Source organism: Eptatretus burgeri, chromosome 9 (assembly GCF_056783735.1).
Source record: "Eptatretus burgeri isolate ZD-2024b chromosome 9, Ebu_testis_v1, whole genome shotgun sequence".
Classification (NCBI taxonomy): Eukaryota; Metazoa; Chordata; class Myxini; order Myxiniformes; family Myxinidae; genus Eptatretus; species Eptatretus burgeri.
In genome coordinates, this window is record NC_140969.1 from 38,564,204 (window position 1) to 38,632,299 (window position 68,096).

The following is a 68,096-nucleotide window of genomic DNA, read 5'->3' on the forward strand; positions in this document are numbered from 1 at the left end:
ATAACGAACTTCGTTTTTTTATTGTTTTCGACCAGGGTTCATTCAGTCTATCTTCTCCGACAGTTTTCATAGGATCCGGCTGGAAATTTTTGACAATATGGCTGAATGTACTGCCTACCCACAGTCTCTCGTGGCCCGATTTTTGATTTTCGAAAAAATTAAGTTTTTTTTACGATTTTTCAAAAATTTCAAAGTCCCGTTGCTAGGCAACGGTGGTGTCCATAGCAACGGTTCTCATTTGCACACAACTAGGTCATGGTATGAACCTTCCAACCAAGTTTAATCGAAATTGCCATTGTATTAACTGAAATCGCGATTTTAAATACTGATAATAAGGGTAGAACAAATCTCAAAAAAAAAAAAAATTGAAATTTTTTTTTTTTTCGACGAGATAGACTACCCAACAGACAGACACACACCAATAACGAATATAGTGGTTACTTACTTTTTCGTGAACCAATATTATCATTATTAACATTCGGTATGTTTTTTTCATTTTCTCATCATTTCCTGATTTTAACTTCTGAGAGGATGTTGGTCATTGTGGCGAAATGTCTTTTTACATTTATTTATTTCCTGTTTAATTTCTTGTGTAAAAGTGATCCAGAGGTTGTTTCTTCCTTTAGTGTTTCAATGATGGTACAACAATAAACAGCATGACCATGAATTTTATTGCATTTCTCCTTTAAGGCAGAGCAAGCATTTTACCATCGAGCACCATTGCTTAGCCACCAACCTGTTCTTAATGACAGGAAAGGAAAACCATGTTTTCTAAAACCCCTGAAAAAATACCCTCAAATAACAAGTCAAAACAGCGAAGCTTTGGTTAAACTTGAATGTGATTTAACAGCAGAAGTAACTAGAAAAAAGGTGCTTCAGAAACTTCAACCTCTTCGCTAATCCTTTTACCGTCTTGCCATCTTTCTGTTATAATTTGTAATTTCTTCCTCTCCTCAACTGCAACACAATAAATTTTGTTTGTTATTGAAAAAAAATCAATTATAATCACAAAAGTAACAACACAACTTGACTTTCGTGCAATGTGACAATTAAAAGCACAACATGATGAAAGTCTTCTCAGCATGTAACCAATACACTGCACCCCATTGTCATGCATTGAATTTTCTGCCTTTGTTCAGAGGAGATAGTTTCTGCAGCTACTAATTGTGCACCCATCACAAGTATTTGCTTATCTTATATGCATTGCGAACTGTGGTGTCTGTTCATGCGTTCGTCTGTCTCCAGTTTATGACAGCCGCTTCCCGCACTGCATTTGAAAAGCTACTGATTGCTTTTTTGCATTTACATTTTACTGCAAGATACCGTAGATCTAATATAGTCAGTCATTACCTCTGCCACCGAAGCTGGGCAGAAATTATGTTTCATCTGTCTGTCTGTTTGCTTGTTACTTGCGAAAATCAAAGATTTTTCAAGCATATTGGTTGGTTGTTTGTGTTATTCTGTATGTTTGTCTGTTTGTATGTTTGTTGCCTTGAGGCCACAATTTCAAACCGATCTTCAAGAAACTTCACCGCCTGGTATTGTTCGTCATAAGCAAGAAGCCTATTGTTTTTCAAGTCAAAATGTTAACATAGCCAAAGGTCAACAAATTCATCAAATTTCTAAAATCCTCAATTTTCATCCAATTGATTAGAAATTTGAACAGGCTTTGCATATCAGGTCACTGCTTTCAACCACCAATAATTTTGAGGTCAACATAGGTCAAATTATGAAAATTGTCAGTTTTCATCTGATTGATTTGAAATTTGAGGAGTTGCATATTTGGTCGTTGAATTCAGCCACCCATTATTTATGAGGTCAACATCAACCAATAGGTCAACATCTGCCAAAGGTCAACCACTTAAGTGAGATTTCTAAAGTCCTCAATTTTCATCTGATTGACTTGAAATTTGAAGATTTATATTTTAGGTCATCAAATTCAACCAGCCAATTATTTTTGAAGGCAACTTATACCAAAAGGTCAACATAGGTTACAGGTCAACAACTAAGGTGGTGTTTCTAAAATCCTCAATTTTCATCTGATTGACTTGAAATTTGAAGAGGATTTGTGTATTTTGTCATTAAATTCAACCACCAAGTTTTTTTTTTTAAGGTCAAATTTGTTTAATGGATTTCACATGTATCGTGCTATGCATAGCATATTTCTTTTTGTTTTGTTTGTGAACAAAATATCTCAAAAAGTTGTGCATGGATTTGGACGAAATTTGGTGGAGAGTTTGGGTGTGTGACAAGGATGAAATGATGAGATTTTGGCGAAGATCCGAAGCCAGATTTGGATCCGAGAATTTTAAATGTGATTCTTCACCATTGAGTGATAGGACTAAAACGAAATATATATGTATGTATATGTATATATATATATATATATATATATATATATATATATATATATATATATATATATATGTATACATATATGTGTGTGTATGTATATACATAGCACGATATCTCAAAAAGTTGTGGACGGATTCAGATGGAACTTGGTGGATGAGTTGGTGAGGTAATAAGAACAGGCTGATTCAATTTTCGTTCAGGTCATAATCCAGATCTGGCCTATCAGTGGGATACAAAACGTAAACTAATCAGGCGGGCGGAGGTATGCACTCCACCAAGTGCCCTTTTCGTTTTTATTTTGTTTCTAGTAATCTTCAAAATGAACATGAACATTAACGGACATTTAATACAGATATTCATTGAGTGACAGAATTTAAAATAGCTGTACTTTTCCCTCTTTTTTTATACAAATCCAACCCCTGCCACCCGATGTTGCACCACTATTTTGTGATGTGTGGGATAAGTAGCTCAGAGCTTTGGCTCTGAGTGAAACAAAGAGTATAACACAATTACCCTTTTTAAAATCCATGAAATAATTTAAATTGAGAGAATAACTTAAACTTTTCCCATCATTAGGGATGGGTACTTTTGCTAGTTAGATATAAAATAAAGTTTCAGAAATATTTCATAGATATTGGATGACAACAACTTATTGCAAGTTAATACTGCATGTGAATTCATTATTTTTTTATTTTTTTTGCCTCATAGGCACTAGTGTTCTTCATGAAAATTTCATTGTATTCTTTGTCTAAACAAATGTTAAACTTACTGATAGGTTCACGTGCTGGAGGCGGTGCCTGAATCACTTCACTTCTGGAAATTAGAAACGCATGATGAGCAAGTTAGAATTGAGTATTTCACACCATCTCGTAATGTTAAATGAAAATTATTCTGAAATCCTTACTTTGTCTTGCTTATTTCTGTGGAAGAAGGTTGTGGATTTGGAAAGGGAGGGTGGGGGTTTGGGTGGTTGGGTGGGCAGAAAATATGCGAAGTTACTCTCAATTTAAACTTTTATATACACTTTAAAGATCTCTGTTAATCGATTCAGAAATATAAAAGCACAACAGTGTCCTTTGTATATCAAATGTAACAAGAACTTTGGTAAAATTTAATTTTGACTTGAGTATCAGAAATCATTTTTCTTCATTCAGAGGATGATACAAATTAATTATAATTTAATTTTTGTAACACCAGAGATGTAACTGTATCAAGACATGAATAATGTATTGGGATATTACATAAATAACAATAATAACAATTCCTTTAATGCTGTGAGGCACATCGGGCTGACGAGGCAGTTTCATTTGGCTCAGGAGTACAATCTGACACAGGATATTTGAATGGCTTATTACCCCAGTAAACTAGTACTCATTTTGCCAACTTCAGAATGATGAGAGGCTGAGTCAACCCACATGGTGTTATTTCAATGGCTTGACATGTTTTATTTCAACAGTACAACAGGGGCTTGAACTCAGGACTCTAAGATCTCAAGCCAACCACATTAACCGTGAGGCAAACACCAGGCTGGAATATTACATGGGTGTCCAAATCGTTCCAAGAACAAGACAACAATCATCCAAGAAAGGCAAAAGTTTTTTTTTTTTTGACATAAGTATTTTAATTAAGGACAGAGTATTATAATGAAGACCCCCTCCACCAATTCATGCTTGTACTTGTATTATCTCAATTCTGTTTATCTCAGAATCTTTATCCATTTGAAAGTACAGTTTTTACATCGACTGTAAATTCTTAACTTAAACTGTGGTACTTACGTTCATTGGAGTATTCTGTTCTTCCATACATTGAACCTGCTCCTCCAGACGCTGAAGCTGCTCCTCCAGACCCTGAACTTGTTCCTCCAAGATATGAAGATGAGGATGATGACATTCCAACTCTGGTGAAAACCAACCAACAGAGAATGATTTACACTCCATGTACTTGTGAGTTTATTATTTATTTATTTATGTACACATTAAAATACACATTTAAAAATGCCTTTTTTATTTTTCACAATTGACCCTCACATTGCATGTCGAGCAATGCTACATAATAGCTTGTTAATTTACCCGCTGCCTCCTCCATCCAGCAAACGGCGATATGTTTCAATCTCAGCTTCAAGCTTCATCTTTTCATCCAGCAGTTTGGCGTAATCATGTTTCTTGGTGTTGATTTCCATGCGTGCATTTTCAAGGTCTCTCTCAACTTTTTCCAACTTCTTGAGATACGATTCCAGTTCTTGTTGTTTTCTGAATTGTGTCTCGTCCAGCGTGTCTTCCAAAGAGGCAATCTAGAATAGGTAACGCACTGTAAGTTTATTTTCTGTAAGGACAATAAGTGCCACATCAAACAGATACTTGGGATTTACTTCTTCAGCTCACCTGGCCTTGCAAAGTTCCCAGCTCAGTCTGCAGGGACTGCATGTTTTGTCTAATCACAGTAACCTCATTCTTTGCAGATGCTGCAGCTTGGTCCTGTTGGACTGCAACCTTCTGCACCTGCTCAACCTGAAACAACATTTCAAGGTAATCAAGGGGGCAATGTCATAAATAGCACACGTATTGTCATATTTATGACATGTCAATGTCATAAAAAGCATGATGTTGTGATTACAATTACAAGTACGTTGTTTTCACAATGTCTAACTTTTGATATTGTGTCGAACTTTTGACAAAAACCGACCTGTTGTTGAAAAGCTTGTTCAGCTTCAGCCCTGTTATTGGCTATCGTGGTTTCATATCTCTTTCTCATGTCGTCCAATATCTGCTTAATATCTGGACCTTGTTTGGCATCAACCTCCACAGACATGTTGGAACCAGAAATCTGCGCCTTCAATGCTGCAACTTCCTAAAGGGGTGAAAGTAGAAGGAGTTTAATGATATACAGTATATCCAAATATATTCCGGGTAAAGTTGTATTTTTAAGTAATTAAAATGTCATATTCCTATGGCTACACATATATCATGTTATAATAAGAGTTACGAGTTAATAGTTTTTGTATTTCTCAATAACCATGTTTTCTGACCATTCAAATTGTGTTGAGCATTTATTCTGTGCTGACATTCTTTACTCCCTTTTACATGGACATTTGGACCACCAGGAAATATCACCACTTGCTTCAATGAGTTAATATTTACTTACTTCATGGCTTTTGGAATATTTCTGATGAACAAAAAATAATTAAAACCTCCGCATGTATTTGAAGCTCTTCTGGACAATCTCGAACGATTATTGTTCATGGACAAACTTGAAACACAAAACGCTTTCTGACTTTGTCCTGCTCTGTAAAACAATCTATGTTTGGTGACGAAGTGTTTCAAACCTCTGCATGGTTTTTCTTCATGAAGTTCAACTCATCCTGCAGTAACTCCAGCTCTCCCTCCATTGATGAAGATGCCATCATGTACTCCTCTTGCAGGCCGTGCAAGTTGTCGATATCAGCTTCCACAGAAGTACGCAAAGCAAGCTCGTTGTCCCACCTGCAATCAACGGAACATTTTGATTTCACTGTTCATAAGAAATTTAATTCCATGAATGTACTGGTTGATCCAGTGAAGGGGAAGATATGAAGAGAAATTCAAGACAATACTCGAGGTCTCATTGCACTCATATTCTCACAATTTTTTTGGCTTGTTTTACAACTGAATCCCAACCAACATTAACAGATGGTATCTAAGAATCAATGCAGTCTGCATACATATCCAGTGCCTCAATTCAATTTGAGCGCAATTCAACTCTGGCAAAAGGAATCTGCAGAAGATGATACTTAGCATATGTGTTCAATATATTATCGAGGATTGTTGTTCATGCCAGTGGGTCCTGCGCGACAACACTCTTACTTGGTTTTAAAGTCGTCCGCTGCCAACCTTGCATTGTCGATCTCCAGGCTGATTTGGGCATTCTCCATTATCTGGCTAAGAATCTACACACACACACACACACACACACACACACACACACACACACACACACACACACACACACACACACACACACACACACACACACACACACACACACACACACACACACACACACACACACGCAAGTACATGATTATATGTTTATAAACTTAGTTTTAAACATTCATTTTTCATCACCAGGCAAGCAGCAATGGATAAAATATACACACCTTGGCTCGTAGGTCTGCGATGATCCCATAGTACGACTCATAATCTGCATCTTGTGAACCTTTACCTTTCACCAGTTCCTTGATCTTGAGTTCTAGTTCTTGATTTGTTTTCTCCAGCATGGCAACCTTATTCATGAAGTTGGCGAGACGGTCATTCAGGGATTGCATGGCTTGCTTTTCATTACCTTGCAAACTTCCTGAAGACATGCTGCCTGAAGACATGCTGCCTGAAAAGCTTATGCCTCCGAAACCACGATTTGAGTTGAAAGAAGCTTGGCCTCGGTTTCCTCCAAAACCTGTGCTGAGGCTTTGTGTTGAATAAGTAGACCTGGACCGTTGTGAGTTCATATTGACTGCTGAGAAGGAAGATAAACGAGGTAATCCTGATATCGCTTCACTGGAAGTTCTGGTGTTCTCCTCACGAAGATGTTGCCTTTATATACAGCACCAGTAAGATAACCTTTCATTTGGATTTCATCCAACACCAAATTATTGCCTCAAGGCAATCTCTGTCATAGTTATAAATAATGAGAATTCTTTCACCTTTCTCCACACATTGAAATGCTGTTGGTGGGTTTTGTCCTTGCCATACTAAGAAACTCCCTTCTCTCGTTCTCACTTTGGGAAAATAATTATTTGGCTGATTTATTATTTTTATTGACAGTCAGGTTGTTATCTCCATATGCACGCTTCAGAGGATGGAACGGAGTCTTCCCAGGTCTCAAAGTATCCACTTTTGTGTATGTATGTGCATGTATATGTATATGTATACCACCAGTCAAAAGTTTGAGAACGCCCCCATTTTCCCAGTTTTTACTGAAATTTAAGCAGTTTAATGTTTCAATGTACTCTGAAATTAAAGCATAGAACAAATAAACAATTGCAGATAAAAAAGAAATCGATGGAATCGTTTTGTTGAACAAAATTTAATCTAAATTTTTGACTCATCAAAGTAGCCACCTTTTGCAGATATAACAGGCTTGCTTTGCAATCTCTCTAAAGGAAAGACCTACACTTTTGAGGGTTATAATGGTCTGTCTGTCTTCCTTTGTTAATTGTCTTTTTCTCACCATTATGATTGCAATATACTTCTTCCTGCAGTGCAATATTGTCCGAATAATGCTTCAGAGGGTGTATGTCGCAACACAGTCTGTTCCAACACTGCTTTTATACACACAGAGGGTTTGTAACTAATCAACAAAAGTTGGGACACCTGTAGGAATTGTTTGCATCAACTTTCAAGGCTTAACTTACTTCTATTGCTGCAAAACAGCTGCAATTGCTAACCCATTACTTGTTCCCTTAAAAGGGCCTTTTTTTAACAACTCTGAAATTTTCATTATTTTTTAGTTTTTGGGAACCTAAACCTTTCTTTTTTAACCTCTGGCATTTTACTGCATAGCTTTGTACCATTTCAGGTTATTCACTGGACTTGAACTGCTTAAATTTCAGTAAAAACTGGAAAAATGGGGGTGTTCTAAAACATTTGACCGGTAGTGTATATATAATATGTCTATGTAAGATATATATATATATATATATATATATATATATATATATATATATATATATATATATATATATATATATATATATATATATATATATATATATATATATATATATATATATATATATATATATATTACATACATGGGCACATAGGTTACCAGAGGATCAGTTATTTCATTATTCTTTGCAGAGATCGTCCTTGGTCCCTTGTCAAAGGGCTGTTCAGGGTGCATTTGTTAGCTTACCTGTCTTTTTTCCACTGTAGTGTCTCCCCCCTCCCCTTCTGTTACTTTCAATCTTTCTTCCTTCTCACCATCGTTCCGTTCAATCATTCCTCCATTACCCCTTTGGGTCCATTTCAACGGTCCACCATTAATCTCCCCTCCATCAAACATCCTTCCAATAGTATCTCCTTCACTCCATCGGTCTTACCTTCAAGCCTGTGGCCATTTTGGTTGTCCCTCGGTCAGGCGGAATTCCTTTCCATGTTCCCTCCATCCACGCATTGCTTTATAACCCATCGGGTGCTCTCACATGCATGCTCATGACCTTAGGTGCTCGTCATGACCTGTGGGGTGCGGCACTTCTCACAGGCATGGTACAGTACAGAGCAGCGCAAGTGGGCATTTTTCATGTGCGGAAAGGGGGCTGGGGGCTCTACTCACGGCTTTGGGCGCGTTTGGATTGGGGCAGGGGCTTCGTTGAAACTCCCCTCGGAATGGCGTGGCAATTTCCACAAGTGAAGTCTTGCACCCACCCCCATCGGCTGTGGACCAATGGGAGGGAGGAGAAGGTTTTTGGGAGGAGAGCTGATGTGAAGAAGAGGCAGAAGGCAGAAGCATACGGAACAAGCTCGCATGAACATGGATGAAAAGCACTCTTGAGCAGACGATTCAGAAAGCAGAAAGGGTGACAGAAGCAAAAGGCAGAAAGCAAAGAGGGTGAGAGAAGCAAAAGGCATAAAGCAGACACAGAAAGCTGAAGAAGTAAAAGAAAATTGGACAAGCTCGCGTGAGCAAAAGACTGAAAGACTGAAAAGGCTTGTGAGGGAAAGGAACAAAGCGTGTGAGGGTAAAGAAAGGAAGGTTTCACATGCAATTGGTGTGAAAAGAGAACACTCCTTCCATGAGCATCATCCTGCCCTCTCGATACTGTCAGCCAAAAAGGACGAGGAGAGTGAACAGCAGCACCTCATCGATGAGAGCTTGGGGAATAAGAATCTGAGGCAGAGGAGGGTTGGTCACACATTCGGCTCGCGTAGCTGGGACTCCAGAGAGGACTCACCTCTTGGGTCTGGGCACCTCAGGGGCGCGGCTACTGTCCCCATCGCTTCACATCGCTACTGCCCATCTTCTCCATCCATTTTCCTCCACATTCTCTTGTATATTTGTAAAGTCGCCAGTGGCATTGTTTTTGTGTTGTCCGTACTTACGTCCATGCGAATTTTCTCAGTTTTCTCTGCAACCGCTTATCTGATTGACACATTTTTTTATCATAGATGCGACTACTTCTGCAGAATTTTTTTAATGATAATTATGACATCATAGGTCACGTCTGGTGGCAGCTATCTTGGAAAAAGGGAAAAACTTTGGACCTCTGTAGCTCCGAAACTGCTCCATGAAAAATATTGAAACATGGCACATATGAAGTACTCCCCATGGGAAATAAGGGTGGTTTTTTGAAGATATCATATGTGGCTTCATTATGATGTCATAATTGCGCAGGTCAAATGCTACATCCAATCAGTATGAAACATTGAGGGTCATCTAGGGCTAAATTGTAATTGGCAAAAAATTTGATGACTTAATCGGTCACGTGGTTTGGCAGCCATATTGTTTTCTACATAAAACCTTCAAAAATCTTCTTCTCTGTAACGGCTGAACAGATAGAGGCGAAACTTTACAGGTATGATCGCCTATCCATGAGGAACAAAAAGATCTGCGCCTATGATGTCAGAGGTCACATGGTTTGGTAGGTATGATTTTTTTTTGAAGAATAAACATTTTCAAATCTTCTCCAGGACGGCTTGACAGATCGAGGGGAAACTTCATTTAAATGTTCCCCAAGCCTTGGGGATACCAGGGTGTTCATGAATAATTAATAGGTCACATGGTCTGGCAGCCATATTTGTTTGAACGAAATTCTTTAAAAAAGAGAATTTCTTGAACCTCTTCATCAATCAATGTGAAACGTCACAGTTATGATCGAGTAGATGTGTGGAATATAAGTTTTAGTTTTAAATTTCAATCTGATTGGACACATGGTCTGGCAGCCAGAATGATTTAATGTTTCAAATCTGGGTTTAAGGAATTAAATCAAACTTGGTACAAGTATTATATTGATGTAATAATGTGGGCAAAGGCACATCTGGCAACATCATGATGTCGAAAATTTTCGTTCTATTTTTTTAACATCATGAACAAACTTTAGTACATCACGGGTGATGAAGGTTGTGCTCAAGTTTCATCAAAATTGTGTGTGTAGTTACGGAGAAGAAAGCAAATACATATTGTTATGTTTGTGGGGTACATGGAGGAATTTCATAGGAAAGATAGAATTGTATCGAGTCGATTGGTCCATGGACATGTAGGAGACATCTCGTAAATTAAGCAGGAAAACTGTGAACATAAGTGTTGCATGTCACCGCACGGGGGGGTAGTGCTGTGATAAATTAGGTAGGATTTGAGGATAATTTCTCCCAGTATGTAATTTCCCCCTGTGACCTTTTCCTATGTTTTTGCATTTCAAGACCAGCGATAAAAAGGGATCATGTGCTTAAAACAACAACAACCGAGTTGCACGTCCAAGTAGACAAGAAACCCCACCTCCAAAAATGACAACTAGCAAACCACGCCCCCGGAGTGAATGATTGGGCATGACGAGAGAAGAGGAGGGAGTGAGGACCGCAGTCAGTGAGTCTCACGTTTGGCGACAAGAAGGCAGGGAGTTAGGTTCAGAGCGGGACATGAAGGAGGACAGGACAGAAGCGAGTGAGGAGATGGCGGTTGGAATAGAAGGACATGATGGCTGGCTTTCCCTCGACATGGTGAAGAAAGCTGCATGATTCTTGCGTTTGTGCTGAGGCAAATTGGCTTGCATGGTGGAGCAAGATGCTGGCCATTGACTGTTGGCTGGGTCATATGAGACCAGCCTCGAAGCCTCGTGTTGTGTCGTCAGGGAAGAGACTGCGTCATTCTGAAGAGAGCAGCTGCACGACAAGTGAGATTGATGAAAGAAGCTGCACAGTGGTTTGTGAGCCCTGGTGTTGAGTATCGCCGCCAAAATTGCCTCCTGTACGTTTTCCCACCCAGAGAGCGGCTGGGTGCCATTGTGGGTGCATTTTTCTGTGCAGTGACGAATCGTTTTGGTGGCCTTCAAGTTTCCAAAACTCACCTCTGGCACACACATAAGTGCCGGGAAAAAGGAGGGATTTTTTTTCTTTTATTATTCTGTCCCCATGTCTGTGTGGAGGCACCTCAAAATTAGATTTTGTTTACCTCATGCTCCATTTTTATTATTACCCTTTGAATTATTATCATTGTAAATATTTGATTTATTTTCATTAAACCACTATATTTATTTAAGTTGCTTGTGTTGTCTATTTGTTGTGGGTTTGAGTATAAATCCCTGTCCTCTGTCCCGTGTGCTGATGTCCTAGGGAAGCGCCGAGCTGTTTCTTTCCCGTGTGCATGCCATGATATTCGAGAATCTTGGCTGTAAGCCTCCCCAAAAAATCGTTTGGCTCTCCATCCAGGTAGGGGGCAAACCCCCTGGACACAACCCCCATGTAAACGACCTTAGACCCCAATTTTTTTTCATTTTTTTTTAATGTTGTGAACAAACTTTAGTACATCATGGGCGATGAAGGTTGTGGTGAAGTTTTATCGGAATTGTGTGGAGTTTCTGAGAAGAAAGCAAATACCTATTTTGGGGAGAAACCCCTGTACACACCTCGGGCCTGATTTTTATTCATTTATTTTTAAATGCCGTGAACAAATTTTGGGACTTACCGGGTGATTGAAGTTGGTTTCAACTTGGTCAAGTTTCATCGAAATCGTGTGTGTAGTTTCAGGGAAGAAGTTGCAAATGTTTACGTATGGACTGACAGACTGACGATGCACAATCCCATAAGCTCTCTGGAACTTTGTTCCAGGTGAGATAAAAAATATTTTCCTTAAAACCAAACGTTATTAACAACTATTATGATTCCATCTTATTGCACATATTCAATTTATAATGTACAAAGTTTTTTTTGAAGTATTGTTTGTTTATATAGCTGGAAAAGAGTGATTACTTGCCTGAAATAAACTATTTAAATTTACCCTGGGAACATGAAAAAATTTAATTAGACCACAGTAAGATCCCTAACTTCAGTTTTCCCGAGCATGGAACACAACCCGATTTCTTCTTCTCCTCCCCCTCCCCCTCCCTCCTCCCCCTCCCCCCCCTTCCCCCATCCCCTCCTTCTCCCTCCCTCCTCCCCCTCCCTCTCTCCCTCTCTCCCTTCCCACATTGCCTCCAACCAGATTTTCACTTAAAAAGCATTTTTATCAAAAAACGCAAACTTACACCATCTTAACGACTACAAAAAAATGAAATCAGATATCGAATTAGAGTCAAGACAAGTCTGAAGACGACGATGGTTCATGAGCGGTATTTGACGATGTAGATTGTTCCAGAAGTCAAGGATGAGACAATGTGATAATTTTTGACCAAGTTATAAAAATGATCAACATGATGTGGTACGGGTGACAGGTTATAAGCTGCAAAATGTCGAAAACCCAGTTTCGTTCAACAACTTTCAAAATTTGGCCTTTGCATAACCTTTAAAGGTCACAAAACAATGTTGTGGACATTAAAATAAGGAAACAGGATACGTGCTATAGCTTATTGGAGTTATTTCGTCGAAGAAGGTTGAAAACCCGGTTCGATTCCCACAACTTTGAAAATTTGACCTTTGTGGCCTTTAAAGGTCAAAGGTCAAGGATTATGACCTTTGGTGCAAAACTTCCTCTGCAACATTCCAGGAACAATATAACGTCATATAGGCTATATGGCATTTCACACTCCTCGTAATTATCCATACTTTGATGAAATCAGCGTAAAAACAAACTTGAAGGGAGCTCCACGGGTAAGGTGTTCAAGATAGAGCAAAATGGTTTCAAGACTTTAGGTGGGGAATGACCTCAACATTATGCATAAAAAAATATTGTCATCCTTGCTCTCAAAGTTTGGGTGGTCGTATGATTTTTATGTCAAAATTCCCCATTTTCTAAGTTTTTGACCTTGTGACCTTGACCTTGGGATGAAAATGCAAATTCTGACAATGACAAGCTTTAGATAATTCATTTTGCTATTCAAATTCCGAACAACCTATTCCATGCAGCCAATTCCCAAGGAGAATATAGATTTTTAATCCGACTACCCCCTAAAAATGGCTATGTTTTGGATGTGGCACCGCCCACAATGGGCGTAGCATGCCCTCATCAAGGAAAACACAACTAGACATTAATATCGAACACATAACCAAGTTTCATCAAGATCGGATCAAAGCCCACGGAGTTATGCTCTGGACAGACAGACAGACAAGCCGGTAGGCGGACATGGGTAGTCGACATGATGGGCCCATTCGATGGGGAATTGCTTGAGGATTAAGCACAAGAAAATTCATGATTCTAGTTTCAAGAGTTAATGCTGCAGATTGTTTTTTCGTTAAAATACCCCCACATTTAGAGGTTTTTCGGCCGTTGCTAGGCAACGGAGGGGTCCATAGCAACAGTTCTTTCTCACACATAACTAGGACATACCATGAACCTACCATACCAGTTTCATGTATATCTGACTCAGTCTCTGAGATATAACGAACTTCGTTTTTTTTATTGTTTTCGACCAGGGTTCATTCAAAGTCTATCTTCTCCGACAGTTTTCATAGGATCCGGCTGGAAATTTTTGACAATATGGCTGAATGTACTGCCCACAGTTGCTCATGGCCCTATTTTTGATTTTCGAAAAAATTAATTTTTTTATGATTTTCCAAAAATTTCAAAGTCCCGTTGCTAGGCAACCAAAGGGGCATTAGCAACCAGTACCTCCACGGCACAATGAGGTCATAAACTGATCCTACCACCCAAATTTCATCAAAATCAAACAACGGCAAGGGGGTCAAAAACCCCCGACAAACACACACATGGACAGACCGCCACCACGACCAACAAATAAGGGTAGATCAAATAGATTAAAAAAAAACAATTTTTGAATCGAAACATTTTGTTTTTTTCGACCCGATCAACTACTCAACAGACAGACATAACGAATACAGTGGTCACTCTGGCTGGCGCTCGTGAACCAATAAAGCTGTGAGAGTGCAAGAAAGTGTGAGCCTTACAAAAGAGCTGATACAGAGCGAACAAAATGGTGACAATTTGATTTTGAAGCCCCTCTCTGAATGTGGGAAGCCACTCCCTGACCTGAGAAGCCCCTCCCTAACGGACAGACAGACAGACCAGCAGAGGTTTTTGCATTATATAATAGATTGTAGTCACCATTTTAAGAGCGTTTTCACAACTAATAGGCTGAGATGAATCAGTGGCTGAAAAAATAACTAAGTACTTTCCTGGTTTATTATTTTGATGAGATAGGCCTTCCACCATTTTAGGAGCACCTGATTTTTCACGGTACTCATGCTGATCCCTTCCTCTCTTCTTTACCTGTTAACCGCTTATAAACGGACTTTCATCATCGTCATCTCCGAACACCAAGTCCATCACAACTGAGGTCCTCTGGAAATCTGAAGGGATGAAACTAAACTTGGGTCAAAACGAAAGAAAGCGAATGCATAGACCGAGATACAAAATCGCGGAAGTCCACCGTTGTACCCTCGAACAAGACTGCATGACTCCTTGTCTGGTTCAGGCCGAGTCAGACTTAAAATACACGCTTCAAAATAAAATAATCCAATGACCTGCTAATCTGCTACTAACACCACTGCAACCTTAAGCGATATAAAATACATAACATCTTCCACAAATTATGATAACAAATAGGACACACAAAAAAAAAAAATACACGCAAGCGGGTTTGACGGTCAGCTCGGAGACAAAACTTGATGCAACTGAGTGTTAATCAACCTTAGCGACTATGAAAAGTGAAAACAATTTAAATTGAACTTAAAATAACCGCGCGAAGTCGTATTGAAATCAGCGGTCCTCGTGTTGCTCAATAAACAGGGCCAGACGACAGAGGTAACGAGAAACTAGTTGGTCGAATTAAATATTCTTAATAATCCCTATGAAACCCATTATGCATTATAACCGTCTGATCCTTCCTTTTGGACCATTCGACCAATCGGTTATTTTGAACTTGATGACCCTGTAACCTTGACCCCGAGGTGAAATTACGAAAAAGGGCTCAGAAGATCTTTGGAGAACAACTATTATCATCGTGTCAAGTTAGAACTCAATCGGCGGAGACGTCGAGGAGGAGATAGAAAAATAAAAATTGTTGACAGACGGACGGACGGATGGACAAACAGACAGACAAGCCGGTAGGTGGACATGGGTAGTCGACTACCCAATATAACCTGATGCGATGGGCCCGTTCGATGGGGAATGACCTGAGGATTAAGCACAAGAAAATTCATGATTCTAGCTTCAAGGGTTAATGCTGCAGATTGTTTTTTTCGTTAAAATACCCCCACATTTAGAGGTTTTTCGGCCGTTGCTAGGCAACAGAGGGGTCCATAGCAACGGTTCTTTCTCACACATAACTAGGACATACCCTGAACCTACCATACCAGTTTCATGTATATCTGACTCATAGTCTCTGAGATATAACGAACTTCGTTTTTTATTGTTTTCCACCAGGGTTCATTCAAAGTCTATCTTCTCCGACAGTTTTCATAGGATCCGGCTGGAAATTTTTGACAATATGGCTGAATGTACTGCCCACAGTCGCTCGTGGCCCGATTTTTGATTTTCGAAAACATAAATTTTTTTTTATGATTTTTCAAATATTTCAAAGTCCCATTGCTAGGCAACGGTGGTGTGCATAGCAACGGTTCTCATTTGCACACAACTAGCTCATGGTTGTGCACACAACTAGCTCATGAATCTACCAACCAAGTTTCATCGAAATCGCCATTGTATTAACGGAGCACTGGACGGGACACACAGACAGACAGACAAACATATCGACGGAAAAACTGATAATAAGGATAGAACAAATTTCAAAATTTTTTATAAAAAAAAATAACATTTTTTTTTTTCGACTGGATCGACTACCCAACAGACGGATGGATCTGAGCACATCGAACGGTTATATTAGGTCAGCGAGCTGACCTAAAAATAAGTACATCTTGTTCTGCTGTGAGGATCACCGAATCTACCAACTGGAAACTCAACACTAGAAACTAAAAGTCAATTATTAGTCCCCTACCGGTTTCACTGGAGGTGACTGTAGGTTTGCTCTCCGTCTGTTTTGCCGTCCGTCTACCGGTCTATCCATCCCACCTGTGGTTTTTCAGACTTTTTTCCCCATACCTTTTAACATATTCAACTGAAATGTGGTACATGGCTTTATTATGATAAGTTTGAGAACAAGTTCGAGTTTCAGGGCATTTCGTCCATTTTTCACAGTTATGCCCTTTTTGGACATTGATAATATCACATCGGTAGGAGACATGTATTGCAAAGCAATTCTTGCTCTTGTTGTCCTTGTATTATCGTGTTCTGTACCTCACTAATTGTTTTCACTAAACAGGTCTCCTTATTTTATGAAAGAGGAAAGAAATATTTTGAATCTACAAAATTGTGTGCAGTGCAAAGCAACTTACATTACATGTCGTTTTGTAATTTTACAACACATTAAATTTGAGAAAATACTGTTCGTGTGAGGAAGTAAAGTCACAAATTTAGTCAAATATTTTTGTGGTTTGACAAAGGTGTGGGAACGTCGAACATGAGTAAGGCAGAGTGGATGGGAGGAGGGTGGAGAAAGGAATGAGAAATTTGAGGAGGGTGTGGATCGTGACAAATGGATCAAAGCAAGAGAGAGTTCTTCATCAAAGTTTGAAACTACAGGTTTGATTGTTATCACAAAAACATGTGAACACATTTTGTGTTTGGTAAGAACATTGGGTTTCAGCCATTCCCATGTGAATCACTCCAGACATTTACAAGCAAAGGCATGATATCTTGCAAACCCCAGGGCAGAAGCTCTCGCAAGATTGTACAAGTGTGAAAACCTGCGTGTTTCAACTTTAATGAAGGACAAACAATTTCCCCCACATGTTATTTGTAAATCAATGAACCTTTCTGGTAAATTAATATGATGTCTTATGCTTATCAATAACAGGAATCCCAATTCGATTCATTACCCCCAAACTAAATCTCTTATATTTTGCCTGTTTGTGCAGAAATTCTAAATACTGAATATATAGTCAGGTCTGAGGAGTATGGGGTTGCATCACAGGTGCATGTTGCCTCACCTTTCACTCTTGCAGGTTTTGTCAACTTTCATGGAATTCAATAAACAGGGTGATCCAAATGTGCCTCGTAACCTTACGATCATTGGTATATTGTTGACCATTTCCTGATGAACTTGTCCAGTGGCTTCAAATTTTTATTTTATTATTTTATTGTTGCTTCAAACTTTTCTTCAGATACATGTTGTTGTTTGTAAATGATCTCAATAACACTTATATTACGTTTCTCAATTAAGAATCGGTGAAATCATCACCTCCGTCAAGTGTGTTTATTCGGTTGAACCGAAAAAATTAATATCAGTCAGGATGTTTTGATTACAAATTTTTTTAATAGAAAAATGATTTTAAAACCACAACTGTACTCGGTAATTTATTTTCACCCTGTGTATTTTCAGTTACTACGTTTTGACTTTGTGGTGCTTTGTCGCATGTTCTTGCTTATATTACATCTGTACGTGCAGTTTATGTCGAGGGCTTGGGCACAGCCCTTTGAAGATCCCTCTTCTCACAAGGTCTGTTGAAGCTAGTTTATACCTGTAATGCTTCAAGAATTACTTCCAGCCTCTGGCATACAGGTGTATGGGGTGTGACATTTCATTTCTCTGTTTTTGTAAATGTTTCAAGAATCATTTGAAACACATCGAACATTTATATACTGCCAATCAATGAAAGACAATCAGGATTATATGGTATATCTTATAGCATGTTGAGCAGCACACTTCTCACCTTGATTTGTGACAGGACTTTGAAACTATGTTCTCTCAGTAGTGTGGGATTTGTGGAATGGAACATTGCCATGAAACCCACTCCATGAGTTATTGCTTCAATAAATAATGCAATGATGACAGAAAAATGGTGTCAAGGATATTGTCTGTTTTCCTCCTGCTAACACTGTTTGTGAACAAAATGTCCTCTTTTCCTCCTGTTAACACTGTTTGCGAATGAAATGCAGTGACAATTAAAAGCACAATATGATGACAGTGTTTTTCAGCATTTTTTCACACACTGTCCCCTATTGTCATGCATTGACTTTCCTGCCTTTGTTCAGAGGCGATAGCTGCTGCAACTATTGATTGTGTCCATTGAGCTCACTGCAGTGATACCATTGCTCTCTGTTCTTGCATATGGCAGCTTTGGCTGCCGGTTAGCTATCATTTCTTGAAGCGCAACTGTACCGCTGATTCTGTGCCCCTCTAACAGTACACTGGTACTCATTTCACCGACCTCAGAAGGATGACAGGTTGAGTCGACCCCATTTGGTGTTAATTCAGCAGCCAACGGGGCTCAAACTCAGTCAAACTCAGGACCCGAGGATCCCAAGCCAGCCAACCGAGTCACGAAGCCAACACCAGGCTTGCATACCATTGCTAACAGGTTGTAACAGCCAAGTTATACCGGAAAATGAGAAACAGCTATGAGAAGGCTATTTACAATGAACTCTGCTTGTCGATTGTGAAATAATTGTCTTTGGATTTCTATCGTTGGGGTTTTGTCAAAATTTGGAATAAGTAATGTGCTAAGACTATGAAAGAAAGCAAGGTAGATATACAGGTTCAAGTGAAAACCATTCTACAATGGATAAACTTTTATATCTGCTAAATATAAGTAGAGTACAGTAATTAATATCATAATTCATATTTTATTATATCACAGCATGTTTTTTTTTTTGTTACCTCCACCACCCAAAGTGGAAGGAGGTTATGTTTTCACTCCTGTCTTTCTGTTTGTCTGTGTGTTTGTTTGTATGCAGGATATCTTAAAAAGTTGTTTACGGATTCGGATTAAACTTGCTGTGCACGTTGGGTGTGTGACAAGGACGAACTGCTAGAATTTGGTCAAGATCTGGATCTGGATCCGGCAAGTAGAATTTTTAAAGTGATTCTTCACCATTGAGGGAAAGAGCCAAAACAATATTTCGCATGATATTTCAAAAATGTATTAGGCCCACGATGTTCTTCTGGATCAGGCATCGCGTGGTGGAGGTATGTGCTCTACCAAGTGCCCTTCCAGTTACTTTATGTGTTTCTTTACATTGCCATTTACATCACCACCTGCATTTGAAACATTTTGCACTTTTAAAGATTTATAATTATGATTTTTCTATACAGAGTCGAGATTTGTGGAGGAGCGAAAACACAGAATGGATAATAACGTAACAGAACAGAACTTGAAGGGCACTCGGTAGAGCGCATACCTCCGCCACGTAACGTCTGATCCACAAGAACATATCGGGCCCAATACATTTTTGAAATATCATATTATACAGTACGATATCGTTTTTGGCCCTATCAATGGTGAAGAATTACTTCAAAAATTAAATAATCCTCATATCCAGATCCACATTCAGATCTTCACAAAGATCGAATCAATTCGTTGTGGTCACACACCAAACCTGTCCACAAAAATTTCGTCCGATCTCGTCCACAACTTTTTGAGTTATCCTGCACCCAGACAGACAAACAAACAAACACGAAGAAGACGTCATGTACAGCACGATACTTGCAAAATCCATGAAACAAATTTGACCTCAAAAATAATTGGTGGTTGAATTCAGTGACCTGATGTGCAAATCCTCTCCAAATTTCAAGTCAATGAGATGAAAATTGAGGATTTTAGAAATACCTCCTTAGTTGTTGACCTTGGGCCTATGTTGACCTTTTGGTCTATGTTGACCTCAAAAATAATTAGTGGTTGAATTCAATGATCTGAAATGTAAATCCTTTTCAAATTTCAAGTCAATTGGATGAAAATTGAGGATTTTAGAAATCTCAACTAAGTTGTTGACTTTTGGCCTTATGTTGACCTTTTGACCTTTTGACCTCAAACAATCGGCTTCTTCCTCATGACAAACTCTACCATGGGGTGAAGTTTCGTGAAGGTTGGTTTAAAATTGTGACCTGTAGGCGACAGACAGACAAACAGACTGAATAACAAAATCGATAGTTCTTTGATTTTTGGAAGTAACAAACAGACGGGTGAAAACATAACCTCGTTCACCTTCAGTGGCGGAAGTAATGAACAGTCGAAAGAGGGGTGAGTGGGGGAAACGCACAAATAGCAGGATCAGGAAACGCACAAATAGTAGAAGAACAAAATAGAGGTAGACTTGGAGGAATACAGCACATGTGGGAGACGACACAAAGGGAGGAAAAACACAGTGACACAGGAGGTGAACAGGCTGGGTACAAGTTCAAAACACTCAATCACAGAAGTGGAAGGGAAAATTGGGGAAGAAGCAGAGCTTGAACAAAAAAAAAACTGAGGAAGATAAGGGAGGAAGGGCATTCAGGTGGACCCAGTTACCTAAAAACCTGGAAACAATTGGATTTAGGGAGTGTTAATGTAATGAGGGTACAGTAATAGATCATAGGTATGGTTGGGGGATGGATGACCTGAGATAGTGGTAAACAGCTATCTTGAAGCATGGAAGGAATTTAGTCCACAAAGAGGATGAACATAGCAGAAAGAGGTGGGTCAGACTGAGGAAGTTAGTCCTACAGGTGGGGGAAAAAAGAGGAACAAATGAGTGGTGGAGAGCAGTGAGCCTGGATTTTTCAGGTTTCTCCAGAAGAGGGTTACAAACAAAGAGCAGGTACATTGCAGAAAACTGAGGAGTGGGGTGAGGGAGAGAGTGGACAGAGCATGGAAAGGACACAGGGTGCAACAACATAAAGTAGGTAGTGGAAGACAATGGATGGAGGCCCTCAATGTGAAAGTGATAGGCTGAGACTCCCCTTCATTGTGGGAGATTCCAATGATTTTTAGGGGCTTGGTCTCCATACAATCAAAATGTGCAAAACCTGAGAGAGGGACATCAGCCGAAAGGGGAAAAGCAGAACTCCATCAATCTGTGGACGAAGGCCTTGTAAGTAGAACAAAGTTCAGATGTGCCAAGAAAAAACTTTGCATAATGGAGGATGCCCAGTCAGCAGTTTAATTTGGAGACCAATTTCAGTATGTGGTTCACCCAAGAAAGATCAAGATTGATATTGAGGCCCAAAGCTTTGAGTGACTGAACTTCTTCAAGAGGTTTGTTCAGCAAGTAAATGGGAGGGTTTGCCATATGGTGTTTTTGGACAGACAGAATGAAATTGTGAGAGTTGGTGGGATTGAAAGAAATATTCTAAGTGTTGGATCAGCTCGTGATTCTATCAAGGTCTGCAAAGAGGGAAGAGGCTGCTGCTTGCCCAGCCAAATGATGGGGGGATGCTGTGACAGAGGGTGGAGTCACCAGCAAAGCCATAAAGTGGATTTTTTAGAAATTCAGAAAGATCGTCGATAAAGATTAGGAAAAGGACTGGCAGCAAGAAATTGCCTTGGGGCATTCCAGCCTTAGCAGGGCGAGGAGAGGTGAGGATCCCATTGATAGCCACACTTTTCCTCTGAGAATGGAGGAATTTGGTAAGCCATGAGAGGAGGTAGCCTTGGAGTTTGAAAAACAAGGAGGGTGCCAATCTGTCAAATGCTTGAAATATGTCAAGAAAGATGACCCTGATATCATGTCTGACATTGAGAGCCTCCATCTATTGTTGGGAGAGCAGAAGCATCCTATCCAGGGTAGAATGATGTGGTGGGAATACAAACTGATGGTCTGACATCTGCCCATTGGAGAACAGGAAGGATTTAATGTGAATAGTGATGATCGATTCCATGACCTTTCTGATGATTGGAAGTAAGCTGATATGTCTGTAGTTAAGAGGATCTGTTTTTGTAATATGCTTATGTAATGCAGTGATGTAGGCTGACTTCCAAGCAGATAGAAGATGACCTGGCTAGACAATTGCTCGGGTGAACATAGCAGAAAGAGGCTGTACAAGAGTGGCAGAGCAAGTTTTTAAGGCATGGGTGCTGATGCCGTCCATGTGTTTATCAAAATCTGAGTAGAGGGTTGCCCGAAATAGCACCTTTGCAAGTGAGAAAAACACAGCGTCCAGGAGCAGTTGGGTTTGACTGCAGGGTATGGTTGGTACAGAAAGTGAGAGGTTGGGAGCACAATATTTGATAGCAAATACAGAACGGAAGTGTTCGACCTTCTCACGAGCAGAGTTGGCTGTGGTTCCATTTAAAGTGAGGAAAGGGATGAGAGGGAACTTTCAGCAGAGACAGATTTTAAAAGGTTTTACAATGTCATTGAGGAAGGTGATATGTTTGAATGTTCAGCCTTGAGGTTCACCCGACTTTTTTTTCTGGCTCTCCTGAGAGTGGGCACATACTGGTTGTGGGCTTTGTGGAATTATTGGAGGTTGCCTTCAGTTGTAATTGCCTTCGAGAAAGAGAAGTTAAGCTGTTTCAAGGCAACTTCCTCACCGCAGGGTTTGGTGTACCGTGGGTGATACGATAGTTATGATAACCTTAAATGCGATGGGATGAATATGAGCAGAAGAAAGAGCAGGTTTCTGTGCAAGAAGTCCCAGGCTGCACTCATGTCAGTGGTGGCTGAATAGGAGGCCAGTCCTGAAGTGAGATGGCATCTTGTAGTCCCTACCATTCAGGCTGAGTGAACTGCCATAGTCACTTGTGCTGAGGTGGCTCTCTGAAAGGTTCATTTTTCACAAGCATGTGAACAGAAGAACCAATTGAAGCAATGGAATAACAGGAGACATTCGCAGGGAAGTTGGTCATTACCATGTCAGGAAGGAAGGATTCTGTTAATAGGTATTGTCTGGTTTATCAGCAGGGGCCTGGAGTGAGAGATCTGTCAGATTGGAGCAGAGGCCTTGGATATTGGAGGTCCATATGTTTAGGAATGGGAGGAGGCGCTGTTGACAAGGGGCAGAAATGTGGGGAGATGATCGGGCGGGGGTGGGTATGGAGCGGGGCTGATAGGTGGGGAAAGACTAGGGTGGTAAGGGTGAAGCTGCGAGGGGGTGTTGCGTGGGGAGATGGGAGGGCAGGGTGAAGGGGTTGATGAGAGGGGGAAAAGTGAGGGGAATGATTGGGGGAAGGCATGATGAGGGGGAAGATGGGAGGGAATGGGTGAGGGTGAAGCTTGGGGGTAGGGTGGGTGAGGGGGAAGATGGGAAAGATGGAAGGGGTCAGGTTGAGTGAGAAGAACAGATGGCAGGCGAGCAGATGATTGGAGGGGTTGGGTGAGGAGAAAGATGGGAGAGGTGTGGAGGTAGGTCGGTAAAAGGAGAATGTTGGGGTTCTCTCATTCTATATCTCCAGATGTCTTTCAAAGTTCATTTATAAATAGATGTGTGTCATAGTGAGTGTTGTGAAGAAAGACAGGAATAAAGTTTGGGGAGTTTGTAATTAAGATTACAACGGGAATGAGCTGGACCTCTATATTTTCCAGTAAGATGACAATGATCCCTAATTTGACCTCTCCCTCAATTTTCTCCTCAAATATGACAGATACTGTTCTTTTATAAATTCCTTTTTCTCTCCCTTTGTTAATGACATTGGTTTATAGGTTTTAACCATTATTTCTCTTAGTCTTATACAGTCTTTTTACAATCGTCTTTCAAACTCCTCTGAGGCATCTTCTCCTCTATAAAGTTCGAACTTGTATTCATCACCAACCGATGATTTGATATAATAACAGAAACCACAAGGAGTATGTTTTTGATATTTATTTGCGTATGATTTATTTGGATTTGGAGAAACAGTATCTATCTTTTCAAGGATACTTTCAAAATCAGCATATATCACAAATGGATGTTTTATAGATTTGTTAAAATCTTTGAACGATAATTTTGAACTTGCTTTTGGAAAATTGATTACGGTTGATTTATGATTACTTCAATATTTTGAATGTTGATTTAATCGTTCTTTTGTATGAAAGGAGTTGAGACATCTCTTACAAGGATAAGTTTTACATTTTCTCTTATATAGTTGTGATTTGGTTAATCTTGAAAAATTTTGACAAAAGCATAATGTGATTTTTTTCCTTTTAAGTAAAGTAGAGAAGGTCAATGTGTGTTTCATCATTTTTATAGTTGTTTGAAATTTCAAATATCTGAACTTTCTTTGTATCCGTTAATCCATATACATTAACAGATAGATTATTCATTTTCTCAAATTTAGGAATATCTCTCAATGACATTGCAAACTTTAAATATTTAACATTTAATGTATTCTCGTATTTCTTATAATACGTATTTCTTAATTTAACCCTTTCAGGTTTCCATTGTGGAGGATGTAAGTGAGCAAGAACAGACTATAGAAAACATTTATTATTATCTTTGTTTTGAATATTAACAACCGCTTTCTTAAGTTTTATCTCTCTTGGTAAATCAATTTAAGAAGAAGCTTGAAGAGGATCTGATTTTAAGATGTATATATCTAAAAGGATTATTTTTATAATGGCAAATCCACTACAACTACTGCAGTGTTATCAACATATTGCTCTTGTCTCTGGAGTTCAACGGAAACATCACATCTTACAAAATCTTGAAATGATGAGATAAAGTGAGGGTTTGTCCTCATATAGGGAGTAGTTTCATCACCTTCTCTTACCATATTCAATTTTACTCCCATATGAAACTTAAAAGTTTTCATTTCACTTAATGTGTTTTTAATTATCGTTTCAATACTTTGTTTAACCATATCAATAGCTCCAATGATTGAAGATGGTCCAGGGTCTTGAAAGCGAAACAATGTTATTTTTTATATGTCCGTTAAATTCCCCATCAGTGTTTTTAATGGAGAATTTAGTGGCACCTTCCCTTTCTTCATTCTTCTTGTGTTTGCGTGATTGAAGGTCAGGTCAGGTATGGGAGCATGTGCCAGAACAGCACGTCACTGCGTCCACTTTCCGCCGGTACTCCAGAGGCCTCCGTCTGGCCATCCCCCAGGCAGATGCCAGGCCCATCCCCATCTCCTTGAGATGATGGTCAACCTGTTGCAACCATGAGGCACGTGGTCGACCCACTGGCCTCCTCCACTCATGAGACTCCCTCGCTGAGAGAATCTGGTGAGCAGGATCAGAGTCAGGAAAACGAGCCACATGTCCATACAGCCGCAACTGACGCTCACGGACTATGCAGGTAACAAATCTCATCCGAGTCTCTCTCAGCAACCGCTCGTTGGACACAAAATCCGACCAGCGATAGCCAAGGATTCTCCGAAGAGACCTGGTACCAAAGGAATTAAGTCTCCGTCTCAGATCCTTGGTCAGAGTCCAAGTCTCGCACCCATAGAGCAAGACTGAAAGTACCAAGGAGCTGAAGACTCGGACTTTCGTCCTCCCGCACAGATACCGGCAGCGCCACACCCCATGATCCAGTGAATCCATGACTCCCCAGGCCCGACCCAGACGTCTATTGACCTCTGACTCGCAGCCAGCAGAGACATGAATATCACTGCTAAGGTAAGTGAATCTCTCCACGACCTCAACATCCTCACCACAAACAGACACAGACAGGACAGCAGCATCCAAGATGTCACCGAAAGCCTGGATCTTAGTTTTGACCCAAGAAACCCGTAATCCCAACGGCTCCGACTCCTCATTCAGCACCTCGAGGGCCCCCAAGAGGATGTCTAAAGTCTCCGCAAAGATGACTGCATCATCTGCAAAGTCAAGGTCCGAGATCTTGACATTCCCAAATGACGCACCGCAACTTGATCTCTCCGACATCCTCCCTAGAATCCAGTCCATACAAGTGCTGAAAAGTGTGGGGGCAAGTACACATCCCTGACGAACTCCAGTAACAACTGGAAATAAGTCAGAGATGGTACCACCACACTTCACAGCACTCCCAGTACCAGAGTAGAGTTCAGACATCAGATCGATCAGTTTTGGTGGCACCCCACGAAGACCAAGAATCCTCCAGAGGACATCCCGATTCACTGAATCGAACGCTTTACAGAGATCAACATAGGCTGCAAGCAGCCCCTGCCGAAACTCTCGTCTGCATTCGGTGAGGACACGAAGTGCAAGGATACGGTCAATCGTTGACCTCTTTGGTGTAAAGCCTGACTGCTCTGGACGCTGGTGCTCAAGCAGATGGTGGCGAACCCTATCGAGAATTATCTGAGCAAAGACCTTGCCCGGCACTGAGAGCAGCGTCACCCCTCGGTAGTTGTTGCAGTCTTGGCGATCACCCTTCCCTTTCCAGAGAGGGACAACAAGGCCCCTCTTCCAGTCAGTTGGGATGATGCCTGTATTCCAGGCAGAGCACAAAACTGCATGCAACGACACGAGTGCAGCATTTCCACCAGCCTTGAGAAGTTCGGCATGGATGCCACAGATCCCTGGAGCTTTGCCCCGTTTCAACTGGTTCACCGCAGCCCGTGTTTCCACAAGCGTAGGTGGACCACAGTTGATTCGAGGGTCAGCAACAGGGATTGTAACACCCTTGACGTCCAACTCGACAGTTGGGGGATCAGCCTGGTACAACCGATCAAAGTAACCGGCCCAGCGGGCCTTCACTTCAGACTCCTCTGTCGAGAGCCTACCACTCTCTGCTCGAACTGCAGTGTTCCGAGGGATGGGCTTGGATGAACGTAATGCGCGAATTCCCCTGTAAGCAGGACGGGAATCACCTGTCCACAGGTGATGCTCTACCCCCTCACAGATTCCTCGCACATAGGCCTCCTTGTCCACCCTCAGTGCACGTACTGTTTTACGCCTCAGCTCCCTGAACAGCTCAGCTCTGCCATTCAGCCTGGCCCTGCGACTCTGGTCAATGGTATCCAGTGTCCCTTGAGACACAAAATTCTTCTTTGCCCTGCGGTGAGCTCCAAGGCATCCACCGGCAACATCAAGGACGGTGGTCTTGAAGGCGCTCCACAACTCTTCAGGACCCCCCAAAGCACCCAGACCCCCCAAGTGTCCACTCAGCCTGTTCGCAAACTCCTCAGCTACTCTCTCATCCCTGAGCTTGGCAACATCCAGCCTCGGCTGGGATGGTACCATTCTCCAGGATTTAAGGTGCAGCTTTAGAGTTGCTACAACAAGCCTGTGGTCAGTATTGAGGAACTGAGCACTCCGGTAGACCCTGCAGTTCTGAATCATCCTCCAACGACCGTCAATGAGGACATGGTCAATCTCCTTTGCCACACCGCCAGCGTTGGAATACCAAGTCCAGCGATGAGCTTGTGGGCGCTGAAACCATGAACCAGCCACCCTAAGTCCATGACTTCTTGCAAAGTCAAGGAACTTAGTGCCATTCTGGTTCATAGTTCCTGACCCATGGGGACCAACAAACACCTCATAACCATCCCTATCAGTTCCAGTCGATGCATTGAAATCCCCCAAGACTAGAAGTGTATCTCGTCTGGGGCACTGATCAACCACAGACTCGAGTGTGGCGTAGAATGCATCCTTCACGGTGAGATCACTCGCCTCAGTCGGAGCATAAACAGAGACCAGGGAAATGACACCTAAGGAGTGACGAATCCTTAATCTCATAATACGCTCGTTGACCGGTGTTACCTCAATTATCATTGGGGTCAGCTTATTGGACACAGCTACAGCAACTCCTTGGGTATGGTAACCATCAGAGCGACCAGACCAATAGTAGGTGTAACCACCCACCATTATCTCGCTGCAATCCGGTCTCCGAACCTCAGAGAGAGCTACAAATCCCGATGTCCAAACGCTTGAGCTCAGATGATAACAGAGACAGGTGATCATCCTCTCTTAGGGATAGGACATTCCAGGCACCCACCCGATGGGACTGCCTCAGGTTAACCCAAGGAGACCGCCGTCTGGTGGACGACACCTCAGCACCACTCCGACACACTCTCCCGCAATCTGACCCAGGGATGTTACCCCGTGGTTTCCCTCCTATCAAAGATTTGGGGTCCCGAAGGCTTTGCCCCAATCCCGTCATCCGGTGAGCTGCCCTGCGAAGGGAAGCTGCACAGGAGGTACTCCCACAGAGTGGGTTTTCAGATTTTTTTGCGTTTTTGCGTTTTGCGGAATGAAGGGTTTTACGGTGGCCGGAGTGCAAATCCTGCCACCAACCTCCTAATAAGAAGTGACCCAACTGCGGGAGGACGTCCGCAGACACAGTTGGGCACTAGATATGGATGGCCGTTGGCTCACAAGGAGCTCCTCCGCCCTTTGACAGGTTTTGTTTTTAATCCTGCTGGGTGTCCATATCCAAACACCCTCCTCACCAGAAAACCTGGTGGGGGAGACGGTTTAGTCGCCGACAACCCGACCATGGAACAGGTTAGTACAGGTTTACATGGTACCTGTAGCAGGTCACAGATCGAACCTGACCTGACATCGAAAATGTGATTGAAGGTGTTTATTATAAAAAAAAAAATTTAAGGATATCATTATCACATCTATCACAATGTTTTGTTTCTTGATCAAGTGGAGGTATTTGTCTGAAAAGATTGAATGTGTTTGTTGGTTTGAAGGTGTTTTTTATAACATTTATATTCATGATTACAAACATCGCAGTATGTTGTATTCACCATATTTATATATCAAAACTTTGCTTAAAATAAAATTTTCTTGATGAAAATTCCGTTTAATTTATAAATGAATCTTTGCTAAAAACCACTTTATCCTCCAACTTTTTTCACTTAATAAATACTATGTATCAAGACACAAAAGACAAGTTTCAATCAATCTCTTCATTTGTAAAAGATACTGAGAAATATGTCGAGGATGTAAAATTGAATTAAGATAAATATAACTATTGGATAAAAACAATTATGGTGAATAATATGAGTTTTTCAATTTCCTTCAATGGAAGGGCTTTTAGTACATCTGGAAGAACAGCAATTAAAGTAGCTTTAACTAAAGTTTCTCCTCTCCTTCTGGCAATATATTCAAAACTAGAAGAAGCAATGAAACAAGAAAAAGTATCAAAAAAGAAAAACCTCATGGATGAAGCTTTAGAAAGAAAAGATAAGACCATCTGTAATATGCAAGGAGAAATTTGTATTTTTTTTTTCAACAACCCTAAAGTTGTAAATCCTAATGAAATAAAGGATGTTGGTATATCAGGTGAAATGACATTTCGTTCAATAGTAGTTAAGGACCATTTTTAAATTACCTTTAATTAAAAAAATGTAGTAGTTGAATCTGTCAATGAAAAAAAGTATATAGAAAAAGATGGTAATGTTTTTTTTCTACAAATTAAATATGAGTCATTATTCAACTGAAGATTTTGAAGATTATGAGAGTGATTATAGTTTCTCTGTTGGAACAGAAGACAGTTATGATACCGAGAGTTTGTGGTCAAACGATAGATATGAAAGTAGTTTTATAGATGATTGTGAAAGCACCAATGAAAGTACCGAAGATGATACCAAAAATGAATTATATTTGAAGTACATTTTTACTTTTCTAAATATGAATAGTTCACTCGATTTTGAGCCTCTTGAATTTCCTGATTCTCCGCATGACAAATTTGAGAATTGTCCTGCGTGTGAATTACGGGGATTAAACACAGAGTCACAAGCCTACAAACAATGTATGTTCTGTGATTATCTTCTAATTAATGATAATAAAAAATGTAAAAAGGAATATAATTCTTTGAGATTTACACCAAAAATGAATTACTTTACAAGATTGATTCGAGAAATGAATGTAAAGTATGAGGGTGATAATACACCTTTTCTGACAAGAGAAGAGACTGAACAAATGACGGTCATATTTCGTGGATTGATGATTTATATTATTAACGATTGACATTTTCAGGGAAATATCAACACAAGATATTGTATAAAAAAGAAGGATTATCTTGAAATTAAACCTGAACTTCGGGTAAAGCATAGTTTCTAAAAAAGCCAATAAAAAATTAAATAACCTGTTTTCCAAATATATTGTTGCGGATTCGCGCCCGCCGGCGTGTGAACGGCCACGTAACTCGAATCGCGGCACGTCGCCCACCGGACGGACAATCCCGTCGTGACCCTCTCGGACTAACGCCGGGAACTAGTCACGGGTGGGCCTTTCGGCCTCACCACGATCGTGCCAATCGGCCCCCCGCGTGGGATAGGGTTGCTCGCCAAATTCGACCTACCTAAGTACCCACACGGAGGGTAGACCGGGCGATCGCACCTCGCCGCAGGTCGACTTCGGACACGGGCCACTTTAAGCGACCCGTTCCGTACTATCGGGATAACCGAGCGGTGTTATCGTCAACCCCGACGGTTCGATTAATTATCGGGCGTTTTAGCCCACGACCAACCCTTTACGTGAAGTAAGATGGAGATTCAATAAAGGAAAAGACGAAGCGAAACGGGAGAAACAGTTCAACATAGAGCACATTTATTTCGCGATGGCACACGGATAGCACACATATACAATTACACCAAAAGCAAATGTAAAAGAAGAAGAAACACACAATAATACACAAAAAGCAAATGTAAAAGCAAAACACAATGCAGATCTACCACCGACTACCGAGCACACGGCAACACTTATACAGTTTTACTTCACAGACGGCGCCGACAACACATATACTCAAAGCAAAAGAAAAGGACCACCCTCAAGGATGATGGGGGGGCAGACGGGCCTGGGGCCGAGACCGCGTCGGGCCTACCCGTCTGATGATGAGCCGCAAAATGGCGGTGGCGCCCCGACTCCGCGGGCCTCGCGGACAGTGTCTAGAATGGGGTGGGAACGGGGCCCCCTTCTCGCACTATCTCAGTGCGGGGTGAAACAGGAGGGGGTTGTTGATGCTCGGGGGAAGGAGGATATCTCCCTGGCTCGGGTCCCGCGACGAGCGTCTCCACCACGACCTCGGTCGCGTTGCCGGCCTCTCCTCTCCGCAGCTCCCCGACTCTGACACGAGCACCCCCTCGACTGCCTTCGCCGCCGCCACCTCTCCAACTCTCCACAGCTCCGTCCAACTGCCTTCTCCGACTCCTCTCTTGACTGGCTCTTCCCAACTCAACTCCGAACTCCACTTGACTGACTCCTACTACTCCTTTCTTTGGCGAGCGAACGCGGCCCTTTATAGCCCCCCGTGGCTTCGCTCTTTCACCTTCGACCCTTTACCTCAGGCTGGCTCCCCATTGGACAGAAGAAAAGTGGGCGTGAATGCTTTTTGATCCATGAATCTGCATATAGCGATATTACTCCGACGCACCTGGAGGCGGGGCCAAATCGCCCCATGCTCGCTGATAGGACGGAACAGAAGTGGGCGTGAGTCGTTTTTGATCCGATTTCTTCGGAAAGGCTGGTGTTTCTTTGCACCCGCCGCTCGGCGCGCGCCCTGCACGAGTCCAGTATCGGTACCCACAAGCGGCGCGGGAAGGCGGTGATGCGATGGTTGCGAGGGCGAGTTGTGACGGTAAAGGTCGTGGCTGTTGTTGTGAAGCGGCGTTGCGGTTGGTGGTTGTTGTGTGATGGCTGTTGAGACGTGGTTGGTGGTGGTAGTCATGGTAGTAATGGCGGCTGGTCCAAAATAAAGACGGTAAAAGAAAAACGGCTATCGAGAGGGGTCGCAGCCCGAATGAATGACATTTATTCCCTCTAAACAACGGGTTTGGGCCTAACTACACATATACTTCTAGAGATATCTCACCTAAGGGACCTGAATGGTGGTTTGCGAATTTCGTCAACCACAACACTACCCCCTCCCCTTTTTACAGACTCGTCCCGAGTCGTCAAATTTTCGTGTGCCATCATGTGTAGTTCTCCCCTAGTACATTTTACCTACGGATCCCTGAGTGCGACATTCATGGTATTCGTGTCCCCAAAATAAATAACCTGAGGGCTGAGTAACTACCTAAACAAACTCACTCACACGGACGACTTAAATAAAATTGCCGGCGCTAAGACAGACATGCCGGGGGCGCACTCATATTTACAGTACATCTTAACCTTAACTTACAAATTTTACACTAAACCATGGCTCAGGATCACTGAACTCTGCAAAAAGAAAGCAGTTAGCAGGGAGCCAGGCTGCTCGCATGCAGTCTCTGACTCAAACAATGCAGGTGACAGCGAACGTGGCCGGCTGCTCACACGCAGTCCAAGGCCTTCCCTTTTGAACTGAACGCAGTGAACCACAACGGTGCATGGGCTGCACAAACGCAGTCTCCGTGCCAGCTCAAGTGGCACACGCAATGAACACAACGAATGGATGGATGAATGGATGGACGCAAACACGGTGCACGGGCCGCCACTGCAGGCCCGTGTTGTAGCTGCCAACAGGGCAGTTCTCGCAGCTTGCAAACTGTTGCTTTCTGATCCTGGCGCACATGGCAATGAACAGGGGGGGCAAAGCAAAAATTGAACGGGCCTGGTGAACAGGGGCAGTGGGCATGGCATGGCAAAGGTGAGCAGGCAACCACAGCCTGCAGAAGAAGGCCGCTGCAGGCAAACACAGCCGGCAGACGAACTGGCCGGCACAGGCCTTGCAGAAAACAGCTGCAGACGATCCGGCCGGCACAGGCCTTGCAGCAAAACAACAGCTGCCGATGAAGTGGGCCAGCCTTTGCCTTGCAGCAACGCAGCCAGCAGATGAAGCTGGCCAGCCTTTGCCGTTCAGTGGAGGTGGTGCTGGCCACTCGGAAGGCGGGCTCGGACCTACCCTACGGTCTCCCTCCCAACCTATCGCCTTTGCCTGTCACTGTCTATACCCACTCCCTTAATTTGTCAAACCCCAATTTAGCCCCAACTTATTTTTTTATTTTTACTTCCCCACTATAAATCGTCCCCTAACCCCCTTTATCGTCTTTGTTCGGCTAACCTATCCTGTCACCTAGCCTACTCCCAACCCCTACGTTCCCTTCCCGGAGGAGAACAAGGGAGAGCTAGCGTCCTGTGTCGAGGCCCAACGAAGCCTCAGAATGGCCTCCCCAGACTTCATCGATCTATAACACAAAGTGGGTCCAGCGGCCCACAACGAGAGCGAGGGGATGGATGGTGCGGAGGGGTACACTTCCTATCTACCCTAACCATTTAACTGTGAAACTACCCCGGGGCTTTCAACAAGCGCCTCTCGCTTAAACTATTGGTTCTAACAACCCAGATTCCCGTCGCCTGTGTTGGTGTCCTCACAATTTCGGGCCTCGCCCCCCAATTTTCTCTCCGTGCCCTCACACGGTCTCATGGCTGGGACACGTGGCTCCCTTTGGCAGGCACGACCCTCTGTCGATTCTCCGACGATGGCACCCCCGGGCACTACACTGCCTCCGAGCCTACCAGCTCCCTAACACCGGGGAGTGCCCCCCATGGCACCTCCCCTGAAACGCACACGTGGCAGGCTGGCTTCCCGGGCCCCTTTTCGAGGGTCACCCGTGCCCACAACACTGCCCACGCAGCTAATGGCGCCCCGGGCCCCCGCACCAAGCAGGCGCACCCGTGCCCACTACGCTATCCCGGCCCCCCATGGGCCCTTGGCCTACCACGGCCGACTAGCCTGGTGCCCGGGGTACCCACTCAGCGATACTCACCTTTCGCAGCCACGCTCCCAGCCCGTCAACAGGGCTCCTGCACCCCTCCAAATGGGTTTCGAGCCTACACTCCCACCAACAACAAAACGACCTCAATTTTTAAATTTTACTAACCCCCCAACTCAATCTACACTGACCCCGGGGTCCCTTGGGCGGGAGTCACTCCTCCCCCCAATCACTCATCGCACCATGCATTCCCCATTCGCTCCTTTCACACAGACCCGCTGGCCTCACTCACTCATCATGTACTCACCTCACAACTCTTCAACACACACACCGCTGAACTCTGCCATCCTTCTAACTACCTCCCCTAACTAACTCGTGCTCCCACGTCGTCCCTTACACTATAGCACGTTCCTTTTAACACTACGTAGCTAAGCTACGTCCCCACTACACATTCACTGTCTGTCACTGTCTTCTAAATCAAAAAATCATTTTATTTCCCAACCTAAAGCTCATCTAAATCCCTCTAACTAATCCATTCCACGGGCCCCATGAGGACTTACCCCTGCCCCATGGAGCCGGTCTAGCTATGCTAACCCTTCCCCCTAACTAGTTTCCATCCTGTGCCCTGGAAAGGGGGTCTTCCACCCCTTGCCCGGGAATCCTGTGCACCCGAAAGTGAGGCTTGCTTTTTTTTTTTTTTCCACATGCGCAGCACCAGCGCGGCAACTCACAGCTCGCGCACTTTGCACCTGCCCGTGACGTCATGCAGCTGCACGTGTACCTCGTCCCTCCTTGGACGGTACCATCCGGCAGGGATACCCTTCCTGCCGGATTCCAACCCCACGTGCAGCCATGACGTCACCGTGCGCATAAAAAAAACACAAGCCCCACGTCTCGAGGGGTTCCCCACGCGAACACATGTGCCTTGCCCGTTGGAGCTTAACACACACGATCGCGTGGAGAACCCGTCCGGTCCAAATCCATAATCCTGCCTAAACTTTGTCCGTCCGCGGGATCGGCAAATCCACCGCGTGCGTTTCCGGACCGGGACTTCACTCTCGCAAGCGAGCACGTGGGGGCCTCGTGCGTTGCACAGCACGGACCGCGTGCTCAATGCTGGGTGAACCCGGCACGGTCCCCGAAACAACTACAGCCGCTACTCGGCTTTCTTTCCTTACATGTCGCCGTCGTAGTCTCCATTCCACCCACGCACACCTGCGTGTTACGACGCTCACACTCCATTCCATTACATTCACCCCGGGAGACGCGGCTGCATGTTCACACATGCCCAACGACATCTCCCTTACATACCGCTCTCTCACACACACGGTCTCCCTTGCACTCGGCCGTTCACTCACGCATGCCATTACCCTTGCGCACGTGGCTCCACTCACTCGCGGCCTTTCACTCACTCGTGCCATTTCCCTCACACAAACCATACCACTCACACACGCGGGGGCACTCGCCCGCGGTGCCTCACTCATACTGGCCGTTTCACTCACACACATGGCGACACTCACACACGGTGCCTCATCCACACACGGCATGCTGGGAAGCACACACTCCGGCACACTCGCCACCACACCACTCACACGTGGTGCTCCATTCATACTGGCCGTTTCACTCACACACACGGCCTCTTCCACTTGCGGTGCCCCTTTTACACACGGCGTGCTGGGAAGCACGTACTCCGGCACACTCGCCACCACACCACTCACACGTGTTGCTCCATTCATACTGGCCGTTTCACTCACACACACGGCCTCTTCCACTTGCGGTGCCCCTTTTACACACGGCGTGCTGGGAAGCACGTACTCCGGCACAATCGCCACCACACCACTCACACACGGGGTCGCTTCCACACACGGGGACGCACTCACACCTTGCACCACACACACAGGGACAACCACACTGGGGATTCGTGTCCCCACAAGGGTCTCCGGGGCCTCTATACCCCCCAAGCTCTCCGTGCACCCGTTCGCAGCATTCCTCCCCCCGACCTCGCAAAGCACGACCGAACCCACCTGGTCGTGACTCGCCTCAAGGGGGCATACTCCCTCCCCTCGTTCCTGGAGGAGGCCATCCAGCTGCTCGCACCGGGCCTCCACCCAGTCCGCGAGCTCACCCCCATTATCCTCCACTACCTCCGTGTGTGTGTGTGCGTCACTTACCCCGTCTTCATCGTGGAGTCTTCCCTCTATCGTTCCCATCTCCCGTGTCTCTGCCAACTCAGTCACCTCTTCACCCTTTACCTCCCTTGTCTCAACTATTATTTCCGTCTCTTCCCTTGTTATCTCCCTCGTGCACGTCTCCGTCACCCCAATTAGTTTGTCTCTCTCGGTTACCGTCACTTTTTCCGTCACGACCCTCGCCCAACACGTCCCCCGAATTATTTTTTCACCCGCCTCCACCGCGGGCCCGACAGCCGTTGCACTCCCTCCCAGCTCGTTCGCTCCCACACGTGGCGTCGCCATTTTGAGCTCCCCGGTTACTGCCTTCATGCCCGCCTGCAGACTTCGGCCCATGTTCTGTGTCTCACCACGCAGCTCTTTCATTTCTTCCTTCATGTTTGTTTCCATCTCGTTCATTTGCTGTGTATTCGCATCCATCTTCGTTTTCACTTCGTTCATATTTGTATCCATTTTCCTCATCAATGCCTCAAACATTTCCATCGTCCGATCCATGGGCGAATTCGCACGTGGGGGCCGTTTGTCCGCCACCCCAGCCACTGCGCCCATTTCGAACTCTGGGTTCAGTTGGACGAGTTCGTGTTCCTGCACAACCAACATTTCCTACTCGGGGTTTTCATCCTGGACCATGGATTCTACACATTCTACATCCATTTCTAATACCCCCGGCTCCCGCTCGCCTTGAGACGCCATCTTATTTCTCGTAAAGGGTTAATTTAACTCGCTCGTAATTTGGAGGGAATCGGGGGTCGCTCCTCTCACCCCTGGACCGATTCCCGTGAATTTAGCTGGAGACAGGAGAGCCCGTTTTCCCGTTCTCCGATACCAGTGCCGCGAGGAGAGCGATGAGTTTATATCGCACGACCTGACACCAGTGTTGCGGATTCGCGCCCGCCGGCGTGCGAACGGTCACGTAACTCGAATCGTGGCACGTCGCCCACCGGACGGACAATCCCGTCGTGACCCCTCTCGGACTAACGCCGGGAACTAGTCACGGGTGGGCCTTTCGGCCTCACCACGATCGTGCCAATCGGCCCCCGCGTGGGACAGGGCTGCTCGCCAAATTCGACCTAACTAAGTACCCACACGGAGGGTAGACCGGGCGATCGCACCTCGCCCCAGGCTCGACACTCGGACACGGGCCACTTTAAGCGACCCGTTCGCTATCGGGATAACCGAGTGGTGTTATCGTCAACCCCGACGGTTCGATTAATTATCGGGCGTTTTAGCCCACGACCAACCCTTTACGTGAAGTAAGATGGAGATTCAATAAAGGAAAAGACGAAGCGAAACGGGAGAAACAGTTCAACATAGAGCACATTTATTTCGCGATGGCACACGGATAGCACACATATACAATTACACCAAAAGCAAATGTAAAAGAAGAAGAAACACACAATAATACACAAAAAGCAAATGTAAAAGCAAAACACAATGCAGATCTACCACCGACTACCGAGCACACGGCAACACTTATACAGTTTTACTTCACAGACGGCGCCGACAACACATATACTCAAAGCAAAAGAAAAGGACCACCCTCAAGGATGATGGGGGGGCAGACGGGCCTGGGGCCGAGACCGTGTCGGGCCTACCCGTCTGATGATGAGCCGCAAAATGGCGGTGGCGCCCCGACTCCGCGGGCCTCGCGGACAGTGTCTGGAATGGGGTGGGAACGGGGCCCCCTTCTCGCACTATCTCAGCGCGGAGTGAAACAGGAGGGGGTTGTTGATGCTCGGGGGAAGGAGGATATCTCCCTGGCTCGGGTCCCGCGACGAGCGTCTCCACCATGACCTCGGTCGTGTTGCCGGCCTCTCCTCTCCGCAGCTCCCCGACTCTGACACGAGCACCCCCTCGACTGCCTTCGCCGCCGCCACCTCTCCAACTCTCCACAGCTCCGTCCAACTGCCTTCTCCGACTCCTCTCTTGACTGGCTCTTCCCAACTCAACTCCGAACTCCACTTGACTGACTCCTACTACTCCTTTTCGGCGAGCGAACGCGGCCCTTTATAGCCCCCGTGGCTTCGCTCCTTCACCTTCGACCCTTTACCTCTGGCTGGCTCCCCATTGGACAGAGGAAAAGTGGGCGTGAATGCTTTTTGATCCATGAATCTGCATATAGCGATATTACTCCGACGCACCTGGAGGCGGGGCCAAATCGCCCCATGCTCGCTGATAGGACGGAACAGAAGTGGGCGTGAGTCGTTTTTGATCCGATTTCTTCGGAAAGGCTGGTGTTTCTTTGCACCCGCCGCTCGGCGCGCGCCCTGCACGAGTCCAGTATCGGTACCCACAAGCGGCGCGGGAAGGCGGTGATGCGATGGTTGCGAGGGCGAGTTGTGACGGTAAAGGTCGTGGCTGTTGTTGTGAAGCGGCGTTGCGGTTGGTGGTTGTTGTGTGATGGCTGTTGAGACGTGGTTGGTGGTGGTAGTAATGGTAGTAATGGCGGCTGGTCCAAAATAAAGATAGTAAAAGAAAAACGGCTATCGAGAGGGGTCGCAGCCCGAATGAATGACATTTATTCCCTCTAAACAACGGGTTTGGGCCTAACTACACATATACTTACAGAGATATCTCACCTAAGGGACCTGAATGGTGGTTTGCGAATTTCGTCAACCACAACAATATAAATGAATGATTTGTTACCCATTTGGGAAAATAAGATAAAATTTAACAACCATAAAAATCTTCCAAATTCATTAAGATGTCTCATAGTTGGTTCCGGCGGATGTGGAAAAACCTGCTTACTTTTAAAGATGCTCCTTTCTCCCAACTTTTTAGATTATGATAATTTAATAATTTTCACAAAGTCAAGTTTTAAACCTGAGTATCAACTACTCTCACAACGTTTTAATGCTGGTCTTTAAAAATAATAAATTATTGGTTTCTTTAAACTTCAAAACAAACTAAATGATTACAACATTGAAGATATAATACAACTATTTTATGATACACAGATATATAAAAAGAAATCAAGGCCAATAACTTGTATTCTTCATGATAATACGGAAGATAAACCTTCTCCCCAAGATTTGGATAAATCAAAAAAGAACCTCGTTATCTTTGATGATTGTGTTAATGAGAGAAACCAAATGGTAATGGATAGCTACTACACAAGAGGGAGACATTCTTCTTGTAAATGTATTTATCTTAGTCAATCATACTTTCAACTCCCTTGTCACTCAAAAAGATACAATGCTCATACTTTTATTTTATTCAATTTAAATTCAATCGATATAAACAATTTTTGGAGAGACAATTGTTCGACATTATGAAGTAAAAAGGAATTTGGGGATTATATGAAGCACACGACTGAAAAATATAAATATATTGTTGTGAAACAAGATGAGATATTAAGGGATATATTTTTTATTTTATAAACAATTACATATATAAATGGAAAATATTATTATAAATTTTGTGGGTAAATCTGCTTCTGGAAAAAAAAAAACTTTCATAAATCAAGGTTCTTGAATAGTACAAATTAAAAAAAAAATTGTTAATTTTCTAAAAAACCACCATATGGTTCGTATTGTATTTACAACAACCAGAGAAATGCGACCAGGAGAAGTAGAAGGTGAAGATTATTACTATATTTCAGTAGAGGAACGTATGCGATTGAGGAATGAAGGTCAAATATTTGAGGAGGTTTCTCTTGGTACAACAAATTATTCACATTGTAAGAGTGAGTTAAAGAAACCAAAAACTGGTGGTCTTGGGATATTAGAAACTAATCCAGAAGGAATGAGACAAATTATTAAACATCTGAGTGGTAATGGAGTTAAGATTTTATCATTCGGTTTTGATGTTGATGAAGAAAGTCAACGCAAACGGATGAAAAGCAGAGATACAAGTATTGGTGAAGAAGAAATTACAACTTGAATTAATGTTAATAAAGGATTTGATGAAATATTTAAAGAAAAGGATTTATTTGAACACATCTACTTTAATGATGAAGAAAAGGAAAATTTCTCTGTTGACCTTTACAATTCAGTGAATGATATTTTCCATAAATAAATGGATGCGAAAGAAAGAGCAAGAAGATTTAAGGAACATCAAGAGTTGGTTTCAAAAGTTGTAAAACAACAGGAAGACATAAAGAAGAAACACAGACAGAAACTAACGGGTGAAGAAGCATTTGAAAGAAAACAAGAGAAATTTTTTAATCCACTTAAAAAAATTTCCCAAGAAAAAATTATAGATGCTTCCACAGTGTCTACAATAGAATATACTCCAAAAAAAACTTCAAATGTTAAAAGATTTCAGTCAAATGATGGAGGAAGAATTAGAGCATATAGGATAATTAGAATATGATGATGAAGGATTATTTCAACAACTGGAAGAGATTAATGAACCCCCTGAGTATATTGTGAAGGCTCTTCAAAACAATGAATATTCAGTGGATTCAAAAACCAAAGCAAGACTCATTCCAACAGAACAACCAGCAATATTTCATCTTGTTCAAGAAAAGGGATTGATATTTTTATGATGAATCAAGGTTCTTGAGTTCTACTCAACCCCCTGTTAAACTAACTCTGAGATTAATGTTTCTCCTAACAAAAGATGGAAAACAAGGTTCAACTGTGAGGGATGAATCGGAGTATTTTGATAAACAATTGGATATGAAAAATAAGTATGATAGAGTATATATTGATCTGCTGGACTCTTTTAATAATTATAGGGTTAGTCTATCTAGTGAAAGTAGGAAGAATGAGAAGGAGAAACACATTATTCTGGCTTTAAGTAGGCTTGGTTCAGGTGTTAGTTTTCTTCCAAATGACCCATCACAATTAGTTCATTGACTGTTATTGCTGTTAGGTAGTAAGAAGGCTGGAAATAACAATTGTTTTAATGAAGCATCAGCCATTTTAGACCAGTTGATGAACATGAAAATAATTAATAAATGTCAATACAAAGACATTATATCACATATTAAATAAGATGAGAAGCACAATCTTTAGTTTTAATTTCACAACAAGTGACCACACATCTTCATTTCCATACCCACGACAACTTGACGCAACAAAAGAATATGAGGCGTCTTTATTGTCCATGGAAACTTATAATACCTTGTTTAATATAACCGAGAAAAATGACAAGTTTAGTTATAATTCGGGAAGTGGATACAAACGATAACAGTTTCATCAGGAGCATATGAGGTTTCTCAAATATCTTCCGAAATTGCTCGCCTTATGAAAGAACAGAGTGATGAACCAAAAAATATTGTTATAGACATTCAAAAACATACTTCAAAATCTCCGATTAAACTTAAAAATAACTACAAGGTTGATTTCACAATTGATAATAATTCATTTAGAGAGTTATTGGGTTTCTCCCCAAAAAAGATTGAAACTAATGGGACGTTTTGCAGTGATAATGTCATTCAAATATCCTCAGGCATAAATTTGGTATTAATTCACTGTGATTTAATTGATGGTGCTTATAATGATGGAATAAGAACAAAATACAATATTTTCATTCAGTGCATACTCAACCCCAATTGGTTATAAATTCAATATGGAACCCAAAAATCTGGTTTATCTACCTGTGTCAGGAAAAACCACATACAGAATAAATTTTAGGATAACTGACCAAGATAATTGCATGATTTCTTTTAATGGAGCAATTATATCCATCAGAATTCACCTATGTGAAGTTTTCCAATAAATAAATACGATGGTTATTGTGAGGAAACACGAGTGGGGAAAATATAAAATAATTACAGGGGATGGGATGTTCCTTTCCCCATACTACAAGGGTGAAGGTATGTATCTTGGTAGAGGATACTATAAACTTAAGAGACAAAGGGGTGTAGGACATCAATATAGAAAAAAAGGAGATGGGATAATTGATACTATAACGGGTATAGGTTCAACTATTCTCAAACATAAAGACCTAATTGGTTCAACTGCTTCTGCTGCGGGAAATGTAGCGGGTGCTATAAAGAGTATAAAAGATGCCCAAAAGGAATCTCATAAATTGCAAGCAATAAAAGAAATTAAGAAAGACAAAACTCAGTTGTCCTGTGCACCCCCACCTTTGATCCACCACCCCCCTCATCCCATCCCCCACCCTTCCCCACACACACACACATGGGGAGGGGAGAGGGATGAGGGGGGTGGTGGGTCGTTGGGGGAGCGCACCTACCCCCCAACCCTAACCCTCCCCCAACCCCACCTCCCCTTTACATCTCCTTTATTCTTTTTTTGCAATTCAAAATCAGATAATTATAAGGAAAGCATTTATGATTAAACAAAAGTAAAAACATTGAACAAAATCTTCTTTCGCAGCAGTTTGATGGTTTGTGATTTTGAAACTCGGTCAACATATTCTGTTCAAAACAGAGGGAAGAACAATTAGGGTATATAAAGATGATTATATCATGATATTAATAAAATAGTAAGAAGCCTGGTGTGTTGGCGCAGTGGTTAGGGCAGCGGCTTGGGATCCAAAAGGTCCTGAGTTCAAGCCCCGTTGGTCCACTGAATTAATACACCAGGGGGTTGACTCAGCCTGTCATCCTTCCGAGGTCGGTGAAATGAGTACCAGTGTACTGGGCCGGTGTATACCCCGGTTAAAATAGGTGTACCATATCCCTGTGTCGTAAGAGGCGACCAGGGTTGTGTCAGGAAGGGCATCCGACGTAAAACATGTGCCAAATCACTATGCGGATCATACGGATGATCCGCTGTGGCGACCCCTAACGGGAGCAGCCGAAAGAAGAAGAAGAAGATTAATAAAATAGTAAATAAAACATTTACCTCCAGAAGATTGAGTGTCATGTCAGATTCCTCCAGAAGATTAAGTTGTGTGTTTGGTTCATCCAGACAGGTGTTTAAACTGAAAAATAAAATTAAAAAACAATAATGAGTCAACACTCAAGAGAGATAGAGACAGAGGGAGAGAGACAAAGACAGAGACACACACAGGGAGAGAGAGAGAGAGAGAGAGAGAGAGAGAGAGAGAGAGAGAGAGAGAGAGAGAGAGAGAGAGAGAGAGAGAGAGAGAGAGAGAGTGAGAGAGAGAGAGAGAGAGCGAGAGAGAGAGATATAGATATAGATATAGACATAGATATAGATATACATATAGATATAGATATAGATATAGATATAGATATAGATATAGATATAGATATAGATATAGATATAGATATAGATATAGATATAGATATAGATATAGATATAGATATAGATATAGATATAGATATAGATATAGATATAGATATAGATATAGATATAGATAGAGATAGAGATAGAGATATAGATATAGATATAGATATAGATATAGATATAGATATAGATATAGATATAGATATAGATATAGATATAGATATAGATATAGATATAGATATAGATATAGATATAGATATAGATATAGATATAGATATAGAGATATAGATAGATAGATAGAGATATATAGATAGATAGATAGAGATATATAGATATATAGATAGAGATATATAGATATATAGATAGAGATATATAGATATATAGATAGAGATATATAGATATATAGATAGAGATATATAGATATATAGATATAGATATATAGATATATAGATAGATAGATAGAGATAGATATATATATATATATATATATATATATATATATATATATATATATATATATATATATATAAACATATACATAAATATACATATATATATATATATTTTGTTGTGGTTGACCAAATTCGCAAACCACCATTCAGGTCCCTTAGGTGAGATATCTCGGTAAGTATATGTGTAGTTAGGCCCAAACCCGTTGTCTAGAGGGAATAAATGTCATTCATGAGGGCTGCGACTCTATAGGATAGCCGTTTTTCTTTTACTATCTTTATTTTGGACCAGCCGCCATTATTACCACCACCAACCACGTCTCAACAGCCATCACACAACAACCACCAACCACAACGCGGCCATCACAACAACAACCACCAACCACAACGCCGCTTCACCACAACCGCCACGACCTTTACCGTCACAACTCGCCACCATCGCATCACCGTCATCTCGCGCCACTCGTGGGCACCGATGCTGGACTCGTGTAGAGCGCGCACCGAGCAGCGTGTTCAAAAGCATCGCGGACTTTCCGCAGAAAAACGGATCAAAAACGACTCACGCCCACTTTTGTTCCATCCAATCGGTGAGCGAGGGGCGATTTGGCCCCGCCTCCAGGGCGTTGGAGGGCGGTCGCTATATGCAAATTCATGGATCAAAAAGCATTCACGCCCACTTTTCCTCGGGCCAATGGGGAGCCAGCAAGAGAGGTGAAAGGTCGGAGGCAGAGGGTCAAAGATGAAGGAGCGAGGCCACGGGGGATATAAGGGGCCGCGTTCGTCAGTCGAGGCAGTTCAGTTCGCAGGAGGAGGAGTTGGAAGTGGAGAAGAGTTGAGTTCGAAGAAAGAGTTGAGTTGGAAGCGGAGGAGGAGTTGGAAGTGGAGAAGAGAGCAGTTCGCAGTTAGCAGTTCGCAGTTGGCAGTGCAGTTGGGAGTTTGCGGAGTCGAAGTGAAGAGGACGGAGCTGTGGAGAGGCGGCGGCGGCGAAGGCGGACGAGGGGGTGCTCGCGTCGGATTCGGGGAACTGCGGAGAGAAAGGCCGGCGGCGCGACCGAGGTCGTGGTGGAGACGCTCGTCGCAGGAACCGCGATTTTGTGAAATCCTCCTTTCCCCGAGCATCAGCAACCCCCTCCTGTTTCCCCCCGTGCTGAGATAGTGCGACAAAAGGGGGCCCCCTTCCCACCCCCTACCAGACACTGTCCGCGAGGCCCGCGGAGTTGAGGCACCACCGCCACTTCGCGTCTCATCATCAGACGGGTAGGCCCGACACGGTCTCGGCCCCAGGCCCGCCTACCCCCCTCATCCTGGAGGGTGGTTCTCTTTTCTTTTGCTTTGGGAATATGTGTTGTCGGCGCCGTCTGTGAAGTAAAATTGTATAAGTGTTGCCGAGTGCCCGGTAGTCGGATAGATCTGCATTGTCGCATTTGCTTTTTGTCTTCTTCTTTTCCATGTGCTTTTGCTGGAATTGTATATGTGTGCTTCCCGTGTGCCGCGAAATAAATGTGCTTATTGTTGAACTGTTTTCCCGCTTCGCTTCGTCATTTCTTTCATTGAATCCTCATCTTGCTTCACGTAAAGGGTTGGTCGTGGGTTAAGACGCCCGATAATTAATCGAACCGTCGAGGTCGACGAATAACACCGCTCGGTTATCCCGATAGTACGGAGCGGGTCGCTTAAGTGGCCCGTGTCCGAAGTCGACCTGCGGCGAGGTGCGATCGCCCGGTCTACCCTCCGTGTGGGTACTTAGGTAGGTCGAATTTGGCGAGCAACCCTATCCCACGCGGGGGCCGATTGGCACGATCGCGGTGAGACCGAAAGGTCCACCCGTGACTGGTTCCCGGTGTTAGTCCGAGAGGGTCACGACTGGATTGTCCGTCCGGTGGGCGACGTGCCGCGATTCGAGTTACGTGGCCGTTCGCACGCCGGCGGGCGCGAATCCACAACAATATATATATATATATATATATATATATATATATATATATATATATATATATATATATATATATATATATATATATATATATATATATATATATTCATTCGCACCTTTGACTCGACTCATTCGAGGTCAGAGGACGTGAGAGGACTTCTTTCCAGTCAACAAAAATGTCATTCAATTCTCTTCTGAACGATTGAATGTATTTAAGGATGTCGTTCATTTTGTGCCACTCGTCGTGGAATTCAAAGGTCTCAGTTTCCAGATCAGTTATCAACGATGTTCTTATTGGGGACAACCTGTTAGAAAAAAACATACAATAATTATTGGTTGTTTCGTGATTTATTTCTGTATAAAACAACAAATAATTAATTGGTTTAAGGATCTTACGTCTCCTCTTGTGAAAAAAAAAATTGATCGCAAGGGCAGAGTACTCCTCTGAACAATCCATTCTCTAAACAAAACATATGAAGTTCGCATTTGGCAATAAATAGGCCAAGTTAATGGGATCATGGGGAATTACACAACAATGGGTTTTTTGGGTGTGTCTCAAAGGAAATGACTTCGGGCTTTTTGGGCTTGGTTCGGGTATGAGGGCTGAAATAGAGATTTTATCTTTTCTTTCATTTAAAACTTACTTTTAAATATCTTCTTTTATTTAAAGTTGTTTTGTTTGCTTTTAGCTAAATTTTGTTCTGTTAGTGTTCTGATGATTTAATATACTAGTGCGGGCCCGTACGTGCAAAAAAAAACAAAAAACTTTCAAACCGCGTGCCAGAAACAACAACCACACAGGACGTTCCTTCGCTATCACATGCCCGTACGTGCGTGCCCGTATGTGCATGCCCGTATTTGCAAAAACAAAGAAAACAAAAAAATAAGAATTGTGACGTCATTCGTGATCTCATAGCACCGTGTCCTGTTATTGGTTTGACAAATAAATGGCCATAACTTGGGAACCACTTGTCCGATTAATATCAAACTTTGAAAAGGCACATACTCAGGGCCCCAGCAATATACCTGGCAAGTTTCATTGAGATCGGACCAGTGGTTGGTGAGAAACAGCGGTCGCAGACAGACACACAGACACACACACACAGAGATTGCTTGAATTATAGATAGATAAGCATGAGAGATATGGGCACAGAATACTTCCTCATTTTCACATCACGACTGTGCTCTTAAAGGCACTTCCTAATTTTGCAGAACCGAAGGAGGGATAGTGAACCTCCCTTTCTTTCGTGCTTGAAGAGATAAAGTGAATACACTCGATGGAAATGAATGTTAAAAGAAAATTAAATTAGTCTCAATTTTACATTTGCTTGTATGGGAGGGAAGGGGATAGGTGGGGAGAAAATGAGTCTCCTATTTTGAGCTTTTGGGAGCTTGGGTCAGAAAGTTTTTCCCTTTTTCCCCATTCATTTGAATGGGCAGCCCAGAAACCCCATTTATCGTCTACACACACACACACACACACACACACACACACACACACACACACACACACACACACACACACACACACACACACTCCGGGTCATACCACGCACATTACAAAGACTTAAAAAATATTTGTATTTAAATCTCACGATATAACGTGATTTTCATGAATTTCTTTGTATCTCATTATTCTGTTTTGGTCCCCAGCCCCTTCAACAAGGTCAGAGACAAAAGAATAACATATGCTTAAAAAACAAAAGAATAATTCTATTTACAGGGGGGGGGGGAACCACACACCTTGGGGTCGAATGAGACCACATTTCTGTTCATCAAAAGTGAACAACCACAGTCCTCCAGCGTCTCCTGCTGGCCATTAATTATCATTTTTAAATTTGGGTTCTGAAAAGTCAACGTGGTTCACAAATTACGTCTACCATTTCACACGCTGAACAACCCACCCCCATATCCACTACTTATTCCCCATCCCTTAACCACCTTATTTACAGCTATAACATGCATGGAATTGCTGGAAATACTTCCATTATACAATCTCAATTAAATGAGATTATTATTGTCTGGGAATGGGGCTGAGAGAATTGCCTAGAGGTATGCATACTCGCTTCTCAGCTGTCTAGCCTGGGTTTGAATCCTGATCCAGCTATAAACTGTCATCCCGGTGTTTCACAGGCATGGCAATTCATCAATGTGTGTGCCATCGCTCGGATGGACATTAAATGGGGGTCCCATCAGCCGGCATTGGTTTGTGGACGTTAAAGATCCCACGATATCCTTCGCGGAGAGTAGGCGAGCTATCACCGGCACCCTGCACAATTTAGAAATTCCTGCCCTAATCTACAGAGAGCACCGCATCAGTGGCACATCCGTGCCCTCAGCCAATGATGCTATCCTGTGCTGGTAATGGCTTTCCTTCTTTTCACAAAATTGAAAGTTTGAAGAAAGACAAGTGAGCAGATAACTTCACTAAGGACGAAAGAAGGAAGGATAACGCACAATCAAAAAGACATCAGAGCTTCACTCAATCATTACTTCTCTGAACTTTACCGTGCCAAGAGCATTGATGCTGAGATTGTGGAATCCCTGACTTGTTCCCTACCCACCTTATCAGAATCTGCATGTCTACAACTAGATAAGGAAGTAACTTTGGAGGAACTCCAGGCTGCCCTACAAACTTTACCAACCGGCAAGGCCTCCAGCCTAGATGGATGCCTGTAGAACTCCGCAAAACCTTCTGGGACCTCCTGGGACCAGAGCTACTCGAAGTTCTGATCAACGGTCCATGATCGGGCTCATTGCCATTAAGCTGTCGCATGGCTGTACTTGCTGTTGTCCCCAAAAAAGGCGATCTTCAGCAACCGTACAACTGGCGTCCCACCTCATTGCTTTGCACAGATTATAACATATTCTCAAAGGCTCTCACCAACCGACTCAGGCCCGTGATTAGTCAGTTTCAAGATAGGAACAGTAAATGTTAATGGTGGTGGGAGTCTGCTCCGCAAGATCCAAATTAAACAGCTGGTGGAGGTCAATGATCTCATCAAGGTTTTGTTACAAGAGACCCATGCTGTCCGTTCTGTTCAGGCTCAGTGGTGACTATTCATGGGTAAGGAATGTTTCTTTAGTAACAACTCCTCGTTGAAGGCAGGCATCATGTTTGTCTTCGGGAAACATTTCCATCCGTCCCGCCTTCAATTTGTTATTTGCAAAATCGAAGATTTTCGATTGACTTGAAATTTAAAGACGATTTATATTTTAGGTTACTGAATTAAACTAGCCAATTATTTTTGCATTCAACATAGGCTCAAGGTCAACACTAAGGTGGTATTTCGAAAATCCTCAATTTTCATCCAAATGACTTGAAATTTGAAAAGGATTTATGTTTCACCTCTTTCAATGACATATTTGGGCTCTTGATATTTTATGTTGTGCTTGGTAAATCACTGATACGACAATGGTGATTTATAAGACATCAACATGTTAGAGCTTATTGATGGCTTTACAGTTAAAGCTGTTGACTAGATCTTAAGGTCTTTCATTCAGGCCCCAAGCTATGCTAAAATAACACCAAGCGGGATGAGGACCAACTCACTAGGAAAAGTGTGCCAGACGAGTATCCAGCATTGGAGAGGCCACCCATCCATGATTGTGCCCCCAAGCCAGTGAAACTAAACCTTTTCTTAGCTCGTTCCCTCCCAGGTTTCTGCAGGGTGTACATGGTTTACCAGTAACCTTCTTCTTGTTAAACTCTCAAAATCCAGACTCACTGCTCACCTCTTCTCATTTGTTAGTTTTCGGTTGGTTTCTTCCTTTTCTGTCTCACCCCCTTTCCCCTTCGTTCTCTTGCTGTGTTTCATTCAGCTTGTTCACTCCATGTGTTCTCTCCCTCACCTTGATCTCACTCTCACTTCATGTTTCCCCATTTCCATTTTGTTCACTTCAATTCTGCTCTGGCTCTTCAAGCTATGCAATGCCTCGATCATGTACACAAAAAAAGCCTTGGCAGCTTTATGTGACTGACCGTGTTAAGGAGGATCATCCATCATCTATCAATATGTAGCTTATTTTGCTGAATACGGTAGGTTGTAATTAGCAATCATTAAGAGGCCTGTATTATCTGGTGGTCCTCCCTTAAAAGTGTCCACATAAAGTGACAATTTCATCGACTTCACAAGGATTTAGTTTCTAAATCTCACCATCATCCGCAGGGCTTTTCTTTTCTCGGTGTATACTTATTGATCTGTAATGATTGACGAAGTAGAGACATGCATACTGCGATAAATGAGAGCCAAGTAGTTTATTAGAGGTATTGCTCACCACCCAGTTTATTAAAGACATTTCACAACACCGCAGAAAGAGAGTGAACATTCAAAGCGAACATAAAGATGTGAAATTTGCCTCATTGGCCTCAAATACAGGGAGGTCTTTCAAAGATAATTTTTGTCTCATGTTATTGTTATTTTTTTCCAGTTTACATTCAGTGCTTTACTCAAATTGTCACCTTGCTTCTGACAAAAAAAAGTTTCGAAATTTTGAATTTTCTTTCACATGAAGCCAATTCATTCACATTTTGAATAGTGTTGACATTTTGGGGCTTGACATTTTTTTTCTATTAATCAGCATGTTGCATGTCAAGTGATCAATAAAAAAGGAAGAGTATGTGGAAGAAGAGATAAGCAGGTGGACATAGCATCAATTACAAATAAAAGAAGTGCATAAAATGAAAAAAGCAAAGCATTTATGGTGTAGGTTGCATTTTTTTTTTTCTTCAATGATCTTTCTTCAACCTACAACAAAAAAAGAAAGAAAGACAATTACATCACTGACCATCAAAAGCAAAACAAGGTAATAATTAATGAACTAACACTTTGACATTGTGTCTTGCATTTTTACAAAAGTAGAAACACCCACTCCCTTCGGAAGCAACCTGGAGGGATCGAGGGGGGATGTGGGGCAATATATTTTTTGGGCCATGGCTAAAAATCCCCCTTGTCTGCAGCAGGGATCAATAAACCACTTACACTGTGCCACGTGTATCGGCAAACATTGCAAGTTGGCTCCTCCCCCCACCCTCGCAGGGTGGGGGGGTGTCCATGACCTGATCCTGGGTACTCCCAATAGATATGCAAGATGGTAGAGATCAGCCTCACCATGTTTTTCTATGATTTTCACACACACACACACACACACACACACACACACACACACACACACACACACACACACACACACACACACACACACACACACACACACACACACACACACACACACACACACACACACACACACACACACACACACACACACAATGACCAAATGCCAAGATCACAAAAATGAAGTGAAAAGATCCTGGAAGCTGAAGAAATCCAAAATTGTAACAGTGGTGATTGGAGCAACGGGAACGATGAAGAAGAATCTGACAGAGCTCTTAAAAATCATCCCTGGGAATATTACTACAAATGAACTACAGTTGGAAGCCATCCTGGGCTCAGTGACGATCCTGAACAGAGTCCTTGGTGTAAAACTTTGAAAACAAAACTTCACAGCTTGGTTCATGAATCATGATCCCTTACCGAAATGAAGGTGGATACTTTGAGACCTGGGAAGACTCCGTTCCACCTTCTGAAACCCGCATATGGAGATAACCAATGACACCCACACAGAATTACATTATTTAATATAGTAGGATTATAAAACCAAAACTCCAACTTTTTTATTATCATTGTTTTAAAAAGATTTACATCGTGATCATAAGAGATTCCTTTTTGTCGGCCCTGGCGAGGAAGTATAAAGAGTTGATTTATTTATGAGGGATGTTCAAAAAGTTATACGAATGAGTACCTCCTTTGTAGAACTTGTTTGAATGGGCATTTATTGTTTTAATTGTTTTACCCCAATTTTGTTGCTGGATATTCTGGTTAAGGTTATAAATACATTTGAAAATAGTGAGGTAGCTCTGATCTCAGGATCAGGCATTCAATATATTAGCAATGTTGTTCCAGTAACCTCTTCCTGATTAAACTCCAAAAATCCTGACTGACGACACAGCTCAACCCTTATTCCTTACCTCTCTATGTCTGTGAAACCACCACCTTGAGGCTATTTTGTTCCACTCTACTCCCTAGGGCTTCAATGCAAGCAATGCACTCCCATCTTAAGTCATCCAACATCCTCAACCCTATATCTCTTTTTTAATCTCCATCGAGCATTTTAGCCCAAATCTCTTGCTTGCAAATTACTGTTTCCTCCTCTCCTTTCTTTCTGTTTGTTCATTCCCTAACTTATTGTGTCCAAGAGTTGTCTCACTGCCCCACCATCACTCGCACTCCCTGTCACCTCGCTCTTCCATGAGCCTAAATCTTATAAGGAAAGAAAAAAAAAACATTAAAAAGAATTCCCTTTTTCGTTATAATAAACAGGAATGAGATGAGTGCATCAAACAGGAACATGCAAGTGCTCTTTGTTCATGACAATGTAAACTTACCATTGACTAAATCCCAACAAGTCCTACCCGACTTGAGTCTGGCAACCTAAAAAGCGAATAAAATATATGTAAGGATATGGAAAACGATAGTAACAACATTCTGATAATCAATCTCAGAGTATTTTCCACCATCCATATAAGTTGTTTAGGTTACAAGTTTCGACATACAGTATTTCATCGATAGTCCATAGAGATAACTGAAAGTGAAACGATTGCTTTAATACCAATGGATTCCAATGGGAGAGATGAATTATGCAACGGGGAGAGAGATTTGAATTTTGGGATTTGGCATTTTGGGACAAATTTCCCTCACAAAGAAAAAGTATAATTGAGGGAACATTTGTAAATTTGCATCTATAAAGACTAAACAAACAAAACGTTTTGGACAAGCTGATATATTTATCAGAAATACAAAACGGTCAATGAAAAACAAGTAATGCAGGCTCTTGGCCTTGAAGACCATGAAGTGTACAGACATTTGTGCTCGAACAATTATAGATGTATCGCCTCATGGTTAAATTATAAAGGAGAAAATGGGGAGAGATCCCTCACCATGGACCAGAACTCAGAAGGGGCAGTTTACAATGGCCACGTTAATTTTCACAAAATTACAACAACAACAAGAAATACAATAAAAACAAAATGTATTATGGAAATACAATACATAGTTAAAGAGACAATAAACAAGTACATCAACAAATGTATGTCACTCTCACTTCATGCTCTCTCCTCCACTAAGCAGAGTTCTGTAGGTTTCAATCTCCTTCTCCAGCTTCATCTTCTCATCAAGCAAAGCTGAATACTTGCATAACTGTTCGTTGATGTTTGAACGTGATGTGGCAATATCATTTTCCAGGCAAGCTACTGCATTCAAATATTGCTCCAGTTCTCGGGCCTTGCGGTCATTTATGTCTGCCAGTTGGTCTTCCAAGGAGTTACACTGCGGGTGTAAAGATACATGAATTGTAGTTAATATTGTAGTGGGGTGTGCTCAATACATTGATCATGAATAAAATTCAATGGCTGAGACTAATTATTTTGATGATTTGATTCAGACATATTTTACTCTCAAAGTAATAGTTTTAAGTATGAATTGGATGGTAACTATAACAACACTAGTATAAAAGCCCATCAAAATGATGGCTTGGAGTTATTTTATTAAACTGGAACATGTGAATTTTTCGTAGCAAAAAGCGTTATTTTAAAACACTACATGTACAAATGTTACCCTATTTTCTTTATCTTCTGGGATGTTTCATGTCGACGATACAGCCTCCTGAGCATGCCAAAGTCTGAAGGCTCAGCCTAGCGTCAGGTGCGCTTATGTCTTTATTTATTAGACATCTATGGACGTATAGGAACACCTGTCTTACTCTGCATGTGTTACACATCATGTGCAGCGAATTTCACCTCCCTGCACCTTGTATTTATTGTTCTTGTTTTTTTTTTTTTTAAGTGCTTATGTACACCGCCGTTGAGGCTCAGTCTCTCGAGGTTTATACAGTATAACGTAGTAACAGCCAAAATATTTTGAATAACATTCTGAGGGCATTCCCATGCCTGTTCTGTCCTTTTGTTCTTTTTTTTTTACTTCCTTTTCCTATCTGGCATCTCTTCATGGATTACAAAGCATGCAATGGCCACTTGTATAAACGTGGATCAATGTGTGACTAGTTTGCCTACAATAGCACCTTGTAGTAACAATTTCATGTTGTAAAAGTAGTTATCAAGGGTGATGCATAAAGCTGGTGGTGTTGATGCTTCTTTACCAAGCCACGCAATGTCTCCATTTCTGTTTGGATGCTTTGCATGGAACGTCGGGTTTCCACAACCTCATTTTTAGCTGTACTGCATGCCTGGTCCTGCTTGACCACCACAGCTTTCACCTGCTCTGCCTGCAATACAAACAGCAAGATATGTACATGGTTATACTGCAATGTGTCTGTTGAGAATCAAATTGGAATATGGCATGCTACTAATTGTGCTGGAAACTGTCGTTTGCCCTATTTTCTTGGAAAGCATGGCGAAAGGTAATCTTCATTCATAGGTAGCAAAAGGCTGTGGGGTAGCATCATTGGCTGAGGGAGCGGCTGTGCCGCTGATGCAATGCCCTCTACTGGTTAAGGCAGGAATTTGGAATTTGTTCATGGTTCCGGCGATAGCTTGCTTACTCTTCGCGAAGGACACCCTGGGATCTTTAATGTCCACCAACGTATGCTGGAAGATTGGACACACTCCATCCGAGGGAGGGCACAAATATTTATGAATCACTGGCAAAAGGTAATTATGTTGTGTGAAACGATTTGTTGATTTTACATGTCGAATTGAGTTTTAGATGTTTGGCTATGTTATAAATTTTTTTAACATCTTCTGGGTCAGATCATGTGCAAAGCAATGTGCAGATACAGCACTTATGAATTTGTATCACATAGGCAAGGCATTTAAATCAAAATGCACTCTTTAGAGAATTAATCTCATCCAATTGTTTTTGTCTGTTTCACACCTGTTTGGCCATTGGAACGTCCCTGGTATGAGTACAGGAATGACCATTTTTTTTATTCAAGGCTGCTGTACAAACATCATCATGAAGGGAACATGCTGCAGTCCATTTACAAGTCATTAAATGGATAATTAAATTTCACTGATCTCTCAGTCAGAGTACATTATGGGACTGGTTATTTTTTTATGATGTCTTGAAAACAAGCTTGATGCTCATGAAAGAACAAAAGCAACGAAGAAGTGTGTGTGTGTGTGTGTGTGTGTGTGTGTGTGTGTGTGTGTGTGTGTGTGTGTGTGTGTGTGTGTGTGTGTGTGTGTGTGTGTGTGTGTGTGTGTGTGTGTATATACACATTGTGTAAGCATACGAATTATGTTTCACCATTGTCTCAGGTTGCACACTTGCTACCTGAGATTTTTCATAAAGTTATTTTAATGTTTTTTTTTTCATTTATTTTTACTTTCATTTGTGGATGTTGTGCAATGATTCTGTGATTTTTTTTTCTGGTGTACTGGCTTCGATGTCCATCAGCACGCAAAATTTCAGCTTTCTACGTAACCCGAAAGGTACTGATCTTTAATATCAGTCAGTCAGTCAGTCAGTGGTGAGAAAGAGCTTTATATTTTATGTACATATATATATATATATATATATATATATATATATATATATATATATATATATATATATATTCACTGACCTGTTGTTGAAAAGCCTGTTCAGCTTCAGCCCTGTTCTGTTGCATAATTACTTCATACTTCCTTCTCATGTCTTCCAACATCTGCTGAATGTCTGGGCCTGATTTAGCATCGACCTCTATGGACATGTTCGAACCAGCAATCTGTGCCTTCAAGGCTGCAACTTCCTGCATTGGAGAAAAGGGGACATGAGGTTGGTTACATATATTATTTTCTGTCATTTTTAAGACACAAGAACTGCATGATGACATTAATAACTGGAATGAGCGATCAAAGATTGAATTCCCTTTTCCAGACGTGTTTTGTGTTGTTTGATTGTACGTATTTTATCGACGTACTCATATTCTAATTGTACATACTTCATGGAGGTACTCGCATTCTAATTGTACATACTTTATAAACGTACTAACATTCTAATGATACATACTTTTTAAACGTACTAACATTCTAATGATACATACTTTATAGACATAATATTAACATTCTAATTGTAATACTTTCTGGACATACTAACATTCGAATTTTACACACTTCATCGAGGTACTAACATTCTAACTGTACGTAGTTTATAGACATATTAACATTCTAATTGTACATAATTTATGGAGGTACTAACATTCTAACTGTGCATACTTTATAGACATAATATTAACATTCTAATTGTACATACTTTATGGACATACAACATTCTAATGATGCATACTTTATAGACATAATATTAACATTCTAATTGTACATACTTCTTGGACGTACTAACATTCTAATGATACATACTTTATAGACATAATACTAACATTCTAATTGCACATACTTTATGGAGGTACTAACATTCTAATGATACATACTTTATCGACATAATACTAACATTCTAATTGTACATACTTTATGGACGTACTAACATTCTAATGATACATACTTTATAGACATAATATTAACATTCTATTTGTACATACTTTATAAACATACTCACATTCTAATTGTACATACTTTATGGACATACTGCATAAACATTCCAATTGTACATACTTTATGGACGTACTAACATTCTAATGATACATTCTTTATAGACATAATATTAACATTCTAATTGTAATACTTTATTAATGTACTCACATTCTACTTGTACATAATTTATAAACGTACTAACATTCTAATGATACATACTTCATAGACATAATATTAACATTCTAATTGTACATACTTTATGGACGTACTAGCATTCGAATTTACATACTTCATCGAGGTACTAAGATTCTAACTGTACATACTTTATAGACATATTAACATTCTAATTGTACATACTTTATGGACATACTGCATAAACATTCCAATTGTACATACTTTATAGACGTACTAACATTCTAATTGTACATACTTCATAGAGGTACTCGTATTCTAATTGTACATACTTTATAGACAAACTAACATTCGAATTGTGCATACTTTATAAATGTACTAACATTCTAATGATACATACTTTATGGACATATTAACATTCTAATTGGATATACTTTATAGACATACTAACATTCGAATTGTGCATACTTTATAAACGTACTAACATTCTAATGATACATACTTTATGGACATATTAACATTCTAATTGTACATACTTTATAGACATACTAACATTGTAATTGTACATACTTTATAGACGTACTAACATTCTAATGATGCATACTTTATGGACATATTAACATTATAATTAGATATACTTTATGGACAGACTGCATAAACATTCTAATTGTACATACTTTATGGACATACTGCATAAACATTCTAATTGTACATACTTTATGAATGTACTGCATAAACATTCTAATTGTACATACTTTATGGACGTACAAATATTCTAATTGTACATACTTGATGGATGTACTCACATTCTAATTGTACATATGTTATAGACATATACACATTATAATTGTATATATTTTGTAGATGTACTCACATTCTAAAGTATGTGCAGTGGAGTACTGTAAGGAGGTACTTAGTTGAATGAAGAGAACGTGTCCTACTGGCTACCACTAGGTGGCGTCTGTGGCCTACGTGTGCGGACAAATATACAGAAACAAACAAACAAAGAGAAACAATCCAAATTCCCCAATCCGCAGACGAGGGCAACTAAAAGGGCACTCAGTAGAGCACATACCTCCGCCAAGATGAACAGTTTATGTTTTGTAATCCACTGATGGGATGGATCTGGCTCCGGAGCTGAATCAAAATCAAATCAGCTTGTCATTGTCATCTAACCAACTCTTCCACCAAGTTTCAGCCCAATCCGTCCATAACTTATTGACATATCGTGCTATACAGTCTATAGATTTGGCCCCATCTCTAAATGGTGAAAAATCGCTTCAAAAATTCTACTATCCAGATCCGGATCTTCACCAAAATCTCATCATCACCAAAACCTCCTTGTCACATACCCATTCTGTCCACAAGGTTTCGTTCGAATTTGTCCACAATGTTTTGAGATACCCTGCTCACAGACAGGGAGTGAAAACATCTACCTTTGGTGGCAGAAGTAACACGAAAGATCATTTGACCTTTACAGGCTATATAGATTCATGTAATCTGAGAACCTACAGTTCCTACTCCGTTGCAAACTGACTGTCACATCACCGTTAAACGATAACTTTGGGAATGTGCTCGGCCAATAAGTCATCCAATAAAGTCACACATCCTCATACAGTCACCCCGTAAAGAACACATCGACAATGATTTGTATATTGTAAAAAAGGAACCAATCTAATCACATTATTAATTAAATCAATGTATGTGTGATCTAGCAGGATACCCATCACACACAGACAAACCCCCTCTATAACGGGTATATAGATAAGAAAGGTATGGCCCATGACATGCCTATCTAGGCTTTACTGGTGTTAGTCAACAAGAGTGTATTGTCCAGGCAGGAGTCCACATAGGTGTTCTGTCATCTGTGTCTCCATGCTACAGTCCCATATTAAGTGCTACCAGCACTGCCAATGAAGCCCCATTTCTGCATCAGTCCTCAAGGAGCTAAGATATTGCCAAGTAGGCCTGGAGTCTTTCACACGAAGAGAAAATTTTTGATCTAGTTTGATCAATATCTATTTGGTGACGTCTCTGTTGTAAGTAGGATTTCCAATCAGAAATTTTTCCCTGCTTGATGGTAGCATCAAGGAAATATGTGGAGTGCAAGCTGCTGCACCTTGACTTCAGTCTATTGTGTGCATGTTGCTACTGGGACATTTAGTGGCCATTATCTGTGGATTGCCATCTTTTTCAGCTTTGCTTGCAACTGTCCTCTACTATCTGGAGTTGCAATTCTAGAGAGTAGAAACAAATCATCTACCTTGGTTGCGTTAAGGTAGTTGCCAATGCAATGGCAGGGGGGGGGAGTTGAGAGCGGGATTCAGTTTGTTGGCATGTGTCAAGCGTTCCGATGCTCTGCAGGCATAAACTGTGACAAGGGCACGTTATTACCTTCGTCATCAAAGGTGAAGGAGGGTATGTTTCCATCCATCTCTGTCTGTTTGTCTCTTAGTCTGCTTACAAGATATCTCAAAAAGTTGTGGATGGATCCAGATGGTGGACAGGTTCGGTGTGTGACAACAATGAACTGATTCGATTTTGGAGAAGATCCGGATCCGCATCCAACTACGAGAAAATTTTAAGTGATTCTTTACCATTGAGAGATTGGGCCAAAAACTATATCTAGCACGATATCTCAAAAAGTTGTGAACGGATTCGGACGAAACTTGGTGGACACGTTGGGTGTGTGACAAGGAAGAATTGATTCAATTTCGGTGAAGATCCGAATCCGGTTCTGGATATGAGAATTATTTAATTTTTAAAGTGATTCTTCACCGTTGAGAGATTGGGTGAAAAATGATATTGTTCTGTATATCATGATATTTCAAAAATGTATTGGGCCCGATATGTTCTCATGCATCAGGCATTACGTGGCAGAGGTATACGCTCTACCGAGTGCCCTTCTAGTTTTTATCTGCACCTATAATTTAATTTGTAATTTTAATCTCTGCGACAGAGGAAAAAGGGGGATGTTTTGAGCATCTATTGGAGACAAAGGGGTCAAAAGGTTTACCATTGTGTGTATGCAATCTGATAGTTGATCTCTTTGGTTTATATCGTGTGTGTGTGTGTGTGTGTGTGTGTGTGTGTGTGTGTGTGTGTGTGTGTGTGTGTGTGTGTGTGTGTGTGTGTGTGTGTGTGTGTGTGTGTGTGTGTGTGTGTGTGTGTGTGTGTGTGTGTGTGTGTGTGTGTGTGTGTGTGTATATATATATATATATATATATATATATATATATATATATATATATATAAAAATATATAAATATATATATATATATACACACATACACTTATAACACGTCAAGTCGTCTTCATCGGTTGTTTTTTTAAATGCAACATAATTTTTTCCGCATGTTTTACACAAGGCCTTAACATACAGTATATGTGTAAGATATATTGCACTTTAAAATAACTTAATTGTTAAATTCCCACAACAATTTAGCCCACCTCTTCATGGTTCTTCCTCATGAAGTTCAGTTCTTCTTGCAGACCTTCAATGTCACACTCAAGATCTGATCTAGCTAAGGTATACTCATCATGCAGAGAATGCAGATTGGCAATGTCAGCCTCCACGGAATTGCGTAGTGTGTTTTCATTTTCCCACCTGTGAGCAGTGAGCAAAGTTAGTTTTTATTATTCTCAGGTCTACTTGCAGCCCATTATATAAAAAAGCACAATGAAGTGCTATTGTTTACCCACACAGTCACAGTTGGTCAAAAGCTTTTTAAAGGTCAGTTGTTCTCACTTTGTTTTAAAGTCATCAGCAGCAAGTCGGGCATTGTCGATCTCCAGGCCAATCTTTGCATTCTCCATGATCTGCTGGACGATCTGTGTTTTGGAATGAAAAGAGACACCAAAGATCATAATGACTCCAAGAATACATCCACAATAACCTCTGAGTGATTAATTAGCAGAATCGTGTTGGATCATTTTCCCTGGAGACCTTGAAGTGAGCTGCATACTTGGATAAAACATCAATGAAGTTCCAAAAAGTAAATGCAACAACTGTTAAATCTCTCAGTTCTCCACAGTTACCAAGATAACACTTCCAAAGATATCCAACATATCGATTCTAACGTTTGTCAATGTGTAAACACAGTGAGTCCATGGACGAATAGTTTTTTATGAAATAACTCACCGTGTTTTTCAGGTCAGTGATGATTTCAAAGTAATGGTTGTAATCTTTATTTTCTGGACCTCTTCCCTGAAGCAGCTCCTTGATTTTGAGCTCAATTTCTGCATTGCTCCTCTCAAGGGATTGGACTTTTTCTAAGTATCGGGCCAGGCGGTCATTTAGACCCTGCATTGCTTGCTTCTCATTCCCTTGCAGACTGCTTGAACCCATTCTTATCGAACCGCCGCTATAGCTACCACCACCACCACCACCAACAAAGTTACTACCACAATAGCCACCATAGCCACCACCACCAAAGTTACTCCGATGGCTGCTAGCAAAGGAAGTGGTCAAACTTAGAGACATATCTACTGGACAGGACAACGACTTTGAAGAGAGAATTCTCAAAGAAGGAGATAGAAGCTCCTTTGGTGATCCTTGCTTTTATAGCGGACTCGGAGCTTGAGGAGGCAGGCTGTTGCTCTCATGATTGATGGTTCAAATTCTACCCTCGAGGGCTTGGCTAAGTTTTCTGTTCAAACAGTTTAATCTCTTGGCACTGACACAGCAGCTTGTCTTTCTCGAAAAAAGAAATTCACTCTCCAGATACCAACGCCCACATTGTTTCACCGAAACAACCCTTGTATGCCAATCTACCTCACCCATCCCCTCCTCTTTACTTCAATCTTTCTGAACAACATATAGTACTGTATGTCTGGTGACTTGTGTACATTGTTTGTTTTTACCAGAATTAAATTTACTTTATTCCTCTGTTACATGTTGTGATGACATTTGTACTGTTTATATTTACAACAAAATACAAACTCATGAACATCACAAAACAACAAAACAGAACGAAGATAAAATAAACAAGAAGGGCACTCGGTATAGCGCATACCTCCGTCACGTAATGCCTGATCCACGAGAACATATCGGCCCAATACATTTTTTAAATATCATGCTATACAATACTATATCGTTTTTGGCCCCATCTCTCAATGGTGAAGAATCACTTTAAATATTAAATAATTATCGAATCCAGATCTGGATTCGGATCTTCAGCAAAATTGAATCAATTCGTCCTTACCAGACACCCAACCTGTCCACCAAGTTTCATCCGAATCCGTCCACAACTTTTTGAGATATCGTGCTATTTATCGATGTTGGCCCGATCTCTCATTGGTGAAGAATCACTTTAAAAAATGATCGGATCCGGATTCGGATCTTCACCAAAATTGAACCAATTCTTTTTTTGTCACACGCCCAACGTGTCCACCAAGTTTTGTCAATATTCATCCGCAACGTTTTGAAGTATTGTGCTATATATCATTTTTGGCCCGATCTCTCAATGGGGAATAATCACTTAATAAATTCTCATATCCAAATCCAGATCTTGACCAAAATAGAATCTATTTGTTCTTGTTACACACCTATGCCCATGAACTTTCATCAGAATCCGTCCATAACGTTTTGAGAGATCCAAGATCACGACACGCCATTGCTTTGGTCACATGACCCCCTCCTTGAGCGGGAGCGAAGCTCCACTGGCTGATATACAACCTATGTAGCAGGAGGCAGAGCCCACAGGTCCTACCAAGTTCAGCAACCTACCTTGCCACTGTAGGTAGGTTGGTAAACACAGTTTTCTCTCAGGTCACTACTCCCAGCCTATCATCCCTTCCACTGACTACCCAGGTCACACATGTTCTTCCAGATTCTCACACATGTTTCCCTCCCCAATTGTTGGCTAAAGACTCACCTGGATTCTTTCATCCCTTGTCTGTGGAACCAACCAACTCCTTGCGTCTGCTGTCTCCTGCCCTCCCTCCAACCCTTCAAGAATGCTGCCCATTGTCACCTCAGGCTTTCTCCCAAACCATCAAACTGCTCAATTCTATTCTTGCTGACCCCCTCTGGACCTTTTCTTTTGAACATTAATTTACTCACATTCCCCTTAAATGTTCCTGTCAGTTTCTGAACTTGCTGCCCTGTTGTTCAGCTCTTCCATGGATGAAGCCTACACATTTGTATATAGTTATATTTTCTCACTTGTAGTTGAATATTATGTGTATATATATATATATATATATATATATATATATATATATATATATATATATATATATATATATATATACATATTGTTGCGGTTTTCGCGCCCGCCGGCGTGCGAACGGCCACGTAACTCGAATCGCGGCACGTCGCCCACCGGACGGACAATCCAGTCGTGACCCTCTCGGACTAACGCCGGGAACCAGTCACGGGTGGACCTTTCGGTCTCACCGCGATCGAGCCAATCAGCCCCCGCGTGGAGATAGGGTTGCTCGCCGGGTCGACCTACCTAAGTACCCACGCGGAGGGTAGACCGGGCGATCGCACCTCGCCGCAGGTCGACTTCGGACACGGGCCACTTAAGCGACCCGTTCCGTACTATCAGAATAACCGAGCGGTGTTATCGTCGACCTCGACGGTTCGATTAATTATCGGGCGTACTCAGCCCACTACCAACCCTTTACGTGAAGCAAGATGATGGTTCAATGGAGGAAAAGAGGGAGCGAAGGGGGAGAACAGTTCAACAATAAAGCACATTTATTCGCTGCACACGGGAAGCACACAAATACAATTCCACCAAATGCACACAAACAAAAGAAAACAAAATTCCATTTACACAAAAAGCAAACATAAAAGTGAAAACACAGTGCAGAGCTAATGCACCGACACCGAGCACACGGCAACACTTATACAATTCTACTTCACAGACGGCGCCGACAACACATACCCAAAACCAAGGAAAAGAAATACCCTCAAGAATGGGGCAGGCCTGAGGCCGAGACCGGGTCGGGCCTCCCCGTCTGGTGATGAGACGCGGAGCGCGATGGCCCGCAACCCGCGGGCCTCGCGACAGTGCCTGGCAGGGGGTGGGAACGGGGCCCCCTTGGTCGCACTATCTCAGCGCGGGGGGGAAACAGGAGGGGTTGCTGATACTCGGGTATAGAGGATCTTTATTATCCCTGGTGTGCGTCTCCACCTCGGCCAGGTCGCGCTGCCGGCCTCCCTCGGGCGTGCAGCTCCTGGCACCGACGCGAGCACCCCTCGTCCGACTCTCTTCAGCTTCTCTAGCCACTGCAGGCCGGGCTCCAGTCTTCCACACTCGTCCCCTCCGTTCCGACTCCTTCTCGTTCTCGACTCCTTTCGTTCTCGTTTGCATGACCCTCTTCTGACTCTTCGTTCTCCCTTTTTTCTGACTGACGAACACCGTCCTTTTATCCCCCCGTAACTTCGCCTTTGACCCCCTCCCTTTGACCTTTCACCTCGCTCCCCATTGGCCCGAGAAAAAGTGGGCGTGAAGGCTTTTGATCCACAGAATTTGCATATATCGATCGCCCTGGGGCGGGGCCAGTCGCCCCTCGCTCACCGATTGGACGGCAAAAGTGGGCGTGTGTCGTTTTTGATCCGTTTTTGAAGCACAAAATCCGTGATTTTGTACACGCTGTTCGACGCGCGTTCTGCATGAGTCCAACACCGGTACCCACAGCGGGGCAAGAACGGTGGCGATGCTACGGTTGTGAGGTGTGCGTGAAGGTCGTGGCGGTTGTGGTGAAGCGGTGGTTGTGGTCGGTGGTTGATGTTGTGGTTGTGATGGTAATCATGGCTGTTGGTCCAAAATAAAGATAGTAAAAGAAAACGGCTATCCTGAAGAGTCGCAGCTCGCATAAATGACATGTATTCCCACTGAACGGGTTTGGGCCTAACTACACATGCACTTACCGAGATACCTCACCTAAGGGACCTGAATGGTGGTTTGCGAATCTGGTAACCACAACACTACCCCTTCCTTTTTACAGACTCGTCCCGAGTCGTCAAATTTTCGTGTACCATCATGTGTAGTTTTCCCTAGTACACTTTACCTACGGATCCCTGAGTGCGACATTCATGGTATTCGTGTCCCCAAAATAAATAACCTGAGGGCTGCGTAACTATCTAAACAAACTCACTCATACGGACGACTTAAATAAAATTGCCGGCGCTAAGACAAACATGCCGCGGCGCACTCATATGTACAGTACATCTTAACCTTAACACAAATTTTACACTAAACCATGGCCCAGGATCACTGAACTCTGCAAAAGAAAAGCAGTTAGCAGGGAGCCAGGCTGCCACATGCAGTCTCTGGCTCAAACAATGCAGGTGACAGGGAACGTGGCTGGCTGCTCACACGCAGTCCAAGGCCTTCCCTTTTGAACTGAACTCAGTGAACCACAACGGTGCTTGGGCTGCACAACGCAGTCTCCGTGCCAGCTCAAGTGGCACACGCAATGAGCACAACGAATGGATGCATGAACGCAAACACGGTGCACGGGCCGCCACTGCAGGCCCGTGTTGTAGCTGCCAACAGGGCAGTTCTTGCAGCTTGCAAACTGTTGCTTTCTGATCCTGGCGCACATGGAAATGAACAGGGGGGGGGGCAAAGCAAAATTGAACGGGGCTGGTGAACATGGGCAGTGGGCATGGCATGGCAAAGGTGAGCAGGCAAACACAGCCCGCAGAAGAAGGCCGCTGCAGGCAAACACAGCCCGCAGAAGAAGGCCGCTGCAGGCAAACATAGCCAGCAGATGAACTGGCCGGCACAGGCCTTGAAGCAAACACGGCCAGCCGATGGCACAGGGCTTGCAGCAAAACAACAGCTGCCGATGAAGTTGGCCGGCCTCCGCCTTGAAGCAAAACACGGCCAGCCGATGAAGTTGGCCAGCTCTTGCCGTTCAGTGGAGGTTGTTGGAGGGAGTGCGGTGGTGCTGGCCACTTGGAGGGCGGGCTCGGACCTACCTACCTGTCTCCCTCCCAACCTATCGCCTTTGCCTGTCACTGTACATACCCACTCCCTTAATTTGTCAAACCCCAATTTAGCCCCAACTTTTTTTTTTTTTTTTTATTGTTTTTATTTTTACTCCCCCACTATAAATCGTCCCCTAACCCCCTTTATCGTCCTTGTTCGGCTACCCTATCCTGTCACCTAGCCTACTCCCAACCCCTACGTTCCCTTCCCGGAGCGGGAACAAGGAGAGCTAGCGTCCTGTGTCGAGGCCCAACGAAGCCTCAGAATGGCCTCCCCAGAGTTCAGCGATCTAACACCAAGTGGGTCAGCGGCCCACAACGACAACGAGGGGATGGATGGTGCGGAGGGGTACATCTCCCTAATCTACCCTAACCATTAACTCTTAAACTACCCCGGGGCTTTCAACAAAGCGCCTCTCGCTTAAACTATTGGTTCTATAAACCCAGATTCCCGTCGCCTGTGTTGGTGTCCTTACAATTTCGGGCCTCGCCCCCAATTTTCTCTCCGTGCCCTCACACGGTCTCCTGGCTGGGACACGTGGCTCCCTTTGGCAGGCACGACCCTCTGCCGAATCTCCGCTATGGCACCCCCGGGCACTACACTGCCTCCGAGCCTACCAGCTCCCTAACACCGGGGAGTGCCCCCCATGGCACCTCCCCTGAAACGCACGTGGCAGGCCGGCCTCCCGGGCCCCTTTCCGAGGGTCACCCGTGCCCACAACACTGCCCACGCGGCTAATGGCGCCCGGGCCCCCGCACCAAGCAGGCGCACCCGTGCCCACTACTCTATCCCGGCCCCCATGGGCCGCAGCCTACCGCGGCCGACTAGCCTGGTGACCGGGGTACCCACTCAGCGATACTCACCTTTCGCAGCCACGCTCCCAAGCCCGTCAACAGGGCTCCTGCACCCCTCCAAATGGGTCTCGAGCCTACTTTCCCACCAACAACAAAACGACCTCCATTTTCAATTTGACTAACCCAACTGACTCCAATCTACACTGACCCCGGGGTCCCTTGGGCGGAGTCACTCCTCCCCAATCACTCATCGCACCATGCATTCCCCATTCGCTCCACTCACACAGACCCGCTGGCCTCACTCACTCAACAAGTACTCACCTCACAACCCACAACTCTTCAACACACACACCGCTGAACTCTGCCATCCTTCTAACTACCTCCCCTAACTAACTCGTGCTCCCACGTCATCCCTTAAACTATAGCACGTTCCTTTTAACACTACGTAGCTAAACTACGTCCCCGCTACACATCCACAAGTCTGTCACTGTTCTCAAATGTCCCATTAATCAATTTCCCAACCTAAATCTCGCTACAATCCCTCTATCTAATCCATTCCACGGACTCCATGAGGACTTACCCCTGCCCCATGAAGTCGGTCTAACTAAGCTAACCCTTCCCCCTAACTAGTTTCTATCCTGTGCCCAGGGTAAGGGGGTCTTTCACCCCTTGCCCAGGAATCCTGTACACCCGAAAGTGAGGCTTGCCTTTTTTTTTTTTCCATGCGCAGCACCTGCGCGGCAACTCAGAGCTCGCGCACTTTGCACCTGCCCGTGACGTCATGCAGCTGCACGTGTTCCTCGTCCCTCCTTGGACGGTACCATCGGCCGGGATACCCCTCCTGCCGGATTCCAACCACACGTGCAGCCATGACGTCACCGTGCGCATAAAAAAAAACACAAGCCCCACGTCTCGAGGGGTTCCCCACGCGAACACATGTGCTTTGCCCGTTGGAGCTTAACACACACGATCGCGTGGAGAACCCGTCTGGTCCAAATCCATTTACCTGCCTAAACTTTGTCCGTCCGCGGGATCGGCAAATCCACCGCGTGCGTTTCCGGACCGGGACTTCACTCTCGCAAGCGAGCACGTGGCGGTCTCGTGCGTTGCACAGCACGAACCGCGTGCTCACTGCTGGGTGAACCCGGCACGGTCCCCGAAATAGCTACAGCCGCTACTCGGCTTTCTCTCCTCTGTCGCCGTCGTCGCCATTCGACCCACGCACACCTGCGTGTTACGACGCACACAGTCCACACCATCACATTCACACGGGGAGACACGGCTGCGTGCTCCCGCATGCCAACCGACATCTCCCTCACATACCGCTCTCTCACACACACGGTCTCCCTTGCATTCGGCCGTTCACTCACGCGTGCCTCACTACTCACACAAACCATACTATTTACACACGCGGGGGCACTCACCCGCGGTCCCTCATCCACACTGGCCGTTTCACTCACACACACGGCCTCTTCCACACACGGTGCCTCATCCACACACCGTCCCTCACTCACACACGCGGGGGCACTCACCCGCGGTGCCTCATCCACACTGGCCGTTTCACTCACGTGTGCCTCACTACTCACACAAACCATACTATTTACACACGCGGGGGCACTCACCCGCGGTGCCTCACCCACACACGCGAGGGCACTCAACCGCTGTGCCTCATCCACACACCGTGCCTCACTCATACACGCGGGGGCACTCACCCGCGGTACCTCATCCACACTCCGTGCCTCATCCACACACGCGGGGGCACTCACCCGCGGTGCCTCATCCACACTCCGTGCCTCATCCACACACGCGGGGGCACTCACCCGCGGTGTCTCATTCACACACACGGCGACACTCACACACGGTGCCTCATCCACACACGGCGTGCTGGGAAGCACGTACTCTGGCTCCATCGCCACCACACCACTCACACACGGGGTCGCTTCCACACACGGGGACGCACTCACACCTTGCACCACACACACAGGGACAACCACACTGGGGATGTGTCCCCACAAGGGTCTCCGGGGCCTCTATACCCCCCAAGCTCTCCAAGCACCCGTTCGCAGCAATCCTCCCCTCAACCTCGCAAAGCACGACCGAACTCACCTGGTCGTGACTCGCCTCAAGGGGGCATACTCCCTCCCCTCGTTCCTGGAGGAGGCCATCCAGGTGCTCGCACTGGGTCCCCACACACTCCGCGAGCTC

At 43.0% G+C, this 68,096-nt stretch overlaps 1 protein-coding gene and 1 long non-coding RNA gene across 2 annotated transcripts; both read right to left on the reverse strand.

Moving 5' to 3' along the window:
• Nucleotides 1–650: 650 nt before the first annotated feature.
• LOC147019937 (uncharacterized) lies at nucleotides 651–60,688 on the reverse strand. The gene is made up of 18 exons (XM_085893770.1): nucleotides 60,288–60,688; nucleotides 59,895–59,977; nucleotides 59,597–59,753; nucleotides 55,072–55,236; nucleotides 53,644–53,769; nucleotides 52,591–52,814; nucleotides 51,882–51,920; nucleotides 22,275–22,430; nucleotides 6,488–6,920; nucleotides 6,195–6,277; nucleotides 5,678–5,834; nucleotides 5,038–5,202; nucleotides 4,737–4,862; nucleotides 4,425–4,645; nucleotides 4,131–4,252; nucleotides 3,260–3,275; nucleotides 3,125–3,168; nucleotides 651–957 (listed from the first exon to the last, which is right to left on the reverse strand). The coding sequence occupies exons 1-18, from the start codon at nucleotides 60,627–60,629 to the stop codon at nucleotides 860–862; spliced, it is 2,757 nt and encodes a 918-aa protein (XP_085749896.1). The 5' UTR covers nucleotides 60,630–60,688; the 3' UTR covers nucleotides 651–859.
• LOC147019938 (uncharacterized) lies at nucleotides 42,121–45,877 on the reverse strand. The gene is made up of 3 exons (XR_015061585.1): nucleotides 45,543–45,877; nucleotides 42,697–42,775; nucleotides 42,121–42,266 (listed from the first exon to the last, which is right to left on the reverse strand). It is a non-coding gene; the product is annotated as an uncharacterized LOC147019938 (long non-coding RNA).
• Nucleotides 60,689–68,096: the final 7,408 nt, after the last annotated feature.

Bases quoted from the DNA above. Each gene is read 5' to 3' on its own strand.
- LOC147019937 (XM_085893770.1), bottom strand. From the start codon at position 60,629: ATGTCTCTAAGTTTGACCACTTCCTTTGCTAGCAGCCATCGGAGTAAC. The intron at 5,203-5,677 runs GTTTGAAACACT...TCACCCCTTTAG, and splicing joins TGAAGAAAAACCATGCAGAG to GAAGTTGCAGCATTGAAGGC. The intron at 4,863-5,037 runs GTCGGTTTTTGT...ATGTTGTTTCAG, and splicing joins AACAAGCTTTTCAACAACAG to GTTGAGCAGGTGCAGAAGGT.